Source organism: Cetorhinus maximus, chromosome 6 (genome assembly GCF_964194155.1).
Source record: "Cetorhinus maximus chromosome 6, sCetMax3.hap1.1, whole genome shotgun sequence".
Taxonomy (NCBI): Eukaryota; Metazoa; Chordata; class Chondrichthyes; order Lamniformes; family Cetorhinidae; genus Cetorhinus; species Cetorhinus maximus.
The window spans coordinates 22,717,082-22,789,170 of NC_135884.1; the positions used below are offsets into that span (position 1 = coordinate 22,717,082).

At 41.8% G+C, this 72,089-nt stretch overlaps 2 protein-coding genes across 3 annotated transcripts; one reads left to right on the plus strand and one right to left on the minus strand.

Annotated features, from left to right (window-relative positions):
* Positions 1-1,539: 1,539 nt before the first annotated feature.
* On the plus strand, positions 1,540-25,052 carry LOC144681634 (5-aminolevulinate synthase, non-specific, mitochondrial-like). 2 transcript variants are annotated; one of them, XM_078543408.1, is made up of 11 exons: positions 1,540-1,681; positions 8,337-8,551; positions 9,329-9,529; positions 9,913-10,059; positions 10,202-10,424; positions 11,176-11,360; positions 12,972-13,151; positions 15,073-15,237; positions 19,217-19,485; positions 22,735-22,897; positions 24,742-25,052. In XM_078543408.1, exons 2-11 carry the CDS (start codon positions 8,350-8,352, stop codon positions 24,900-24,902), a joined length of 1,896 nt encoding a protein of 631 aa, XP_078399534.1. In that variant the 5' UTR covers positions 1,540-1,681; positions 8,337-8,349; the 3' UTR covers positions 24,903-25,052. The 2 variants fall into 2 exon arrangements, with proteins under 2 accessions (XP_078399534.1, XP_078399535.1); XM_078543409.1 differs by lacking the exon at positions 1,540-1,681 and adding an exon at positions 1,980-1,999.
* Positions 23,395-49,741, minus strand: LOC144681637 (uncharacterized). The gene is made up of 4 exons (XM_078543412.1): positions 48,728-49,741; positions 47,884-47,986; positions 24,483-24,535; positions 23,395-24,169 (listed from the first exon to the last, which is right to left on the minus strand). The coding sequence occupies exons 1-4, from the start codon at positions 48,894-48,896 to the stop codon at positions 24,147-24,149; spliced, it is 348 nt and encodes a 115-aa protein (XP_078399538.1). The 5' UTR covers positions 48,897-49,741; the 3' UTR covers positions 23,395-24,146.
* Positions 49,742-72,089: the final 22,348 nt, after the last annotated feature.

The following is a 72,089-nucleotide window of genomic DNA, read 5'->3' on the forward strand; positions in this document are numbered from 1 at the left end:
TGAGTTATTAATTGTGTGGCTTTGTTTTAAAGAAAAAGGAGAACACTTTCTGCTTGGGTTTTGGGGTGTCAGTAACAGTCAGACAGGTGTTACAGGGAATATAAAAGCAAAGTACTGCAGATGCTGGAAATCAAACAAAAACAAAAATACCTGGAAAAACTCAGCAGGTCTGACAGCATCTGCGGAGAGGAATACAGTTAACTTTTCGAGTCCATATGACTTCATCAGAACTAAGAAATATAGAAATGAGGTGGAATATAAGCTGGTTGAAAGGGGGTGGGACAGGTAGAGCTGGATATTTCCATCCATTGTTTTATCTCTACTTTTTAGTCTATTTCGATCCCTTCCCCCACACCCCACCCCCTCTAGGGCTGTCACTTGCTGGTCCTGCTTTCTACCCTTAATGTCACCATTAGCACATTCCTTAGATAATATCACCACCGTCAACACCCCTTTGTCCTTTTGTCTATGACATCTTTGGCAATCTCTTCTTTGCCTCCACCTATCACTGGCCCCTACCCAGCTCTACCTGTCCCATCCCCCTTCAACCAGCTTATATTCCAAAACAAAAACAGAATTACCTGGAAAAACAGCAGGTCTGGCAGCATCGGCGGAGAAGAACAAAGTTGACGTTTCGAGTCCTCATGACCCTTCAACAGAACTGAGTAAAAAGTTATATTCCAGTTTATAATTCCACCTCATTTCTATATTTCCTCAGTTCTGATGATGAGTCATACGGACTCGAAACGTTAACTGTCTTCCTCCCAGCAGATGCTGTCAGACCTGAGTTTCTCCAGGTATTTTTGTTTTGATTACAGGGAAGCATACACTTGAGGGGGCGGAGTTACAATTGGGGTGGGGGGACGGAGTTACAATTGGGGTGGGGGGACGGAGTTACAATGATGGGGGGGACGGAGTTACAATGATGGGGGGGACGGAGTTACAATTGGGGGGTAACGGAGTTGCAATGGGGGGGACGGAGTTACAATTGGGGGGTAACGGAGTTGCAATGGGGGGGACGGAGTTACAATGGGGGGGGACGGAGTTACAATTGGGGGGTAACGGAGTTGCAATGGGGGGCGGAGTTACAATGATGGGGGGGCGGAGTTACAATGATGGGGGGGACGGAGTTGCAATGGGGGCGAACGGAGTTGCAATGGGGGGGACGGAGTTACAATGAAGGGGGGACGGAGTTACAATGGGGGGCGGAGTTACAATTGGGGGGTAACGGAGTTGCAATGGGGGGCGGAGTTACAATGATGGGGGGGCGGAGTTACAATGATGGGGGGGACGGAGTTGCAATGGGGGCGAACGGAGTTGCAATGGGGGGGACGGAGTTACAATGAAGGGGGGACGGAGTTGCAATGGGGGGGGCGGAGTTACAATTGGGGGGGGGGACGGAGTTACACGGGGGTTTCATCAGGAGGACGGGGTTACGATAAGGGACGGGGCTACATCAGGGGGCGGGGCTCGCCTGGTGAAATCTCGCGATGCTTGGCGGCTGCTGGTGGTTATTAGCGGCGGCACCAAGCGGCTTCCGTCCAGTTCGTCCTCAGTGCAGGACAACAGAGGCAGCGGTTTGGATTTTGTCCTTTACAGCGTAGTCCAGTCCAGTCCAGTCCAGCCCAGCCCAGCCCAGCCCAGCCACAAGGGACCCAGTTACCAGCAGCATTAATACCGGGTAAGGCGACAGTCCCCAGTTTGTTATTATTGTTAATACTATTTCTCATTCCTCACTTTGAGGGGCGGCTGGGCTTGGGCCCGGTTGCTCGGTGACATCAGCTGTGGTGAGCCTGCCGGCCCAGAGGCTGCTTTCCTGTAACAAGGAGAGCGCGAGGTTTCCCTTTTGCAACGGGAAGAGCCTTTAAAATACTGGCCCAGCCGCTTGCTAACTCTCACTCTGTTTGAGGCTTCAGTCAGTGTTTGATTGTAGGTTCAGACCACATGGGAATACTGGAAATTATGCGAGACAAGCCTGTCAGTGTCAGTGTTCCTCTGTGTAAGCTTGAAACATTCCTGAACTAAATTGTCATAAATTGATGAGCAGCTTATTCATTTTTTTCCTTCCCCTTCACACATGAGGAAATATACCCATGTTTACATAGGAATCATGATATTTGATCTCTTCTATAACAAGAGAATGATACTGCAGATATAAAAGCTGTTTTTAAAGAATAAAACGCATAGTTTCTAAGCCCAATGCGGTAGCGATCAGGAAAAAGTGCTGGCGACACTCAGCTGGTCAGACAGCATGTGTAGAGAGAGCAAGAATTAGTGAAAATATTTCAGGCTGATTACTTAGCTTGGTTCCATTCTCCTCAGAAAGTGCCTGACCTGATGTTTCCTGACACTTTTCGATCTCTTCTGTAGTTGCTTGGCTATCCATTCTCCTCAGAAACTGTCTGCTTTATGTTATAAATCTTCAATGGAAAAATATTTGCCAACCTTTGTTCCGTGTTTTGTCAAGTGCGATAATGATGTTTGCCAAAATGCTGAGTGTGTGTTTGTGATTGAGGGAACACTTAGGTCATATTTCTTAGTTTTAAGGTTTATTGCTGCTTGTGGGACATTCACTCAGTTGTGAAATGTTGTCTTATCGCTTTCAAGCTGTTTTTAAGTCTTAAAAATGTGGCAATATTTTCACCTGTCCACTGTCTCAAATTCTTGTTAAATGGATTAACATTGATCAGATACTTATTATTAATAAGTAATAACACTTATTAATGTCAGTGTTTTCTCTTTTGTAACACCATTTTAAATTCCTCTGACCAATTGCCACTGATTAAATTTACGGAGAGCCATGAGTAATGGACTTACTCATCATGCTGCATCATAAGTATTGTCAATCTAATGTAATAAAGCCTGTGATGTAACTCGGGCAGATCTACAGGCTACATGAAAAATAAAGTATTGAAAAAAGCTTAATTATCTGTACGTTTGTAAATTTGATTATAGTCATACGCTTTTCTTTTGAAACAGCACTGAAAAGATACTTCAGGTGGAAACTCTGAAGCTTATGTTCTGTGCATATTCCAACTTGGATGTAATTGCACAATATATCTAAATAGAGACAAGTTGCTATTTCCTCCTTCATATTTGCCAGATGTCTGGCAAAATGTTTATTTCATAAATCCTGCTGGGAGTATATATTTCTAATACTTTGTTTAAAAAAAAAAACCTGCTTGATGTAATGTTGAAGGCTCACATATTAAACATCTGAGCAGTGTATGCATGTTAGAGTCTATGTGTAATGTGACTGAGAAGAATGGTCAATTGATAAACTTTCTGAAAGGCAAGCTGTCTGAATGTAGTCTAAACAATAGTAGGATATAGCTTATTGGAAGCCTTTCAGGTATCAGGTTCCTGAGAACAACTCCTTTCTTAAGTTTACTGCAGTCTTGTAAACACATGGGCTACAAAACACAGCTTGTTTTTGCTCCTGTTAACATTTTAAACTTGAGGGATATTTTGAGATGTAGCTGACCCAATTGAGCTTTAGGTACATCTTGCTTTGTAGATAACTTTTTCATGTTTCTCTTGGAGAATGAGCTTTTGTTGAATTTTGCAGTAATAAGATTTGGCAAACAGTATCTAGAAAACTTGTTTTGACCTTGGAAATTGCAACTACTGATCTTGTAGTTTAAAACTGACACAACCCTGCATTAATTGGCAGACATATTTAAAAAGTGGTGACATTAGTTCTTCCATTAGAATATATCCTCTTAAAATCATGGGTTTCCTAAGAGGGTTTCCTGGACCCTAGGAGTTCTATAAGGAAATTCATGCATCAGATTTTGATTTTGGCTGTTCTTTCTGTCTGTCTGCTGTATATTGAAACGGATTCATTACAGGAAGGAGTTCTATGAGGAAATTGATGCATCAGATTTTGATTTTGGCTGTTCTTTCTGTCTGTCTGTCTGCTGTATATTGAAACGGGTTCATTACAGGGAGGGATTCTATGTTCAGTTAGAATAGGGAGTTCCTTTGAGAAACCTATTACTTTTCAAAATACGTGGTGATGGTATATTTGTGATTTGGATAAATGCAATATTCCCTGCAGCTTGATGTATTCTATTTTATACCATGATTCACAGTGCTAAGCAGTACAAGGGAAGCCAGATGAGTGCACTTTTTGTCCTTTTACAGACTAACTCACTAAAGGACAACCAAGTTGGCTACATCAAACAGTGTTTTGCAGTATTATATTGGCAAGCTTTGAGATCAGGCTCAAAGAGCTGCTTGTTCTCAAACTCCTAACCATAATAAAGTCCATGCCTTATGTTATCTCACTTAACAGCATGTATGTTTTTAAAAATAACTTCCAAAGCATACCAACATTTCACTGCTTAAATGAAACTTGGTGAAATTGCGTGTTCACTCTGATTTACTTTTCAATAGGAAATTAAGCACCAAATTTAGGTTGGGGTGGGAGGAGAGTGAATTGGAAGATCTTGTAGGATTTTATCTCGCAACTTCCTGTAAAAATCTTGGAATGTCACTAATAGAATAGGATTTGACTTGCTCATTTGCTGTAAATCAGTGTAGCTGGAAATTAAAAGGTTGCAGTGTAGCAGGAAGGGATTGTGGTCTGGCTGTGCAAGGTCCTCTGATAAACGAATGAGCTAAGCTCCTGTTTGATTGAGATGTACATAGCTCTTTCTCCTGCAATAATTGTTAGTCTGATTATAATTAGTGCTACTTCATTTCCTTGTCATAAAGTTCCTGTTGGTCTCAAGCTGTTGGTGCAATGGGGTTATAAAAGTTTCTTAAAATATCACTTTCCTCCTCCACCTCCCACTCCTTTTTCTTGCATTTTTCTTTTTTTTTAAAACTCTTGACAATAGTTGGAATTCCTGGATACTCCCTGGAATTATATAATTTGTGTGTACACCATGTTTTTCATACCAAACATTATTGCAAAGTGGGTAAGTGCAATGTCATATTTTATTTTAACTGAGCGTTTAAACTTGCAATGTTTTAAAATAACTTTACAACACTGCTGTTAGGCCATTATTCACATCACTCAGTAGTAGACTGTTTTACGATGAGTTATACTTTTCCTGGTCATTTTATTAGTGGTTTCTAATACTTCAAAAATAAAATTAATCAGTTTGTGGTGAGGGAGTGATACCCTGCAAATTGTGAATCGCCACAAAATCCTGGACTATTTGCACCACTTCACCATTAGCTTCTCAAAAAAGGGAGCCCTCTGTCAGTTTCAAGAAAATTACTGAATTTGTCATAAATGGAAATAAAACTCATTGCAGATAATTGGGGCTGGCATCTTGTGATATAAGAACTTTATTTTAAATGAGTAGATATATTTTTCTGCCATGCCACTTCACCTTGGGTGCCCAAAAAGAAAACAGTTGAAACTGCAGGAGTGAGACTCCAAAGTTAATTGTGTTGAGAGGTATTTAAATATTGATTTTTTTTTAAATGCTTTCCCTTTGTCTTCTCTCCCTCTCTTTCTCTTTTCCCCCCCTGTATCTCATTTGACTTTAATTTCCTTCTCCCTAATTCGCCTGTTCTTTCTCCATCCTCAAATCAAACTGATTACAGTAGACTGTTTTGTCTTATTGTTCACCAAGGGCCCAAATTTCCCATTTGACCTTGCCACACTCAACAACTTGCATTTCCCAGAAATGAGTACATTATTACATTCTCAAGTTGAAGGGCAAGGGAAAATTGTAACTCGTGGGGAAGGAAAGAGGGAGGAAAAGATCCAGATTTTTGCCACGATGTATGAAAATAGTGCTTCTGATTTTGCACCTAAATGGGCTAGCTCCAATTTTAAGATTCTCTCCCTTTATTCTTGATTTCTTCCCCCACCACAGGAAACAGTTTCCTCATATCTACTCTATCAAATCCTTTAATATTTTTAAACGCCCCAATGAGATCATCCCACAATCTTCTATGCTCAAGCAGGACAAACCAAGTCCTCTTAATTTAATGCTCTAAACTCCACTATTCCGTAAAATTTTCAAATGGCTTTTTTTAACTGATTTTGGCAGTTCTGACCTAACCATTGCTTGTCCTAAGTGGCACTCCTTTTAGAAAGAAATTGTTAAAAGTGTTAAACCAATTTGAAACATGGTGGATTTAATAGATTATGCATTGCACAGATTGAGAACAACTGCATTTTCCATCCACAGTGAGTGTTAGCAGGAAGGCCTAAAGCATTAATCGACCTATACCTGTTCAACATTAGATACTTCAGCTCATCCACACTGTCGAGTTGCCATTACTGAAATTGAATACAATGAGGTTACACTGACCTGTGTTTTGATATAACTGACCTCTTTATGATTTATTGAGAAACTGCATTTATTTTTGTCATGCAGTTCTTGTAAGGATATCAAATTTCTCAGTTGCCATCCTTTTGTTTTCTTTCTACCTCCTAATGTGGCTTAGTTGCTGGTAGCAGGTGGGCTGTCTGCTCCCATAACTGCCTTTTTAATTAATCTTTGAACTAGTTGCTAAGAGGTGCAAGGGGAACTCGATGCTTTTTATCCCATTTTCTGTGGGGAATTTGCCAGGCTGCACAACTGGCATTGGGAGATCTTGTGGTGTCGGATTAAACCTGTTGTCTTATTTCATTTTTGAAAACCTGTAGTTGTTAACCTTGTTTCCCCAATGTATTTAAATTGTGTAATATGCCAGTAAATGTTCTTAGCCTGAGTTTTGGAGACTGATTAGATATTTCTGGCAGTCTACCTCTTTGGACATAATAGAAGTCTTTGTGAAACCCCTCTGCCCCGTTGCCTCAGTGCATGAAGAGATAAGTATGTCAGAAGCAGCTGTCCAATTCCGGAGTATTATTTCGAGGCTCTGGACTGTGGCCATTTCAGATGGTATTGAGCTTGAAGCTATATGTTTTCTCCTGTGTTTGTGAGCGTACAATAAAGATGAACTTTTTGAGGTGTGGGTTTATTCAGTATCTGAATTACCAGTGGAACTCTTCGTTCAGGTGAGTTTACTTTTGAGAACTGGTCAGTTTTACTAAATTAAGATTTTGCATTTATTTTAGGTTGTGAATATTGCAATGAGTATTTCTCTGGATTGAACAGTCTTCTGATTTTCTTGATGTATTTGTCTATTTTATCTTGGTGCGTCTGGTAAATAGAATCTGAATGGAAGCACAACTTTTATTTCCTTGAACATTAAAGATAGACTGCAGTATGTTGAAATAAATTAGTTTTGCTTCAATATCTTCAGTTTTTAAGCAATCTGTAGCTTGAATTTAAAATCAGTCCTTTGGTTAAAACAGCTCGGATATGGGATGTGTGTGTATGTGGAGTTATAAACACACCAACCAAGATCCTAGAGGAGAAAATTGTTGAACTAGAGTACCACTTAACTTTAAAAAATCAACGTGCATTGGTATAGATGTAAGCTATTCCCATCTTTTGGAAAACAGCAGTAAGACTTTTGTGTTTCGTTTTTCAGAAAATACAGTATCTGTTTGAAGCTACTTAATATCTTGCAAGGGTTTTGGGGTGAGAATTTGATTTTGGGGGTCTTTTTAACATGGATTAATGGCAGTTAATCACTTCTTTTACATTTATACACTTAGTGGTGTATGATGTTAGATTGTTCTCCTGTATGCTTCAATATGAAAACATTTTGTGCCATAACTTGCTGGAAGTGCATATTGTTTAGTGATGAAGGAAACATTGCATTTGGTGAAACACTGCTGGCCCAGCCAAGCTCCTTCACTGTCTCTTGTATGACTTGTCTGTCTTACTCAGACTGCACATATTGTTAACCTTTTGTGTGAAGTGTTTGCTAATCTAAATCCCAAATATATTTACCGATTTGTATTGATTATTCCCTTGCCCTGTAGTTGAAATAGCCCTGAAGATTTTTTTCTATTCCATTTATTATCACGTTTTTAAGTTTGCCCTAATTCATCCTTCAAGGTTGAAAAGTAAGACTCCCTCTTTTCTACTCCCCTCCCAACCTTTTTCTTAATTGCCTTGTAACGAGCAGTCGACACTGTTTCTGGATTCAGGCCCTCTAGTTTTTTTTTATATATAAAGCATAACATATAATTCCTGTACTTTAATTTCTTCCCTTTGGTTTCCCCATTCCTGTAATGTTTACATCCTGATAAAATGTGTGAATTATTACCATAAATCATGGTGCATGTGTCTTTTGTTTCCTAAAGCAGGAAGAAGTGTAACATTGATAATAAAAGCCTTAAGTGTTTTAATTGTGTGATGACTTTTCCATAAATGTGACATCATGTGAGTGTTTCCTGTTCGGTATGATGAGTTAAGTGTTGTTCAGGGAAAACAAAAGTCTTCATACAAAACCATTTTCTTTCCCAATAGGTTAAGAACTACAATGGAGGCTGTTGTTCGTCGTTGCCCATTCCTTTCACGTGTCTCCCAGACTTTTCTTCAGAAGGCTGGCAAGTCACTGATCTATTATGCGCAACACTGCCCCATTATGATGATGAAGGCAGGAGCCAAGCCTGTAACGCGCACTGTGACCACCTCTGCTGCTCACTGTCAACAGACCAAAGAAACCACGCCAGTGAATGAGAGTAAGGAGCTGCTTGTGATTTAAGTAGAGTTAAGTTAAACTGTGTTTACGTACATCCAAAAAGTTTAAAGGGAATAAGACAGGATACAGTCAAAAGGAGCAAAATTATTCCTGCTTGTGATTTTAGACTATTAAAATGTCCTTTCGTGAGGCTTATCGATGGATTAAATTGTCAAAATTAATTATGAAATTGCTGTAAAACATATCATGCAATCCATTGATTTTAAGCACTTCTTTCAATAACTTGAGGTTAAAGGCTCCTTTAGCTATCCATTTTAATTGCCTTGCTGAAGTAATCTCTAACCTTTTTGACACACTGCAACCACTCCCCCCAATTCAGCTGTATGAGCATGTATAAAAATAATGGACTCCAGTGTGACTCCATCCTGTGATTCCAGGTCAAACCTTGTGACTAAAGGTTCTAAGAGGCACAACTACAATGAACTGAATTACCATAGCTCAGTAATTTTAAAGAAGTGGTGATTTTTTTTCAAATGGGTTCATTTGGGCAAAGGAAGTGGAAAACCCCAAGATTATGCAATTCCTTAATCTGGACTAATGTTTTAAATCTTTTTCTATAAATACTATCATATTTGTGAACCATAATTGACATTTTGTTTACATTGTTTAAAATATTGACATTGCATTAAAATATAACAATTTTCTAAGTTAAATCTCCAGATTTTTTTCTTCTACAAAGTTTAACATTTATATGTTAAATAGTTTTTGATTTAGTTTCAAACTTTGCTATAAGCATGCTTTTCTTAATCTACCACAGAAACTGCTAATTTGGCTTCAGCTCCAAGTGTCCCAGCTTCCCAGCTTCCCCCAGGACACCCCGTACCTAGTGCTGGACAGGCTGCAGCTTCCAAATGCCCATTCCTTGCTGGTGAGATGAGCCATGGTAAGAGCTCTGTTGTCCGAAAAGCTAGTGTGGAGCTTTCAGAGGATGTGCAACAGATGCATGCTGTGAGAAAAGGTAAGATGATCTAGATTTTTAAACACAATTTCAGTTTGGTGTACTTTGATTTCGAAGGCTTGTTGTCAAAGAGCAAACTTGAATTTATATACCATTTGCGTCTTTGGGATGTAGCAAAGTGCTTTACAGCCTTCATTACTTTTCATTCAAGTTCCATCATTGTTGGCAGGTGTGACAGCAATTTCTGTACTGCAAAATTGCATGACATAAATAAGCGGTTAGTCTCTTACTACGGTGCCTTATACAACCTGGCGGCTTGAATTCTAAAAATAACTACCATCCAAAAATGCTACTGGGTTAATTTTTGTGCATTATAGTTAAATAACATTTGTTAATAGCATGGGCTGTGGCTGTATACCTAAAGTATTGATTGTCTTCTACAGAATTAGCTGTGACCTCTGTCAACCCAACTGTTGCCAACATCAAAAAGGCAGATGGACAAAAAGACACTGGCCTGCTGAAGAATCTGAATAGTATGACGAAGCAAAAGTCTTCAGTTTCTCATCTCATTCAGGACAACATGCCAAAATGTGAGTGTACAACAAAACAAAACCATGCAAGTAGGCAATAAGTAACATCAAGCCGTACAAATTTTATTACATTTCGAACAGACATATTCATGTTACTTGTATTTATTTCTAAACTTCAAAACTTTATTCTGTGCTTGTGCAGCTGTTTCAGCTTTCAAATATGATGGATTTTTTGAAAAGAAGATTGATGAAAAGAAAAAGGATCATACTTATCGTGTCTTCAAAACTGTGAATCGTCGTGCCGATGTATTTCCCATGGCAGATGACTACTCCAATTCCGTCAGTGTCAAGAAGGAGGTTTCTGTTTGGTGCAGCAATGATTACCTCGGAATGAGTCGCCACCCACAAGTTGTGGGGTCAATCATGTGAGTTTCTGAATTAAACTACCTTGGAAACATGTCATAATATGCCTCAAGACTTGAGCATCTTCTGATTGTTATTTTAAACACTCTATTGGTTTCACTCTTAGAATTTTTTTCAATGAACTTGTGTCTGTTGTGTTCATCTTTGCTTAGGATATAGTCCTATTAGAAGTGAAACATGGTTTTTAAGTGACTATCTTTTTTTCCCTCAAATTAGTACCCAGGTTTGTATCCAAAGAAGGAAGAGCTAGTGTTTGACGTGGATCCCTGCCATGATCTATATGGGCAAATGGAGGTGATGGCATAGTGGTATTGTTGCTGGACTAATTATCCAGAGACCCAGGGCAATGCTCTGGGGACCCAGGCTCGAATCCCACCATGACAGATATGAAATTTGAATTCGATTTTTAAAAAAAAAACCTGGAATTAAAAGTCTGACCACAAAACCATTGCCAATTGTTGTAAAAACTCATCTGGTTCACTAATGTCCTTTATGGAAGGAAATCTGCTGCCCTTACCTACATGTGACTCCAGACCCACAGCAATGTGGTTGGCTCTTAAATGCCCTCCGAACAAGGGCAATTAGGGATGGACTATAAGTGCTGGCCTAGCCAGTGATGCCCACATCCCATCAACAAGAATTTAAAAAAAATATGAAATGCACAATTGGGAATGTCGCTTTTTAGTAGTAACTAAAATGTTCTTTTAAACAGCTGTATTCACCATTATTACCATCTCATTTTTTTGTATCTAGGGATACCCTTCGGTGCCATGGTGCTGGAGCTGGTGGGACCAGGAATATTTCTGGAACCAGCAAGTATCATGTTGATTTAGAGAGTGAATTAGCTGATCTCCATGGCAAAGATGCAGCACTACTGTTCTCATCATGTTTTGTGGCAAATGATTCTACCCTCTTTACATTGGCCAAAATGCTACCAGGTACGAGTTGTTGTTTAATTTGCCATTTATTGTAGATAAGTCAAAGTGTCTATTTTTAGGTAGCATTTTCCATAGGCCTCACCTGAAGGTGCTAATTTTCACCAGATTTTTAAAAGGGCGGAGGCACCTGGCACTAGCACCCTATAGTATCATTCTTTGTGAGTTGAGGGCATCAATATTTTCATCACTCTTTCCAGCAAGAGTCATTAGATATAAATCAAAAGCGGGTCCTGGTTGAATTTTCCCCTCATTATCCCAGGGATGCTGGAGGTCAGTTGTAGTGTTCTGCAAATCCTGGCTCAGGCCTGCTCATTCAGTATAGGAGTAATCAGACCTGTGACCACCTGACTTGTGTGGCACAGGTATGTGCTGTTTTCTCTAACAACCATTGGGGAGTTCAACTTCACAGTTTTGAACCTGACGCCCATGTCAACAGCTCTGATAAGTTACACTTCTCCACCTGCCAAATATTACTGAATTCCCTATTATGATATTTCATTATCTACAATCCCACTCCTGAATTTCCATATTATCTCTCATGGTCAACCCCTCAGTCCATGCAATCTACCCTGTTACAATGACTGTGGTGCATTCTTTCCATTGAACCATCTGTTGTTTTTAACCTAGTCAAACATACCATCCTCCTCTGAACACCTTCCCTGTCTCCTTGCTTGGTTCTATTGTTCTCGAGCCAATCCTAGCCAGGCTACGTTCAGCAATAGCTTCTCCAATTCTGCTCCTTTCAACACTGTTTTGAGTCCTCCAGAGATCTATCCTTATACTTGTGATACCTCTCTTGTGATACATGTGTGCTTTCCTTCCCTTGTGCATTTGCCCCCTTTTTATTGGTGCCATCTAGACCCCAAACCCTCTGGAATTCATTCAGCTCCCTCCTTTTTAAATATAATCTTCTTGAAACCCATGTCACCCCTTCTAATATTTGGCATCTTGATGTCCTTTTTTTTTTTGTCTACTTTTCTGTGAAAGCCCTTAGGACAAAAGATAATGTAAATTGTTTTCCCACTGACATCCACTTGCTTATGGAATTTAGAAGCTAAGCTTATGTCGTTGTTGTTCCTCTGGCTCTGGCAATACTTGGCAAGCTGGTTAAAGCAGTGAATAGATAAGTCTGTGCTAAATTTTCTGGTCATAGCTTAGCTAGAGGAAATAGGCCAGAGTTAGTGCTGTGTTATAGGTGAGAACGAAATTGGCCTCTGCTGTGATATCACTTTTTCTTTTCTGAGGCCTGATGGTTTGCTGTCTAGGCTTGTACATGAGGACTAGCCACTGGGGAAGGTAATGGAGGATGGCTCCACAGGCTCCACCATATGCCAGCAAGAGAAGGAAAGTGAGGTGGGAATGGAAGGAAGCTGGGAGAAAATTGGTTTTCCTATTTCTGGGCTTTGTAATGGACTCTATTTTCATCAATATGAAATAAAAATCACATAGGATCTTTCGTGAAATGAACATGGTAGAAGTTCTATAGATGTCCACTTACATAATTTGCATTTGTGCACTTTTGAGACAATATTAAAATTCGTTTTTAATTGTCAGCCTTTAGCTGAGATCTGCTAAAGTTAACCATGACCTTTTTTTTTTCATTATGGTTAGGATGTGAAATCTACTCTGATGCTGGAAACCATGCCTCCATGATTCAAGGAATACGGAATAGTGGAGTTCCCAAGTTTATATTCCGTCACAATGATGTTAATCATCTGCGGCAACTGTTGAAGAAATCAAACCCAGCTACTCCAAAGATTGTAGCCTTTGAGACGGTCCATTCAATGGATGGTATGCAATGCAGGCAGACTTAAATTTGAAGTTGTTTTAAAAGATGGGGAACTGCTGTTACGAAACAATTTACAATTGCAAATTAATCAACCCAAATCGCCAAGCTGGTCTGGCAACATTTGTATTTCCTAACAATGCATGTAATGTGGATTCTTTTAAGACAGTGCTTTTCAAACTTTTTCCCCAGTGTGACTCTATTTTAATGCCCTGGACTTCATGTGACCCCAGAGGCAGGTACAAGAGTTGAGTGAGTGGGGCGGGGTGGGTGGTGGTCGGGTCTTCAGATGCTGAGGGGATGGGGGGGGGAGTTGACTTTAGAGGTTGTACATGGTGGGAAGTGTTTAAACTGCAGGGTTGTAGGGATTTTTTTTTTTAAGAAAGCTACCTTTTCATAGCCGTCTTTTTAACTGCAGCAGCAGCAATCAGGTTTCTAAGATGTGTCTAGGCCTTGTCCACCATAGGAAAAAACAAGGATTTAAAGGGGCCTAGCAGCTTTTGGTATTTAGTTCAAGCCACACAGCAGCCATTGCTGCTTTGGAGCTCACAACTCAAAAAAAAACCTCATCTCATTACCCTACTGGGGGTCACGACCCATAGTTTGGAAATCTCTGGTTTAAGGTCTAACTTGATTTTTCAGCTTGCAAGGATTCAGTATGAAACCAGTGTTGGTGCAGCATGTCGACAATTGTAAAGTTCTTTTTAAAAACTCTACACATAGCTGAAACATGATTTGTTGCTAACCCACTAGATAAACGATTGATCTCCTTTTTTGTTGAGAAATGGGGCTTTACCTAGCTTTTCCGAGACCAACAATTTGGCATTCTGGTTACAATTATGCATTTCTGATGGAACTGCATTAATCTGTTTATGAATTGAGATTTGTAAAACTTAACTTTTTATGGCATCTAGGTTAAGTTGTTAGCATTCCAGCTTGACTTTGCTGCATCTACAGCTTGAAATTAAACTTTTTTTTTAATGTGCTGTTTTAAAAACCTAACCAGGCCCCTCTCCTTAGTACTGTTTCACATTGCTGCAGTTAGTGGAAAGAATCCTTGCCTCACTTTGCTGTAGGTCAGAATTTTGGTGCTCATGAGAATTTCTGTCCACAGTATAAAGGTGGGGAACCCTTCCACTTGTGGAGCACTGCTGGAGGAGAGGGGCTTCTGTTAGCGAGCGGATTGGCATTGAAGGAGGAATGGAGGGAGTAAAGGATTTCAGTGAAGATCAGATAGAAGGGTGATGAACCTGGGAGTGGAATTTTGGGATGGGGAGGTGACGGGATAGGGCCTTGAAGTAGCGGGGAGGGACTCAAGTGCTAATTTGAATGAGGGAATGTGGAAAAAGAGTATTAGCTTGAACTAGGATGGAGAAGAATGCCAGTGTTTAACAATGGGGTTAGAGGAGAGTGTTTCTAAAAATGTGGGGAGTTCGAGTTGGAACAGGAGTGTTAATAATTGAGAACTTGTGGGAAACTGTTGAATCTAAATGCCACTTTTGTTTTGAGATTTTAAAAGTGCATTTGTGAAATATTGAGGATCATAATATCTAGACTGCATCAGGGAGCCCTAAGGTTCCCTTAATCTCATTTGTACCTTTTGATATTTAAATGTCCCTTTTCAAACATTTACATCTTTAAATGTTTTCCAAAGAAGTGAAGAAACATTGGGTAACAGACCACTAAAATAACTAAGCCTGTGCTTCCTGGGATATAAATTAGGTACCTGTTTTAGGATCTGATAGGATTTTTTTTAAACTGTTCCTCAGAATTTGGTTTACTGATTTGGCATGCATGGCTTCATGCAGCCCCTAGAGTAGAATGTGCTTTTTGAAGTCCATAGGATCATTACACGGTTGAAATTTTGGGCTAGGGTTACAGTTGTATTAGACAAATTTCTTGACTGTTCAAACATGCTATCCTTAGGTGCAGTCTGTCCTTTGGAGGAAATGTGTGATGTAGCACATGAATATGGTGCAATAACTTTCGTTGATGAAGTCCATGCTGTTGGCCTTTATGGCTCTAGAGGCGGAGGAATAGGCGATAGAGATGGAGTCATGCATAAAATGGATATAATATCTGGAACACTGGGTAAGTATATTAACTGCGTATATAAATTTGGACTAGTTTTTGTTTTCATTAAACAATCAATAGTGCATGTGAACACGAGTTTATAAGTGAAGATTTTGATTTGAAGATTGAGGTTGTTTCTAAAGTGGGTGCCCATTATAATCAGCCTGTATATTCTTTGGCTTAGTTTTTTTCATTCTTGGTATCTATCTCTGGTGGTAGACTGAAGCGGTACCTTCTATAAATCCAATACTGTTACAGATGAGTTACTAGTTTGGGGTTGCCTTCATAAGATAGGAAGGAAACGTTGCAACAAAATATTTTAAACTTTGGGGAGGAAAGGTTTGTGTGCGCGTGTGAGGGGGTGGGGTGGTGGTGGAGGACAAGTAAAATTGAAGGTCATAATTAAAATTGCATTTAGTGAGCATTGGTTAAAGGAAGAACAAAACAGAATTCCAACTTTTGATATTTTTAGTTAAAATTGAGTTTTTTGATATTTGAGTAACCTATGGTAGTGTTTAAAATCTATTTCAGTACAGTATCCCAGTATGCAAGCTTAAAAACTTAGTTCACTCAAGTATAGAAAGATGGTCTTGTACTAGATCCAATGCTTAAAACTGTTCTTACTGTATTGTCACAAATCTCAAGGGGATGGGGATACTAACTCCGCAGTTACTCACTCATAGCTTCACTGCATAGCAGCTTTGAACACACTTTCAAAAACAGCCATACAGGGTGTTGCAATTTTATGATAATAAAAAGCAACGAGGGAAGGTAGACAAAAATAATCCTCCCAAAACAGAAACTGGAAAATCACATTTAATGCTTTACTCCAAGTAAAAGGTTTGCTAAAAAATCTTTAGTTCCAAGGCTCAAATTTTCAAATCCAACCGACATAATCTAACATTTCAATTTATTTGAGGTACAGGGACCTTCTAAATTGAAATCTTGTATCAATTCTTTTTAAGCTCAAGTTAAAATATGGTTGCTAAGATACTCAATCTGTCGAGCACTTATTTTCCCCACGCATAGTCTGATCCACCAGTAGGTTTACAATAATAAATGTTAAGAGATCAGCTTGAAGCTTTATTTATCCTATGCATGCACTGCTGCTCTTTGGCAGCTGACTGCAATTCAAAAGTCGCTTTGCCAGGATTCACTTAAGGTCAGTGACGGGGAAGAGCATGCCCCCCAATTCCTCATGCAGTGGTCTTTGGCAGCTGGTTGCAATCCATAGGTAACTATGCCAGGGTTTATCAAGGGCAGTGGTGGAAAAGTACTGATCTGTGTTCTAAAATTGTGGCATCCAGTGGGTATATAAGAACATAAGAAATAGGAGTAGGCCCTTTGGCCTCTCGAGCCTGCTCTGCTATTCAACTAGGTCATGGCTGATCATCTATCTCAACACCATTTTCCTGCATTATCCCCATATCCTTTCGATATCTAGAAGTTTATGTTTATTGGTTTCTGTCTTAAATATACTTGAGGCCCGAACCTCCACAACCCTCTGGGGTAGAGAATTCCAAAGATTCACCACTATCTGAGTGAAGAAGCTTCTCATCTTAGTCCTAAATGGCCTACCTCTTGTTCTGAAACTGTCTATCCTGGTTGTAGACCCTCTCCCACCTAGTTGGGGGAAAAATCCTTCCTGCATCTACCCTATAAGAATTTTGTGTGCTTGAATGAGATCACCTCTTGTTCTTCTAAATTCTAGAGAATATAGGCCCAGTCGTCTTTAATCTCTTCTCATAGGGCAATCCTGCCATTCCAGGGATCAGTCTGGTGAACCTTTGTTGTACTCTCTCTATGCCAAGTAACTCCTTCCTTTAGTTAAGGAGACAAATTGTACGCAATACTCCAGGTGCGGTCTCACCTAAGGCTCTATACAATTACAGCAAGACTTCTTTACCCGTTTAGTAAAACCCTCTTGCAATCCTTGTGGGTTGTAAAGCTGTGCCCCAATTGCTGGCGTAAGCATGGATTTCCTGATTTTTTTTTTTTAAAAGAGCTTTGTAAAATTAATACCAAGACTAAATTTATAATACATTGAACATATGTACAAAAAAAAGACTTAAGATTGAACCATTTAGACAATCTTAGCAGCTAAAGGATTTTGACTAAATTACGTACACATACCGGTATGTTCACTGGGATTTTGGGTATTAATTAAAAAGTAATTGATCTGGAAGAGGTAAAATAGGATATTTGGAAAAGTGAAAACTTGGATTACAGTTTGTTCGGGTGAAAAGTTTTTTTTTTGTTGCAGGTTCTAGAAATAAGAACACCTTGAAGTCAGCCCACCCACCATGACTCGACTCTTTCCATCCCCCCCTAAAAAAAAAGCTGATACAGTACATTGCAATTATTTCAAAAATGGAACATTGTCTATATAAATACTGCTTAGTTTTCTGATTTTTTTTTCATGCATGCCAGTTTGAAGTTTTCATGGTCCATGTCATGTGTAAAGTGATGAGAAATCAACCAGTGTAAATAGACAGCTGAATTACTGATACTAACCTTGAGGAATGACAATCTAGAACTTCGTGTACTTTTCTGACAAAATATACTGCCAGCATTCCTTTCCAAACCAAAGCCTCCAATCCCTGAATTGTATTGAATTTAGATGAGGGGTGACCCAGAGTGCAATACAAGAGCTTTGCAAGTTGCTTTTGACCTTGAGCAATCAGATCAATTTGACCTTGTAGTTGAGCCAAATGTGCTTACTAAATAATTTTATTGATATTGAATTCTGCAAAATGTCTGAATTGATATGGGGTCTGGTGTACTTGTAACCCTCCATTTTCCTAAAATAATTTCACCTCCCACCCAGCCCACAACATGTACAAAATAGGAATTCTGTGTCCAATGCAATGTGAAAGTGCCCTTTTCTTGATGCAATTTTGAGATTTGCTATCTTTGTTTTTGTAAGAGATCTACCTTGAGATTTGTGAAGTGTTCTGGATTATGGTTTGATTGATTTTATTCTGTTGCTTCAAAAGTTGTTGCATAAAATGTGGCAATGACCTAGAAGGCTGTATAGCTTCAAAGAGAAGTGTAAACAAAGCTCTTGTTACTGAATCTGCCTGAAGCCGCCCTTTAAAACAATAGCTCCACTTAAGATCATAGCTATGCCATAGAACCAGTGATGTAGAATGTTAGATCAATGGTTACATCAGAATTTGAAAAAAGCCAGATGTAGAAGTTGACAATTAGCTATTATTTGGCCAGATAGATTCATTAGGCAGGCAATGCAAGAATGAACTGTGCAGTAAAGGGGTGCCTTTTTGAAGACTATTTTACTAATTAGCATCTTTCACATTTTGGCATCAGTTTTTGATAGTGACCTATCATTAAATTGAAATGATGATCTGTGTAAGGGTGGAGTTGCCTTATTTGTGCAATTTGATACTTCCAAATTTTGAGGACATTGTAGAAAGTTGCTGTCATTAATATAAAAAAGATTCAGTAGCCTGTAATTTGGGAATATCCAGGTGAACATCATGTGTTGATCCCAGATGCTGTCCAGTGAGGGGTATAGAAGGAGGATTACATGACTGTGTTGAGTGGGACCGAAATGTAAATGTTCAATGCCATTAGTTTTCCATCCAAGAGATAATGAGCTTGTGAAATTTATAAGGAGCTTGTAAATGGTTTGGCCTATGTAAGGCCTGCAAAATTAGGTTTTTTTTAAAAGTGCAATTTAAATGTGAATGGGATTCAACACTAACTGCTCTCCCTCTCCTCATCTTGTCTAGTGAGCTTAAAAATCCCTCGTTGATTATTTATAAACCAATCAAACTGAAGCATTCTGCATTGTATTTTCACATTAAGGATTGACCTAGCAACAAACTTCACTTTTAAAAATTGAAACTATTTGCAGTTTTTATCATATTTGTATGGAGCTTTGATATTACCCTTGGCTAATAGTTACCTGTCCTGTTGCTGAAGTACGTTAATGCCACTTGAATGACGTGTGACAAATGGTTGTTTTTTTTTGCAGGAAAAGCCTTTGGTTGTGTTGGAGGCTACATAGCCAGCACTGCATCTCTTATAGACACTGTGCGGTCATATGCTGCTGGCTTCATCTTCACTACCTCATTGCCGCCTATGTTACTTTCTGGTGCTTTGCAGTCTGTCCAATTCCTGAAAAGTGAAGACGGTCGAGCCCTGCGTCGCAGACACCAACGCAATGTTAAACACCTGCGTCAGTTACTTATGGATGCTGGTTTTCCTGTGGTTCACTGTCCCAGTCACATCATTCCAATCAGGGTAGGTATTGATTTAAAATCTGCCCATAGTTTTCTTGCACTGCTCTTCTCTCTCCCCAGCCACTCCCTCATTACTTCCTAAAGAAATTCCTGTTGTCTCATTTCAACATGGCAAAAGTGACTAAGTGTTGCAAAATTAGTGGGTTGTGCTATATTATTACCTTGATCAGATTCTGCAATAAGACCATAAGATGTTGGAGTGGAAGTAGGCCATTCAGCCCATCAATACTGCTCTGCTGTTCAGTGAGATCATGGCTGATCTGATAATCCTCAATTCCATTTTCCTGCCTTTTTCCCCATAACCCTTGATTCCCTTACTGATTTAAAAACCTGTCTATCTCAGCCTTGAATATACTTAATGACCCAGCCTCTACAGCCCTCCGCGGTAAAGAATTCCACAGATTCACTACCCTCAGAAGAAATTGCTCCTCATCTGTCTTAAGTGGGCGATCCCTTACTCTGAGATTATGCCCACTGGTCCTAGACTCTCCCACAAAGGGAAACAACGCCTCAGGATCTACCTTGTCAAACCCCCTAAGAATCTTTTATGTTTCAATAAGGTTGCCTCATTCTTCTAATGAAGTAGGCTCAACCTCTCCTCATAAGAAAATTCCTCCATCCCTGGGATCAACCTAGTGAACCTTCTCTGGACTGCCTCCAATGCCAGTCTATCTTTCCTTGGATAAGGGGACCAAAATTGTTCATAGTATTCCAGGTGTGGTCTAACTAGTGCCTTGTATAGTTTTAGCAAGACTTCCCTATTATTATACCCCATTCCCTTTGAAATAAAAGGCAAACATTCTATTTGCCTTCCCTATTACCTGCTGAACTTGTATGTTAGTTTTTTGCAATTCATGCATGAGGACTCCCAAATCCCTCTGTGGTGTAGCTTTCTGCACACATTAAATAATATTCAGCTCTTCCATTCTTCCTGCCAAAATGCATAACCTCACATTTTCCCACATTATATTCCATCTGCCAAGTTTTGCCAGTATATATAGGTTTGACTCATTTAACCTGTCAGTATCCCTCTGCAGTCTGTCATCCTCACCACTTGCCTTCCCACGTATTTTTGTCATCCGCAAACTTGCCGATAGTACATTCACTTCCCTCATCCAAATCATTAATGTATATTGTAAATAATTGAGGCCCCAGCACTGATCCCTGTGGCACTCTTAGTTACAGGTTGCCATCCTGAAAATGCCCCCTTTATTCCAACTCTGTCTTCTATTAGTTAGCCAGTCCTCTCTCCATGCTAATATACTACCTGCAACGCCATAGGCTCTTATTAAGTAGCCTTACATGTGGTACCTCTATTGAATGTCTTTTGGAAATCCAAATATATTACATCTATTGGCTCCCCTTCATCTCTCCTGCTTGTTACCACCTCAAAGAATTCTAATAAATTTGTACGGCGTGATTTCCCTTCATGAAGCCATGCTGACTCTGCTTGATTATATTATGCATTTCTAAAAACTCTGCTATTACATCCTTTATAATAGACTCTAACATTTTCCTAATGGCGGATGTTAAGCTAACTGGCCAAAGTTACCTGTTTTTTGTCTCCCTCCCTTTTAGGCCATTACATTGACAGTTTTCCAATCTTCTGGGACTTTCCAGAATCTAAGGATTCTTAGATTATTACCAGTGCATCCACTATTTGTGTAGCTACTTCCTTTTAATATCCTAGGAAGTAATCCATCAGGTCCAGGTGAATTATCAACCTTTAGCCCCATTAGTTTCCCTAGTACTTGTTCTCTAGTGATCATTATTGTATTTATTTCCTCTCCCCTGCCCCCATGGGTTTTTGCCCCTTGATTATTTAGTATTCTTGGAATGCTATTAGTGTCTACCATGAAGACTGATTCAACTCTGCCATTTCCTGATTCCCCATTATTATTCCCCCAGCTTCATTCTCTAAGGGGCCTATATTCACTTTGGCCTCTGTCTTCCTTTTTTATATATTTAAAGGAGCTCTTACTGTCCATTTTTATATTGCTTGCTAGTTTACCCTCAAAGTTTATTTTCTTCCTTTTTTTTTGGTCATCTGTTGGTTTTTAGAACTTTCCCAATCCTGTGCCTTACCACTAACCTTTGCCACATTGCATGTTTTTTTTCTTTTAATTTGATACTATCCTTAACTTTCTTGGTTAACCATGGTTGATTTATACCTGTCCTAGAATCCTTCTTTCTCACTGGGATATACCTTTGTTGTGAGCCATGAACTATTTTCTTAAACATTTGCCATTGTTCAACCATCTTTTCTGCTAAACTCCTTTCCCAATCCACTCCAGCCAACTTTGCCCCCATTCCTTTGTAATTACCCTTATTTAAGTTTAGCATAGTTGTTTTGACTCAAGTTTCTCACACACACAAACTGAATACTAAATTCAGCCACGTTATAGTCACTGTTTCCCAGGGGACCTTTTACTCCGAGCTTATTTATTAAACCTGCCTCATTACACATTACCAGATCCAAAATAGTCTGATCCCTGGTTGGATCCACAACATTATTGTTCTAGGAAACTGTCCCGAATACATACTGAATTCTTGCTTATGGTTACCTCTGCCAATTTGGTTTTCCCAATCTACATGAAGATCAAAGTCACAGATGATTAATGTATTGCCTTTTTTACATTCCCTCATTATTTCCTGATTTATTCTCTGTCCTACAGTATAGCTACTGTTAGGGGCCTAAAGACTACTCCCACCAGTGTCATCTTCCCCTTGTTATTTCTTACCCCCACCCATATGGATTCTGCATCTTCTGATCCAAGATCATTTCTTGCTATCGTACTTATTCCATCTCGTACTCACAAAGCTACCCCACCACCCTTTCCTTCCTGCCTGTCCTTTCAAAAAGTCGCATACCCCTGAATATTTAGTTCCCAGCTTTGGTCTCTTTGTAACCACATCTCCACAATGGCTATAAGATCATACCCATTAACCTCCATTTGTAAGCTCGTAAAAGAAAAATTATTGTATATTTTTTGGGGGAGTTGAACAAGAGCATTTTCTCAAAATTGGAGAACTGGGCAGCTTAGAGCTGCATTTAAAGGCAAGTAACTTCACCCCCATTTGATGTGAATTGTTTGTGGTATGAAGTGAGAAAATTAGAAAGGAGTTGGAGAAGGCAATAAAAGATGCCAAAAGATGTCTTTTTATCAATGCAAATTGAAATAATTGTTTTAAGTTTAGAATATTCCAGTAAGACTTTCTTTTATTTTGTATATATTTGTTCCGTCTTTAGGTTGCAAATGCAGCTAAAAACACTCAAATCTGTGATGAACTGCTAAATAAAGACAACATTTATGTCCAAGCTATCAACTACCCCACTGTTGCACGTGGTGAGGAGCTCTTGCGTATTGCCCCAACCCCACACCACACCCCTGAGATGATGAATAATTTTGTTGGTAAGTAGACCTCACGTCAGTGATGTAAAGAAACATGGAGATGATAGCAAACTGGATTAAAAATTCTTTGAGCGTGATAGTGTAGGTGTCAAAGGCAGTTTTAGAGAGTGGCTGGAAGTGAGGCCCTAGCAGTTGATTTCTGGGACCACCAGTTTACTACTTGGTAAAGGCTTATAGGGCGTGGTGGTGAACTTTGAGGACAATGCCAAAATAAGAGGTTTAGTTAATTCTTTAGACCGAACAAAGGAAACTGCAAAGGATTGTTGGTCATGAGATGGGAAGTCAATGCCAGCAAGTGTTGCATTACTGGACCAATCCAGAAACCTGTACTGATAACCTAGAGAACAGGAGTTTAAATCCCAGTTGGATAGCTACCACATTTTGAATCCATTTTTCAATAATGGAAATGCACCTGTTGGATTATCGTAAAACCCAATTAGTTTACTAATTCTCTAGTCCTCCAGGGAAGGAACCCTGAAGTAACTACCTGGCCTAGCTTTATTTGTGACTCTCCTCCTACACTGTGGTTGTCTCTTAACCATGTTTTAACCAAGAAATAATTTTAATCACATTTATTCACCCTATTCCTGGATCCTGTTACAAATACAAAGTTTAGAAGATTGTTGTAGAGAGAGAGAAGAAATTTGTGGCTATGGAAATTTGCTTCCTGGGTCATTGGTTAAATTGGACACACTCAGCATTCAAAATTAGATTTGATTGGTGATTGAAGGGATTGTTACAATCTCTATGGACACTGATAACTGTTGGAAAGATATTTAAATTCCAATGACAGACTGAAAAGATCACCTAACAAGATTTCAAGTTTTAAAGCTTAGTGTAATAAACAAATTAAAATCATCATTGACTAGTGCTATTTTGTAGGCAACTTTATGCTGTAAGCTACAGAAAAGATTCCCCTTTTGACTTAGCTGACAATCCCATACCATGGTTGTACTTTGTCCCTTAAGAGGGCAATTTTTATACCCCTGGAACCAGTCCAAAATGATTCTTCGCTCCCAATGGCCTGCTTTCTTTTCCCTTTCCAGCCAGATAACTGGTAACTTCTAATCCCAGGATTGACTGCCATGGTGAGGCTTAGCTGGAGATTCCTCCTTCTAGCTGAAGCTATGCAAATCTTGCAGCCTCATTTAAATCCTCTTGGAGTTGGTCTCATCAATCTGAATGCACACCACCTTCACACCACCTACCGTGTGGTGAAGAATAAGGACATCATTTGCTCTGCTTCATCTCACTCTCGCTTTGTAACAGAATCTAGGAATAAGGTGAATAAATGTGATTAAAATAATTTCTTTGCATGAAGTGTAAACACCAAACCAGACTGGTTTAGCTGAATGGTCTGTTTTTGTGATGTAGCTTCTATGTATAGTAGGAGCTAAACCTCCATGATTCCACAATTGTGTAATTTCTTGGGAGTTGGATGGAATGGGTTTAAGAGTAATCATAAGTTTTTTTTCTCTGAATTGGTTGTCTATTGGTTGTCTGTCCTAATCTAAAATTTATAATTTATTACACCAAGAATACAAATTAAATTTATAAAAATTGTATATATTTTTCAAATGTTTACCTTCATTCCCCATCTCTTCCTCGCTCCCCACTCCAAGCTCATTCCTTGTATTCCTGAAGTAGATATTGAGAATGTATGAGTTTAAGTGTATGCATTTACTTAAAATCTATAACTCATTGACATAAAAATCTGGTGTGATTTTTGTATGTATTTACAGTAGTTTTTGAGTATTCTTGGTTTTGGTTCTTTTGCCTAAATTAGAATGTAATTCAAACAGGAAAAATTGAATAAGTTATGTTATTTCATGTTTTATAAACAGAAAAACTACTGATAACATGGAAGGATGTTGGATTGGAGTTGAGGTCCCATTCCTCTGCTGAATGTAACTTCTGCAGAAGACCTCTACATTTTGAGATAATGTGTGAGCGTGAAAAATCCTACTTCAGCGGAATGAGCAACCTGATATCTGTGAATGCCTAGATCAATCTGATTCTGGACTGTCTTTGTATTAGAATTTAAAGTGAAACTATATAATCTATGTTTTTATAGAACTTAACTACGTATATAATTAAATTATATAAGATTATTTCCATAGTAGACAGAAAAAACTTAATAAAAAAAAGCAAAACTATGTTCATGCCTCTCATTTTGAAATATAATAATGGTTTTGAAGTTCTTTTCACCAATGAAAATAGAGGAAAAACTGAAATTCAATCGCTAGAAATGTGAAGGGTGACTTAATAGAGACCTTTTTAAAATAAAGATTTGGTTACATGTAGGGAGTTATCGGGAAGCCTAAAACTATGGGTCATTAAGTCAAGTCACTAAAAAATCTAGTAAACATTTTGGAATAAACTTTTTTTTTTAATCAAGAAAGTGGTTAGAATGTGGGATTTGCAACTATATGGCATAGTTCAGAAATAACAGGTACTTATTTCGCTTGTCCTTTAAACGTATGAAGGAGGAAGGAATAGAAGTAGTGTTGGCAAGGTTGGATGATGTAGAAGTGGCTCGTTCAGAGCAGAAACACTGGCAAAGACTAGTTTCGGGGTGGCCTGCTTCTGTCACATCAGCAAAAGCTTCACCTGTGCAGTGGTTCTAGTATTATGGAAAATCACAAATACTTTAGTATTCAACCTAAATTCGTTTTGAGCCAGAATACAAAATGAACCCTTGGAAATGAGTTGTATAATCTGTAATGCCCAACAGTTTTTCTAGCACCATCCTGAATTTGTGATCATCTAGAACAAAGACTTGCATCCAAAAGGACTGCAATAATTGTAATTGATATCAAACTGACTTTTGAATGCTGCCACTTTCAAAAAAAAACAAATGGGGTTGGAAAGAGGATATAAAATTTTGTAGGACAGAATCGGGCTACTTGCTAAATCAGATTCCTAATCAAACTAAACATGCTAGACTAGTCAAGACAATCTGTCTTAACTGACCCCAAAATGACATGCAAGAAAAGTGCAATTTGGCGACGGCACAAATGTTTCTTCTGCTTTTGTTTTGGGAGAGTTGAGGAATGTTTAGTCAAATTTCCTTTTTGTTCTTGGTGAAATGTGAGCATAGTTTGCCTAAGCATGGAAATTTAAAGAGAAAGCAAGGCCATTGGCTCGTGGCCTGTAGCCTTGTGGGTAATGGGTCGCAAGTGTGCATCTAAGTATTTTTTTTAATGAGGGTATCAGCCTCTTCCTCCCTTTCAGACAGAGTTCCAGATCCCTACTATTGTTTGGATGAAGAAATTTCCCCTCTAGTTCCCTCTAAACCTAAATCTATGCCCCTCAGCCTCATTTCAAAGAAAACTATCCTATTCAATCTTTCCTGAAATGAAAATTCTCCAGACCTTACAACATCCTTGCAAATCTGTGCTGTGCTCTCCCTGGAGGACTTGCACATCTTTCCTATACATTAATTCCTCACTTAAAGAACACAGCTAGGTCATTAAAAGTGTGACTCATTTAAAGTCAACGTATCAACTGGAGTTAGGTTCCTGGAAAGTTACTCCTTCGATCCCTGTTGCACCTCTGTTTGCTGCTGATTACTCAGTGGTCAGTACCATTTGTAACTCCTCAGATACTGAAGCAGTTTGTACCTGCATGCAGCAAGACCTGGGCAATGTTCAGGCTGATAGGTGGCAAGTAACATTTGTGTCAAACAACTGTCAGGCAATGACCACCTCCATTATGAATCTAGCTCTCTGCCCTTGATGTTCAATGACATTACCATTGATGAATCCCCTACCTGGAGGCTACCATTGACCAGAAACCTAATCGGACCACCCACATAAATACTGTGGCTACAAAAACAAGTCAGAGGCTGGAAACTCAGCATTTAACACATCTGACTCCCCAAAGCCTGTCGACCATCTACAAGGCAGAAGCCAAGAATGTGATGGAATACTCCCCACTTGCCTGATGAGCCCAGTTCCAACAACACTCAAAAACTTGATACCATCCAAGACAAAACAGCCAGCTTGATTGTCACTTTATCTAGTGCCTTAAACATTCACTCCCTCCAACAACACAATTATAAGGTGCATTGCAGCAACTCACCAAGCCGCCTTTGACAGTACCTTTCAAACCTGCAACCTCTACCAACTAGAAGATTAAGGACATTAGATGCATAGGAGCATCACCACCTGCACATTCCCCTCCAAGCCCTATACCGTCCTGATTTGTAACTATATCGGCATTCCTTCACTGTCGCTGGATCAAAATCCTGAACTCCTTCCTAATAGCATTGTTGGCACCTACAATACATGGACAGCAATGCTTCAAGAAGATGGCTCACCACCACCTACTAAGGGCAATTTGGGCTGAGCATTAAATGCTGGCCTTGCCAGTAGCACTCACATCCCATGAGTGAATGAAGAAATACAAATCTAGACCAATGATTATTTAAATGGTGATAGATTGGGAAATGTTGATGGACAAAGGACCTGAGTGTCCTTGTACACCAATCGTTGAAAGCAAGCAGTTAAAGCAGATGGCATGTTGGCCTTCATTGCGAGAGGACTTGAGTACAGGAGCAAGGATGTCTTACTGCAGCTCTACAGGGCCTTGGTGAGACCACATCTGGAGTATTGTGTGCCGTTTTGGTCTCCTTATCTAAGAAAGGATATACTTGCCATACAGTGAGTGCAGCGAAGGTTCACCAGACTGATTCTGGGATGGCAGGATTGTCATATGAGGAGACTGAGTTGACTAGGCTGTATTCACTGGAGTTTAGCAGAATAAGATGCGATCTCATTGAAACATAAAATTCCAACAGGATTGGACAGACTGGAAGCAGTGATAATGTTTCCTCTGGATGGGGGCGGGTGGAGGGTGTGTGGTCTAGAGGTTACAGTCTTAGGATATGGGGTAGGCCATTTAGGATTGAGATGAGGAGAAACTTCTTCACTCAGTGAACCTGTGGAATTCTCTGCCACAGAGGCTGCGGAGGCCAAGTCACTGAATATATTTAAGAAGGAAATAGATAGATTTCTAGACTCTAAAGGTGTTAAGGGGTATGGGGAGAGATTGGGAGTATGGCGTTAAGATAGAGGATCAGCCATGATCGTATTGGATGGTGGAGGAGGCTCGAAGCTCCGAATGACCTACAGCTGCTCCTATTTTCTGTTTTTAATAAAATTAAACCAAATGTAGAAAATACAGAGAAAGCAAAAAAAAGACCAAGAGCTATGAAAAAAGATTCACACCAAGAGAAAGTGAAATAGTAAAGGATTTTATGAACATAAGTTGAAAGAACACTAGAGCTAATTAAAAATGAGAAAGGACATCTTATGGAAGATGGGGGTATACCAAAGATATTAAATGAGTTCTTTATTTTCGTGGAATAGTGTAATGGTGGGAATGAAAGGGTGCAGGTGAAAGTGGTAGAGCAATTAGGATAACTAGAAAAGTAGTACTGAAAAATATGGTGACTTCATGCCTAATGTCCACACTTACAATTTCCAGAAGGAATTGTTGGATAGTAATCGTGTCGGATAGCACAGCAGATTTTCCACACTCTGTCTCACGCCCCTAATTGTTGCCATGGCTTGGATCAGCTAACACTGTAGCCAACAGAAACCAAGTGGGACCTAGCTCTGTCTGTGCTGTGTTAACTGATCTAAGCAGGAGAAGCAGTTGGGGACCTCGGAGATACAGAGAGAAACACTTGCCAGAATTCCAACCTTGTGGTGCACCTCCCTTATTTCTAATCATTGGTAAATATGTTGTGTCTCTTCCCGCTCCAGCTGACTAGCAGGTAGTTTCTTGGATGCCCTTTTTGCTCATTTTGTTTTGACTTAACCAGAAGATCTGCCTGCTGTAACATGAGGGAATTAAGGGCATGTTTTCTTTTTCAAACTCATTCACCACATCCTTAGAGCGAGAGGAATTGTGGTAAGGTTTCTTGTCACATTCAGGATTTTTAAAAACTATTTTCCATGGTAAATAATGCTGATACAAGGTTTTAAAAAAATAGTTTGTGTATCTACTCACCTCACTCATTCTCCCTCTATTCCCTCCTATTCAATGAATGGGAGATAACAGATCCTTCCCATCCTATGAATAACATTACAATCAGCCTCAAATGTTTGGATTTAAAATCTAATACGGGTGTGCTGATTGAAGGGATTAATGGATGAAACATCTGTGCTGTTTCTGCCGATCCAATGCCATTGGTCATCACAGGATATTCTGAAGAAACGGCAGGGATTCAATTTTTGCCAGGTCTCCGCTGTTTTTGGAAGTTTTTAACATGTAAAGGATGCAACTTCTTTCTGACCTTGCAAGGCAAATGTCATCAGCAAGTATGTAGCCAGGGTCTGGGACTCCCCAGTGTGGCAGCTCTCACTGACTTGGCTCAGTCTTGACCTGACCAATCTTTGACAATCTCTGGAGGCTGGCACATCAAGTGACCTGAGGCAAACCAGTCTCCACATGAGCAATACTAGGCCCCACTGGTTTGGACCCAGAAGAAGGACCAAATATTTATTTTTATAAAACAAATTGGCTCAGGAATGTGGCTGAGGTCGGGGGGGGCCTGGGCAATACCTCCCAGCGATAGGTGTCAATTTTCATGCCACAAGGACCAAGTAGATGGGGGAGATGTGCTTACCTGTCCTATGCAAATCAGGTGCACTCACACTGATTCCTTTTACTTTAATGGGGTAATGGATGGGGCCTTTAGTGTGATCCTACCTTATTAGCTGGAGTTATGACATGAGGACATTTTTAAGATTCATTATTAGGTTGTGGGTGTCTCTAGCTAGGCCAGCATTTGTCACTCACCCCTAGATTCCCTTTAGATGTTGGTGGTGAGCCCTCTCGTCGAACCATTTCAGTCGAAATCTCTTAGGGCTATTAATCTCTCTGTTCTTATTTGTACTTGGGGTGGTGGGGGAGGGGGTGGGTGCCACTGGTGATGCTGGATTTATTACTCATCTCTAGTTGTCCTGAGAGGGTGGTGGTGGGTTGTAAGAAATAGGAGCAGGAGTAGGCCACATGAGCCATCGAGACTGCTCCACCATTTAGTAAGGTCATGTCTGATCTTCTATCACTAATCCACTCCCACCCACACCATCCTCCCCCTCCCCGCCCCCCCCCCTATATTTTGATTCAGTTTGTGCCCATAAATTACTTCTATGTTGCTTTTGATGGCCTCAAGGTGGTACAAGGCATTTTAAAGCCAATTAGGTGCTTTTGAAATGTAGTCACTGTTGTAATTTGGGAAATACAGAAGCTAATTTACACACAGCCAGCTCGCATAATCAACAATGAGATAATGACCAAGTCTTCTGTTTTTGGTGATATTGATTGAAGGATTAATGGTCAGGATACTGAGGAGAACTCCTCAGATCTTTTTCAAAGTACTGCCATGGGATACTTTACATCCATTCGAAAAGGCGAAAGAAACTTCAATTTAACATCTCATCCAAAAAACAACACATCTGACAGTTTAGCATTCCCTCAGTGCTGTACTGGAGTGTCAGCCAAGATTATATATTCAATTCTCAGAGTGAGTTTTGAATTCAAAGCCTTCTGTTGTGGAGGTGAGAGTGCAACGAACTGAGCCTTGTCTGGCCTCATCTTACTTACCTTGTGCTGATGGTGTCCACTAATTGGATTATGTAGAGAATTTGGGCCACAATAAAGGAATAGTAATATATGTCAAAGTCAGGTTAGTGTGTGACTTGGATGCGATGGTCTTCCCATGACTTTGCTGTGATCATCCCACTTAGTAGTTAAGGTTGCAGGGGTTGTATAAGGATTGTGTAGGTAACCATGGTGATTGGTGCAGTATATCCCATAGGTCATATATGATGACCCAGAATTTACTGAAAACAAAGGTGTGTGAACGGTACATGCCGTTAATAATGCACAAAACCTCGAGCAACCTGTGGCAAGGATGATAGACCTGTTGTGAATTGCCACAAGCTGCTGGATGATTTGTATTGTTCTGCTGTTCTTGAAAATGGCATCTCTCCTCATCCTCACTGTAATTATCATGAAGTTGCAGCATTTGTACATGATTTACCCACTTAGCGTGCCACCAAAAGTTAAGTCCAGCAATTAACAGTGTAAGTACACTTTTAACAGTATGATAATTATTAATGATTGCCAATCAACCTCTCTTGTCCAGAAAATGAACAACTAGGTATGGCAAAGGTAAAATACTGCGGATGCTGGAAACCTGAAACAAAAACAAAAATTGCTGGAAAAACTCAGCAGGTCTGACAGCATCTGTGGAGAGGAAGATAGAGTTAACGTTTTGAGTCCGTATGACTTTTCATCAGAACTAAAGAGAACTCTTTAGTAACTATGTATGGCATCTCATTCATAAGAACATAAGAAATAGAAGCAGACCATTTGCTCCTTACCCTGCTCCATCATTCAAGAAGATCATGGCTGACCTTCCACCTTAACTTCACCACCCAACACTATCCCAATATCCCTTTAATTTCTTAGTGTCCAAAAATCCATCAGTCTCTGTTCTGAATATGCTCAACCTTCACGTTGTGAATTGTTGTGGATTTTTAAATAGGCAAACTTTAATGTTGTTCTTACTTTCCATTCCTGTCTTCATTTCTCTTCTTTCTTTCCCTCTTTATTTCTCTTTATGTATCCAATTTGACATTGAACTCACCCACATGAATTCACTCTCCTTCCCTGTCTTCCCTCTATTCTTTTCTCAATCCTTTGATTTCATCAGTTAAGGGAATATACTGTCCCATTGTTCACCATGGCTGGTCCCAGATGCCCTGCTACCCTCACTGTGTCTTTAGCAGCTCACACTTCCAGTAACTTTATGGGCAAAGGATTTTTGAACCAAAAATTCACAAAGAAGTCTAATGACAGGATGTGAGATGCTGCAAACCAATAAATTCTGGGCCATTGTAATAACAGTGCATTGGTGATGGAACAGATGAATGTTGTTCCAAATCTTGCTGGGGCCAGGTATCTCAGGGAGTTTGTCATTACGTAGATACTTTCCTGAACCCATCAACTTGAAAGCACTTTACACCTTAACTTGCTGTCAGTGTGAGCTGATAACAGCGGGGCAAGGTCAATGGGACATCTGGGACTTGAGTGAACAGTCAGACCAACATTCTATCTCCTTTACTAATTTAAGGATTGAGAAATAGTAAACAGAGGAACGATGGAGGAGGAGGACAAATTAAAATGAATGCGTTCGAGTCAAATCAGATATGGAAAGGGAAGTAGGTCAAGATAGATTGGATTATGTGTGAGAGAGAAGAGGGCAAAGGAAAAGGAAGTAAAATATTAAAAGAATCAGGAAAGATTTCCATTTATATCATTCCTTTATATGACCATTGCAAAGCTCCTTATAGCTAATGAAATTTTAGAAATGTTGGGCAGAATTTAGCCCTTGGTGGGCGTGCGGGCCCTACCGACTCGGCGGCGGGTGGATAGCCGACCCCTGCAGCCGAAATGGGGCCCGCCACCATTTTGAGTGGGTGGGGCCAATTAAGGCCCGCCCAGCGGCCTGCCCGACAGGAAGCGCTATGCACTTCCTGTGCGGGGGGGAGGAGGGAATCCCCAGCTGTCAAAGTGTGCTCTTTTGCACATGCACGCGAAAGAGCGCACTGCCCCCTGAGACTAAGTGCTGTCTCAGGGAGATCAGTGACAGTCCAGAAAACTTTAAAAATAGAAAAATTAAAAAATTATTAACATGCCCCCCCTCATGTGACAATGCCACACGAGATGGGACATGTTAATAAATATCACATAAAATGTATTAAAGTTTTTAAAAACGGACATGAAACCTCATCCCGCCAGTGGATGAGGTTTCATGTATTAGCAAAAGCCCTCTGGGGCTCCTGACCTGCCCGCCAGCCTTAAGGTTGGATGGGCAGGTCTTTAATGATCTTAATTACTCTGTCAATGGCCTCAATTAGCCATTGACAGGTCGGCGGGCGGACAGCTGATTTCGCTGTCCGCCCACCTTCCTAAAAATTTAAAGGACCGGGATGACGTCAGGGGTTCCTCCCGATGTTATCCCGCGTCATTTTCCCGTCGGCGAGTGGGCCCTGCTCCCAAATCGCCGACGGGAAAATTCAGGCCGTAGTCATTGACCTAATATAGGAAACAGCTGCAAATTTGTGTCCAGCAAGTTCCCACAAAAAACAATGCAATAATGACCAGATAATCTGTTCTTGTGATGTTGATTGAGGCTATGACCCTGGGTTATCTCCCCTGGAATTCTTCAAAATAGTTTCAAAGGTCCACCTGAGAGCAGATAGGGTCTCAGTTTAATGTCTCATTTGAGCAACGACACATCTGAGGGTGCAGCATTCCCTCAATTCTGCACTGGTCTGTCAACCTTGATTTTTGTGTGCAAAACCTGGAGTGGGACTTGTACCCAGCACCTCATGGCTTATAAGCATAACTTTCACCTTTTGCGATTATCACAACATTAAGAAGATACCCTGTAGCGAGTTTAATGGTCAATTAATGCAAAAATCTAACAAGGTCTTAAAAATAGCATGAGGCTAAGAGCGAGATGCTGTTTGTGTGAAGCAAACGGTGGATTACCCACACCAATGAGCACATTCTGGAGATTTGCAATTCATGCCTTATCTCTCAATCCCTGGAATTTGTTGGTTGATTTTGCACAGTAACATGGCCTTATTTTTCCGACACAAAATAGCCCGACACTGTGTTGACTGCCAGGGTGTCAGTCAGGTGAACTGTTTGTCCTCAAGCTATGTTTCTTGCATGACTAACAGAGGGAGAATTCCAATAAGAATTCTTGTTTTGCCTAATGGGTGATGCAATTGCTGGGAAAGGTTATTTTGGCAGTTTCATAACTTCCTCCTTTCTTTGGAATGATAGGCAGTCATGTGTTCATTTGAAACTGAAAAGAGGGTGGATATCTTATTTGATGTGAAACTTATTCATCAGAACTAATTACTAATTGGTATTACTAATTTTGATAGCTGGTGAATAAATTTTTTTGCTGCACGTCAAAATATCACAAGATGGGTGCAGACGACGAAAATCATTACACCACAGCATCCAAATGTGTCATCGATTTTGCTTCCACTGCTCTATCCAGTGTTACACCTCATATGAAAAGGAACTGCCATTAATTTTGAATTTGCCTTTTGCCAGTTTGAACTTAAATTCCCTAATCCTACTGTCAAGGTTTACCTTGAAGGGCTGTTCTGATTTATCTTATCTATCATTTTTGATACCATGAACTTCCATGAAGGCCTGTGGTTCCTTTCAAGGTTAAAAAGCTTAAGTTTGAGCCAGTGTTTCTGTACCCTTGAATATTAGGAATTGGCCTCATGAGTCTTCTCCATAGCGCCTCCATCATTGAATATTCCCCTTGTGTCTAAGTGACCAAAATTGAAGACAGTATTCATGATGCTGGCCCACCAAAACACTATACAGTTTCAGCATAGGCATATGGATGGAAGAAGGATGTGTGGTGGGATATATACTGTTCCTTGTTGAGATTCAGGCAGGAGAATTGCTCCCTGAACACCATGAGTGGCTATGACCTTCTGCTGAGAGCCGTTTCCCTCCTCCCTCCTCCGATGTTTTCTAGCAGGTTGCCTCACTCTATGGCCAGGACTTCTCAGTCGGCGTGCGGGGGCGGGCCTGACACGCTGGCACATAAAATGAGGCGTGATGATGTCGGCGTGCGTCCCGAAGTCATCGCGCTGTCTTGCGATGTTTCGTTCAGCAGGCGTACGCTGGAGCTGGCTGTGTGCCCGCCGATATTTAAAAGGCCTATTAAGGCCATTAACGAAGTGATTAAGTTCAACTTTACACTGCCCATCCAACCTCGCAGTTGGCGGGCAGGTGAAAAGGCCAAGCGGCCTTTACGTTTTTTAGGAAACCTCATCCACGAGCGGGATGAGGTTTCCTGAAGCTTTTACAACTTAAATAAAAAGTTTCTATGAAAAATAAAAACATGTCCCATCTCATGTGACACAGTCATGAGGGGACATGTTTCATTAAATTTTCATTGTTTTTATTTATTTTTTTAACAATCGCTTCAATCTCCATGAGGCAGCGCTGGACTTGACTGTCCCTCCTCCTCCCACCCGCACAGGTAGCGCTCAGCGCTACCGTTCATGTATTAGGCAATTAAGGTCCACCCACGTAAAATGGCAGTGTGGAGACGATTGTGGGTGGCAATCGACTCTGCGACCGCCCCTGCTCGCTCCCGCCGTACCCACCCGACGCAGGAAGATTTCAGGTCTATGTGCCCTCTGCTCATTCTCCCTGTCATCTTGTTTTCAAAAGGCAATACCTAACAGTACACCCTGATGTCTTGGCGCAACTGGTTTTTGCAGATATTTTGAAGTCAGGACCAACTCCTTCAGCACATGCCGCACCACTCCCTGCAGACTTTATTAGCTTAACATAACTAGAGAAAGCACCAAGACTTGTGCAATATTGCAGCAAAGCCAGTCAGAAATCAATCAGCAATTAACCAGAAAGTAGCTGATGATGCATTTAAATGATTCTGTTCTAACTTCCTTCCCTGAACCTAGCACGTTGGCCTGGGCATGACCCCAGTCAGCCCGGGAACGGGGCTTTAATATGCCCCTTAATCAGACCCAATTAGCCTAAATTAATAGCTGCTTACTGGCAGGCAGCTGATCTGACACTGTGCCAACCTCTTTCATAATGGCTTGGAGTCGGCTTCATGGCGGGGAACTGATACAGAGGCCGGCAACACCAAATCGCAGGCCCACCCGACTCCAATCCAGACCCTGACCTTTTTTAAAAATCCAGCTCATGGCTAGCTTCTAACTTGTACTCCACAGGTTAGCTCAGGTTAATTGTTGCTCCACAGGGATTGGATATTGAATCTTTAACCAGCCTTCCCCGGATGTCCTTCAACCTCCAGCATAAGACATGTCAAAATAACATTCTCCCAAACCGTAATACCTTGTAATTACAGTGATAGAACTTGCCCCACCCCCACCCCTTGTCCCCAAACAAGAAAATTCTACTCAGTGAGTTTTAATTGTTCATATCTATATTCAGTGGGAAGCAGCGTTCTAAGCAGGAATGTGTATTACAAATGGAACAATGCGTGCAAAGAATCAAATTTGCTAATAATGTGTGTTTACTTTTCATTATCATATCATGGAGCTGTTTCTCGGTGAGCTATACGTTTGCTTCTTTGACCATGGGCTGCAATTGTAGAATCATACAGTACAAAAAGAGGCCATTCAGCCTATAATGTCTGCACTCTCTCTCTCTCCGAAAGAGTTTTCCAAGTCATAGAATCATAGAATCTTACAGCACAGATGGGGCCATTCGATCCATCATGTCTGTGGCAGCACTCTAAAAGAGTTGTCCCGGACTCCAGCTTTTTCCTCATAGCCCTGCTAATCAGTTCTCTTCAAATACATGCCTTTTGAAAGTTCCTATGGAATCTTATTCCAACACCCTTTGAGGTAGTGCATTCCAGGTCTTAATACCCTTTTGTGGGAAAAAGAGTTCGACTCATTTCCTCTCTAGGTCTTTTTGTTATTATTTTAGGCCTTTAGTTACTGACGGACTTGCCAAACTGTTTCTCCCTACTGCTCCATCAAAGTCTCTCATAATTTGGAACTCTATTAAATCTCCCCCTAACCTTTTCTGCTCTAAGGAGAACAATGCCAACTTCACTAATCCCTCCATGTTCATAAAGTGTGGTGCCTAGAATTGTGCACAATAGTGCAGCCAACACCTAAGCATTGATATCTAAGGTTTAGAATGATTTCTTTGTTTTTGATTCAATACCTCTATTTACAGAGTCAAGTATCCTTTACACTTTCCTAATTACCTACTCAATTTATCCTGCCATCTTCAAGGATATGAATAAGTAGCCTCAGGCCCCTCTGCTCCTACACCAGCTTAAAAACAGATGAGTTGATGCCAATACATCACACGCACCTATACTCCGACAGTTGCCGGAGGGCAGAACGTGCTATCTGTTTTAATTTATAATCATCTGAGCAGGATGTGGAATCCTCATCTTTCACTGTCTCTTTTCAAAGCCAAATGCTCTACCAACTGAGCAACCCAGGCTTACTAAATTGCACAAAAACAAAAATAACTGGAAAAACTCAGCAGGTCTGACAGCATCTCCGGAGAGGGAAACAAAAACAGAATTACCTGGAAAAACTCAGCAGGTCTGGCAGCATCAGCGGAGAAGAAAAGAGTTGACGTTTAAACGTCAACTCTTTTCTTCTCCGCCGATGCTGCCAAACCTGCTGAGTTTTTCCAGGTAATTCTGTTTTTGTTTTGGATTTCCAACATCCGCAGTAGTTTTTTGTTTTTATCTCTGCGGAGAGGGATACAGTTGATGTTTCATGGCCGTATGACTCTTCAACAGAACTAAGGAAATAGAGAAATGAGGTGAAATATAAGCTGGTAGATGGGGGGGGTGGTGGGACAGGTAGAGCTGGATAGAGGGTCAGTGATAGGTGGAGGCAAAGAAGAGATTGCCAAAGATTTCATAGACAAAAGGACAAAGGGGTGTTGACGGTGGTCATATTATCTAAGGAATGTGCTAATGGGGATATTAAGGGTAGCAAGCAGGACAAGCAAGTGACAGATAGCCCTAGTGGGGGTGGGGTGGGGGGAATGGATCGAAATGGGCTAAAAGTTGGAGATAAAACAATAGATCGAAATAAATTTAAAAATAGGTGGCTAAAAAAAATATATGTATATGTTTTTTTTAATTATAAATTATTGGAAAAAGGGGGATCGGAAAGGGAGTGGGGATGGAGGAGAGACTCATGATCTGAAGTTGATGAACTCAATATTAAGTCCGGAAGGCTGTAAAGTGCCTAGTCGGAAGATGAGGTGCTGTTCCTCCAGTTTGCGTTGAGCTTCAATGGAAAATTGCAGCAGGCCAAGGACGGACATGTGGGCATGAGAGCAGGGTGGTGTGTTGAAATGGCAAGCGACAGGGAGGTCTGAGTCATGCTTGTGGACAGACCGAAGGTGTTCCTCGAAGCAGTCACCCAGTCTGCGTTTGGTCTCTCCAATGTAGAAGAGACCACATTGGGAGCAGCGAATGCAGTAGACTAAATTGAGGGAAATGCAAGTGAAATGCTGCTTCACTTGAAAGGCGTGTTTGGGCCCTAGGACGGTGAGGAGGGGGGAAATAAAGGGGCAGGTGTTGCACCTTCTGTGGTTGCATGGGAAGGTGCTGTGGGAGGGGGTTGAGGTGTAGGGGGTCATGGAGGAGTCGGCCAGGGTGTCCCAGAGGGAACAATCCCTGTGGAATGCCGCCAGTGGGGGTGAAGGGAAGATGTGTTTGTGTAGCGGCTTTCCGCAAGGATCATTCCCTCCGGGACACCCTGGTCCACTCCTCCATCAACCCCTACACCTCAACCCCCTTCCACGGCACCTTCCCATGCAACCGCAGAAGGTGCAACACCTGCCCCTTTACTTCCCCTCTCCTCACCGCCCAAGGGCCCAAACACTCCTTTCAAGTGAAGCAGCACTTCACTTGCACTTCCCTCAATTTAGTCTACTGCATTCGCTGCTCCCAATGCGGTTTCCTCTACATTGGAGAGACCAAACGCAGACTGGACGACTGCTTTGCAGAACACCTTTGGTCTGTCCGCAAGCATGACCCACACCTCCCTGTCGCTTGCCATTTCAACACTCCACCCTGCTCTCATGCCCACATGTCCGTCCTTGGCCTGCTGCATTGTTCCAGTGAAGCTTAACGCAAACTGGAGGAACAGCACCTCATCTTCCGACTAGGCACTTTACAGCCTTCTGGACTTAACATTGAGTTCAACAACTTCAGATCTTCAGATCACGAGCTCTCTCCTCTATCCCCACCCCCTTTCTGATCCCATCTTTTCCAATAATTTATAATTTTTAAATATATTTTTCTTTTCCCATCTATTTTTAAATTTATTTCAATCTATTGTTTTATCTCCACCTTTTAGCCCATTTCAATCCCTTCCCCCCCCCTCCCCACCCCCACTAGGGCTATCTGCCACTTGCTTGTCCTGCTTTCCATCCTTAATGTCACCATTAGCACATTCCTTAGATAATATCACCACCGTCAACACCCCTTTGTCCTTTTGTCTATGACATCTTTGGCAATCTCTTCTTTGCCTCCACCTATCACTGGCCCTCTATCCAGCTCTACCTGTCCCACCACCCTCAACCAGCTTATATTTCACCTCATTTCTATTTTTCCTTAGTTCTGATCAAGAGTCATACGGACTCAAAATGTTAACTGTGTTCCTCTCTGCAGATGATGTCAGACCTGCTGAGTTTTTCCAGCTATTTTTGTTTTTGTTTCAGATTCCAGCATCCGCAGTATTTTGCTTTTACTAAGTTGCACAGTCTGATAAGTCACACTCTCTTTCTCTTTCCCCATAACCCTGCAATTCTTTTCTTTTTCAAATATAAATCCAATTGCCAGTTGAAAATGACTATTAAATCTTCTTCCACTACTCTTTCAGGCAATGAATTCCACATCGTGTGTATAAAAAAAAGGTTCTCATCTCTGCTCTGGTTCTCTGCTAATTTGATGTTTGGACAAATTAGGCTTGAATCTGCAAGGACAGGCTGATAGGTGGAAATGGACAGAGCTTCAGTTTAATGACTGAGCTGAAAACTGGCACTCCTGACAGTGCAGCACTCCCTCAGCACTGACGTGTCAGCTTAGATTTTGTGCTCAAGTCTCTGGAGTGGGACTTGAACCTGCAACTTCTGGCACAGTGCTACCATTGAGCTGAGGCTTCTATTTATTAAACTGCATTTTTTTGATGTTGTGTTCAGTTTATACACGTGCTTAGTTATGGCATATTACATTTAGGTTATTTAAGTTACATACCGAGGTTTTTAGTGAGTTTCAATAGATCTTTAATCTTGACAGAGCCAGGGTTTTCCCTTGGTTATGTCTTATTTTTAAAAAAGGCTTTAATTTATAATGGCATATTTCACAACATCAACACATCACAAACCGCTTTACATCTAATTAAGTATTTGGGATGCTGAGGTTGCCTTGATCAACCAATAGTCATAGGATCCCTTCAGCTGAGGAAACCATGTCAAGTGCAGGGGTCATGCGAATTTTCATCCAGAAGGAAAAACCAGTTCAAAATTGTCAAATCTGTAATAATGGCACTAGTAATACCAGAGATCCTTTTTAAGCTATTCAAGGCCAGTTTGGACAAGTTTTACTGATACATTTCACTTCAAAGTTTTAATGTTTTTTTCCCAAAGTGCCATACCTCATGGTATGTACCAGTTATCTGTGCAGCCTTTGTGTCACTCACTCAGACTGACTAATGTCTCATAGCTGCTTTGTCTGCACACTTGCATTGGGGATGCATACTCCCTCACCCATTACTGAAATGGTTTTACAGCCAATAGGAGTAGGTGCAGTGGTCATGGTATGAGGTCCATGAGGAAACTCTTTCGAGTTATCAACAGTCACAGATTGCAACTCTTTCGAGTACAATCACAGTTCTTGATTTCCGGGAGTGGGACATGAACCCACAACCCTCTGATTCAAAGGCGAGGGTGCTATGAACTGAGCCACAGCTAAGGTGAAGCTTGTTGCTGGTAGTTTCCCCAGTCTCTGTCCACAGTGTATTTTAAGATGTCTTTACCTGTTAAGTTACATTCCTGCCAGCATTCATCTCTAAGTCAGGGTTTAAGTTATATCAAATTAAATAACTATTTGTGGACACCAAGCCTATATGGTGTGACTAATAGGAAATTCCAGAATGTGGACAAGCAGGAACTTGACCTGTACAAAAAATAAAGTTTGTGAATTTTTCTGCTTCCTGGAAGATTTGTATGCAGTGCTCACTTGCAAATATACAACTTTTGGGCAAGGCTTTGTCTCGAGAAGGTCACAAAAAGCTGTATAGCATATTACAAGAATAAAATTGCCACATACCGCACTTTGTGATAATATAGGACAATTATCGGTAATTGCTGCACCTGCCCTTTATCTTTTGCTTTTTGCATGACAAGCACTGGTCTGCTCTGTGTGCATTTTACATTTGCTGTCTGTGCCGTCCCATTTTCCAGAAGATTAATTTGATTCTTCCATTTTCCCATGTGTCTGAACATTCTTTCATCTACTCCATCTGTAAAAGTTATAAAACTGTAAAACCCACCCAATGAAATTCAAGTTTGGGTGTTTCACAAACTGGCTCCAACCCTGTTGATTTTTTTTTTTGCGTTCAGCCCGATTATCTTAAGGGATGCAGACTCCAAACCCTGCTAAATACTAATTATTGGGAGCTCGTCTCTTGGATGCCCCCAGTGCAGCACGCAGAGAGGTGGGGCCGAATCTTACACCCCGTGGGTGAGCGTGCGCCAGACTTGATCGTGCGTAAAATCAAGCGAGATGACGTTGGGCGAGTGTCCCAACGTCTTTGCGCACTCACGCGATATTTCGCTCGGCGGGTGCGTGCAAAAGTCGGAAGTGCGCCCACCGACAATTAAGAGGGCAATTAAGCCCATTAACGGTGCAATTGTCTCCGATTTGTCGTGGCCCGTCCAGCCTTATGGTTGGTGGATGGATGACTCGGCCAGGCGGACTTCGCATTTTTCATCAAACTTCATCCAAGGGCTGGATGAAATCTCCATTCTGAAATAAAATAAAAAATAAATATCTGTGGACAGCATTTTTATTAGGTATATTTTCAGGGGCTTGATTGTGATGCAGACATTTTTTTGCAGCTTTTTAAACTTCTATTTAATATTTGAAAATCTGCAGCTCCCTGAGGCAGCTGTCTGCCTTCAGGGAGCTCTCTTGCAGAACTCACCCATGCCCGGGGTGATGTCATCGCCCATCCTCTTCCCGCCCCCACCCCGGCAGCGCTGAGCTTTTCAGCGCACGTTTCACGCGGACTGGCCATTAATTGGCCAGCCAGTGTGAAATCATAGTCGCGGGCCGATCATGGTCCTTTTCCTGACTGGTCCTGGGCCCTCCAATCGTGCGCACACCAAGGGTAAAATTCAGGAAGTGGTAAGAAGCCATAAATATGCAGAAGATTTTCAGACCGAGACCTCGTTTGAGGCTGGAGTTTTCAGCAGGTAAGTGGCCACTACAACAAGGGGAAACCTGGGCCTTTACAACTGCTTTTTAGGGCCTACCACCACCTTGGTGACCCTACCAAGCAGCGGTAACTGATCAAGGCAGAGGGGAGGGAAATCAGTTCTGGACCCAGGCCCTTGCCATTAATCATCTCCCAGGTAAGGAAGGAGAGTAGGAAATCCCAGTCAGGTCACTGAGGTGCTGATAGGCCTCACAGCCCAGAGTCTTCAAAATTCTCCATTGTGGTCTTGCCCAATTTTGGAGGAGAATTCCCACCCTTGATATCACCATACAGTTTAAATATCATTTTATAAGTCTGCCTATGTTAGGTTTAATATTCCGGCCGCTGCTGTCATTTCCAACAGAAAGTCATCATTGGCATTCTTATGGATTCGGTGTTATAAGTCCCTGTCCTGTTTTACATGCCTACTCGCCTTGAACCTACTTGAAAAACAGGAGGAAAATCAGAATATCCAGTCCCAAATGTCAACCAAATATGGGATTGAACCACTGGTGGTTAGGATCATGTCATTGATAGATATGCAGGCTGATTTTTCTAATTTGTTCGCCACTCTGTCATATCTATTCATTTCAATATTCCAATTTATTCCATAGAAATGCGCAAATAATAATTGTTACTTTACAAGCTTTGACTGGGACAATGGGACATTATGCCTTCTCATCCTACTTGATTTTTCTGCAGATTTTGACAGAGTCAAATGTACCGTTCCCTTCCAACACCATCCCTCCATATTCAGCTCAGTGGGACAGTTTAGTTCTACTATTACTTCCCTGGCTGTAGTCAGTGCCCCCCTCTTCACTTACACACTGCCCCAAGCCATCACCGTCCACAGATTGGTTTCACATGCAAGGTAACATCACGCAGTTCTACTCTCCGCTGCCTCTTTGCTATCAAACTGCTGGTCTGGCATAGTCTTGGATGAACTATAGTATTCTCCAACTGAACAATGGGAAAATCAAAGAATTTGGCCATAGCACAAATAGGATACATGACATATGTTACCCTTCCATGCAATACTGTTGGTGCAGCCTTTCGGAGTCTGCCCTATCTGACCTCTCAAGTGAATGTAAAAGATTCCATGGCACTATTCAAAGAATAACAGGCCAATATTGTCACGACAGTGGATCACAGCCCCAAATTACTTACAGGCATATTGAGCTTTTTAAGGAAGACATGTGTTTCTTAAAAAAGGCTGGCTGAGAATGTAAAGTAACCACTTTGTTTAAACTAATTTGACAGGGGGATGGGATACGGAGTGGAGGTATAGCAGGGCGTGATGTACAGATAAGTATGGAAGAAAAACCAAGTCAGTCTGGAAGGCAGAGTGTATATAGACAATGCACAAGGGAGCATGGCAAGGCTGGATGGCATTTATTTTCATGCAAGGTGTCTTGCCAGTAAGGGAGATGAGTTGAGGATGTTGATCAACACATGGGGATATGATATCATTGCTATCACGGAGACATGGTTGAGGGAGGGGCAGGGCTGGCAGCTTAATATTCTGGAGTATAGAATCTTCAGGGTGGGGGTGTGGGAGTTCATAAAAGAGGAGAAGGTGTCACAATATTAATCAAGGAGTCAATTACTGCAATAAGGAGGGATGGTATCTTAGAAGGTTCCTCAAATGAGGTCATGTGGGTCGAAGTTAAAAACAAAAAGGGGGCATTCACATTGCTGGGAGTGTACTATAGACCTCCAAACATTTAGGGGGAGATAAAAGGGCAGATATGTAGGTAGATCTCAGAGAAGTATAAAAATAAAGGGTAATAATTGTAGGGGCTTTCAACTTTCCCAATATTAACTGGGATGGACAAAGTGTGAAAGCCTTAGAGGGGGTGGAATTCTTAAAATATATGCAGGAGAGCTCTTTAAGCCAGCATGTAGAAAGTCCTACAACAGAGGGGGCAATGCTGGACCTAGTTTTAGGGAACAGAGCCAGGCAAGTGGTAGAAGTGTCAGTGGGGGAGCATTTCAGTAATAGTGACCATAACTCAGTAAGATTTAAGGTAGTTGTGGAAAAGGACAAAGATGGACCAGAAATAAAGGTTCTGAATTGGGGGAAGGCTGATTTTAATATGTTAAGACAGGATCTCGCCAAAGTGGACTTGGACCAGCTACTTGCAGGAAAACCTACATCAGAACAGTGGGAGTCATTCAAAAAGGAAATAGTGAGAGAGTGCAGGGCCAACATGTTCCTGTAAAGGTGAAAGGTGGGAATGCTGGATGTTGAGAAATGTACAGGATTGGATAAGGAAAAAAAGGGAAGCTTATTGTAGATACCGAGGGCTCAAAAACAATGGAAGCCCTAGAGGAGTATAGAAAGTGCAGGTGGTTACTTAAAGAAAATAGGAGAGCAAAGAGGGGGCATGAGAAAACACTGGTGGGTAAAATAAAGGAAAATCCAAAGGCGTTTTGTAAGTATATTTGGGGTAAAAGGATATCCAGGGAAAGGGTAGGGTCCATTAGGGACCTAAGTGGCAAATGTGTGAGGAGTCGGAAGACATAGGTGAGGTTTTAAATGAGTACTTTACATACGTATTCACTTTAGAGAAGGACGATGTAGGCATACAAATCAAGGAGGGTGACTGTGATATACTTGAAGAAATTAGCACTGAGAGGGAGGAGGTATTAACAGTTATAGCGAGCTTAAAAGTGGATAAATCTCCAGGCCCAGATGAGATGTATCCCAGGCTTCTGTGGGAGACAAGGGAGGAGATTTCAGGGGCCCTGACATTAATTTTCAAACCCTCTCTGGCCACATGAGAGGTGCCGGAGAACTGGAGGACAGCAAATGTGGTACCATTATTCTAGAAGGGTAGTAGGGATAAACCAGGGAACTATAGGCCAGTGAGTCCAACATCAGTGGTAGGGAAACTTCAGGAAAAGATTCTGAGGGACAAAATTAATCTCCACTTGGAGAGGCAAAGATTAATTAAGGATAGTCAGCATGGCTTTGTCAGGGGGAGATCATGTCTATCAAATTAGAATTTTTGGAGGAGGTGACTAGGTGTGTAGGGTAGTGCAGTTGATGTAGTCTCCATGGACTTCAGTAAGGCTTTTGACAAGGTCTCACATGGGAGACTGGTCAAGAAGGTAAGAGCCCATGGGATCCAGGGCAATTTGGCAAACTGGATCCAAAATTGGCTTAGTGGCAGGAGGCAGGGGGTGATGGTCGAAGGCTGTTTTTGTGACTGGAAGCCTGTGTCCAGTGGCGTACCGCACGGTTTGGTGCTGGGTCCCATGCTGTTTGTCGTGTACATTAATGATTTAGAAATGAATGTAGGAGGTATGATCAGTAAGTTCACGGATGAGATGAAAATTGGTTGTGTGGTAAATAGTGAAGAGGAAAGCATTAGACTACAGGACAATATAAACGGGCTGGTCAGATGGGCTGAACAGTGGAAAATGGAATTTAATCCTGTGGTGTGAGGTGATGCATTTTGGGAGGACTAACAAGGCAAGGGAGTACATGATGAATGGTAGGACCCTAGGAAGTACAGAGGATCAGAGGGACCTCGGTGTGCATGCCCATAGATTCTTGAAGGTAGCAGGACAGGTAGATAAGGTGGTTAAGAAGGCATTTGGGATACTTGCCTTTATTAGTTGAGGCATTGAATAGAAGGGCAGGGAGGTTATGATGGAGTTGTATAAAGTGTTAGGCCATATCTGGAGTAGAGTGCACAGTTCTGGTTGCCATATTATAGAAAGGATGTGATCGCGCTGGAGAGGGTGCAGAGGAGATTCACCAGGATATTGCCTGGGTTGGAGCATTTTAGCCATGAAGAGAGGCTATATAGGCTGAGGTTGTTTTTCTTAGAGTAGAGAAGGCTGAGGGGAGACCTGATTGAGGTGTACAAGATTATGAGGGGCATAGATAGAGTAGGTAGGAAGAAATTTTTCCCCTTAGTGGAGGGGTTAATAACCAGGGGGCATAGATTTAAGGTGAGGGGCAGGAGGTTTAGAGGAGATTTGAGGAAAAAAAATTTCAGCCAGAGGGTGGTGGGTATCTGGAACTCACTGCCTGAAAGGGTGGTAGAGGCGGGAAGCCTCACAACATTTAAGAAGCATTTAGATGAACACTTGAAACTCCATAGCATACAAGGCTATGGGCCAAGTGCTGGAAAATGGGATTAGACAGGCGTGGGCACGATGGGCCGAAGGGCCTCTTTCCATGCTGTAAAACTCTATGACTCAATGGCTTTCTGGAATATTCCTATGTGGATTATACTTGACTAACGAGTCCCATGGAATGTCGCACCTAAAAAGGTGTCAAGTCCTACTTCAGACAGAGACACTTGAAAAGAAGAGATGAAGTGCAAAAGACTGAACTTTAATCTCCTGTGCTTGCAGAGGCAATGGAGACAGATTGCCACATCTCAGCAGACATCTAAAACTATCGCCTGTTGAGTTATATCTCAGAATGTGCAAATGGCCTGAGTTGAAGGAAAATGGACTTTGGGCGAAAGACATGTTTGTTTTTTTCCCTTCCAGGAATACACCAAGAATTGGGTTAAAAAGCTAGCTGTAGACCTGATCTAGTGTGCTAGTGTGTTGTGAGAGTTATAGCAGGAGAAGATCAGCTAGGCACCCTTGCAGCTTGCAGACAAGAGGCCATCTCTCTGTCTCTGTTGCTGGAGCAAGTCAGCAAAGCCACAATTAAATAAAGAAATAGGACAGCTTCTTCAGCCAAGCTGCAGAACCAAGTATCTCCAAACCAACTGCTAAACTGCCAAAGTCAGCTCTACCACAATCACCCAATGTAACGGCCGCAATGTTTTGCCATCTACACCTCACGGACAAGCCAAGGACTGATTTGTATATCTTTTCTAACTTTTATTTGGACTCAGCTTCTCATTTCTGACCTGTGTGTATGTATTTTGCATTTCAAAAATTTTTTCTCAGGTCTTTAGTAACTAATAGACTGACTCTCTCTTTGACTCAAGAAAGCCTTGTTAATTTGGCTCCCTCTAAAACATAAATACATTTGGATTGGGAAAAGGTATCCACAGGGGGTGTTGGGGGGGTGGGGGTGGGGGGGGGGGGTTTGGATTGGGAAAAGGTATCCACAGGGGGTGTTGGGGGGTGGGGGGGGGAGGTGTGGGTGGAGGGGTCCCTTTTAAATTAACCTTGTTGCAACCAACATGGGGGTTGAATAAAGGAGAGGAGCCAGCTCATTTCTCCTTACCCGGGAGCATAACAAAACTGGGGTCCCGTTTGGGAAAGTAACTAAGTGAGGGTCCTCGCCCAGGGACTGGTTGTAATAATATTTATCACTAAAAGTGATTATTTGGTCATTATCTCATTGTTGTTTGTGGCACCTTTCTGGGCACTGTCATCAGTGATATTGCATAGGTTCTAATTATAATAGATTTCATTTTGGCACAGATGCAATTCCAGTGTGTAATTCATGAATCAGACCTGAAGTATTATCTAGGCTCGATCAAGTCAGTGTGTTTACCAAGGGCAGATTTATGCACTATTTGCAGAGTGATTAATTCTTAAGATAGTAACCACATTATGGAACTTCTATTTGTCTTGTAGTTAAAATTACTGCATGCCACATCGAACCTTGCTACTCCTGTGACTACATGAGTTTTGTTTACAATTGAATATTAGCTCCAATTAATAATCCAGTGAGCAAATATTTCTACAAAAATACCACTGTACTTCAAACAAGAAGATGACTTCTGGGTGAGGGCGCTGGAGGGAGGAGGAGGATGAGGAGAAATACTGGAAACGGAAAGATGTATTTTCCATTTAAATGACAAGCGCTGTTTAAAAGAAAGTTTGTCTCTAAAATGCTTGGGTCACCAAAATGGCAGTGGAAATGCAATGGAGTGGAACACATGCCATCTTACAACATAATAGGAGGCAGACCTCATCAGGAATCCCAGGATCAGCTGATTTCCATAATTCCCACAAGCAGCAGGCCAAATAACGCATTGGTGAAATGTATTCATGATTGGGGCACAGCGTCTTCCTGTAAAGAAGATAGCAAAGTCTGATAAGGGAGTTGCAAGAGAACAGCCAACATCTATCTTCAGAAAGAAATTAAGGAAAGGAGGGGACAATTGCTGGAATATCTGTGAAGATGTTATCAGCAGGCAGTGACATGCTCATGTGGGGGAGAGCTGGGTGTACTTAAGAGCGGCAATTCCATAACCCCAAGGACCCCCCATTAGAACATTGAAAGTTTAACAAACATCACTATGTCACCCCAGACCTCTCCCCCAAGGCCAACAAAGGGCAGGGTGCTTGCTGAAACACAAGGAAATAAATCGTAAATAAATTTCCTGTTCCAATGCCTATAAATGAGTGCTACCTGAGTTCCACAACCCTTCTGTACAGCATGATGAACTATCCATTTCCTGGCCTGACCTGGCCTTCGAGTGGCTATTGCAGGGAAAGCACAGTGTTAGGAAAGAGTAAACTGACTGTACCCACTTTGCAATTATTGGAATAAAGTAGATGGTGCACTTATGTTGTGCTTTGTTAGTCATGGAGATTTCAGTCAAACAGGAAAGACTATGCTAATCTGGTGCTGGGTTATAATTACTGGCAACGTCACCTCAGGACAGAGGGCTGATGTGGTATCATGTGCTAGGGTGGGTTTTTGTTTGAGGGAATGCCTCTTTATTTAAAAGTGGGAGAAGAGGAAGTCAGGCTGTGGAGTCCATATGGAAAAAAGGTCAAAAAGGGAAGATATCTGAAAGTATCTTGCCTATGTTATCCTTTGCAACTGTCAGCAAGGAATCTTCCGAGTGGATGTTGTCCAGATGTTTTCCTCCCTGAAGTTTAGGATCTTCTGGAGCCAGATTCTCTTCTTCAGCCATGTAAAATTGCAGCCATTCCTGCTTGGAAATGTTGTGAAAGACACAGCAGGCAATCATGCTACTGAACTCTTCTCCAGCACATGATATAGATCCCGATCTGAGTGGCCCAGGCAGCAAAAGCGCACTTTTAATACTTAAGTATCCTCTCTATCATCAGTAATGTAGTTGCATGTGCCTCATTGTCCCACTCCTCTGCTTCTATTTGGTGTAGTTAGATTGGGTTTATCAGCCATGGCAGCAGAGGGATGACTTGATGCTCAGAAGCCATCACTGATATGGTTCTGTTCCTTGAAGGGGCCAGGGAGGACCAAATGCCAGAGGATGAAGGTATCATGACTATTTTTCACAGATCAGGCATTGACATGTAGGATCCTCTCTGAGTGGGGTTGGGGCTCTGAAAACCATCAGGTAGTCTGACCCTGAAGCAAGCAGTGAAAATTGTGTAAGCCTCAGTAACAAATCATAAAAAAAGGATAGGAAAAATATCTTCAAAGCACTGAAATTACTAGACAAACCCTCCAGACTCTTCAAAGCTCACAACCCCCTCACTTTTGCCTTAGTTGGGTGTTGTAGGCAGCTGTTTCCCCCTTATGTAAATCAGTGCAACTTAATGGATAAACAAAGGAGACAAAAATATCATGTCAACAGTCCCAGAAAAGCTAAACCAGAGAAGGCAAACTAAATAGAGAACACACAGAACGGGCACAAAGAAAGTAAATACATATAAGCAAAAATAAAATACATTAATAAACTAATTCCACAAGTAATATTAGAGGGTAGCTAGCTATAGCCACAGCATCAAAAACAAGAGTCAGGCTAGGACTAGTGAATAACTGATTGCTAAGTGTTTGATGAATGTTGACAAGGTCATGGAAAGAGACAACTTGCATTTACTTTATCACTTACCCAGGATATCCCAGGGCACTTCACGGGTGATAAATTACTTTTGAAATGGAATCACTGTTATGCGGGCAGACATGGCAGTCAACTTGCAGACAGAAAGGTCCCACAGACATCTACAGAGACAGATGACCAATTCATCGGCCTTCAGTAGCATTAGGCAAGAGAGGAATGTTCACCTGGACCCTGGAAAGCTCTCTTTGAATCATGCCATGAGATCCATCTGAAAGGGCAGGCAGTGCCTAAGCGAGGCAGTTCAGCATTCCTTAAGTATTGTGCTGCAGGAATTATTGACTTAATAAATTACTGGCATGAAAGAGCAAGGTAAAAAATTTCACCCACTGAAACGCCAGAGTTGAGACATACAAAGAAGCAGAAAAGGGCAAAGAGCAGATTTTGCAAGCACAAATTTATTGTCTCATCTTAACCACCAGCACTTTAGAAACAGGTGGTTGACGAGATTGAAGAAAGAGCACCTTGTGGAGCAATATTCACAAGAGAGGAGGAGCATATGAACTGAGCAGGAGAGGGAGATAACAGACCTGGGTAGACTACAAGCCCACATTATGGTCCTCAGATTAATTCAGGGGTGTGTTGGGAGCCTGGGAGGTGGGGCAGGTAGGAGTGGTGGGGGAGGGGGGTCGATATCATGTGGGAAACTTGGAAGAAAGTTAAATGTCAAAGGTTTTTAAATTAAGCTCATTATCATTTTACTTCTAGGGTTGGAGTCCAATACATGAAGTCAATAACCAGGAGGCATAGATTTAAGGTAAAACGTAGAGGGCTAAGAGGGGAGCTGAGGAGAAATTTTTTCACCCAGAGGGTGGTGGGAGTCTGGAACTCACTGCCTGAAAGGGTGGTCGAGTCAGAAACTCTCGTAACATTTAAGAAGCATTTCGATATTCACTTGCATTGCCATAGTCTCCAGGGCTATGGGCCAAGCGCTGGAAAATGGGATTAGTGTAGTCAAATCTTTGTTGACCGGCACAGACACAATGTGCTGAATGGCCTCTTTCTGTGTTGTAAATGTCTATGAGTCTATGAGACTCAATTGATGTGCTTCTGGGATCAGTGAGCCATCACTGGAGGAAGAAGCCTGCTGCTGATTCCTTAAGAAGGCATGGCCGGAGGTGGCCTAGGAGGTGAGCATCAGGAGTGTCATGGCACATTCATTGGTTCAGTGCACACAACATTTTAATGATCTAGCCAGGTAAGCAAATGTGTTTACCGTTGCACATTCACCTACATCTTGTTATGTGCACCACCCATCTCCTTAGTCTGTATTCTCAAGCATGCTTAACTTAGTTGAGGGCGGGTGGGCGGTGGTAGCATAGTAATGTTACTGGCGTAGCAACCCAGAGGGTTAGGCTAATGCTCTGGAGGCACGGGTTCAAATCGAACCAAGGCAGCTGGAGACTTTAAATTCACGTAATTAATACATTTTGAATAAAATGTAGCATCTCAATCATAATGAGTACAATCAAATTGTGTAAAACCTAACTGGTTCACCAATGTCCTTCAGGGGAGGAATGGTCTGGCCTGCATGTGACTCCAGACCCACAACAACGTGGTTGACTCTTAACTGCCCTCTGAAATAGCCGAGCAAGCCACTCAAGTAGCAGGTGGCTCACCACCACCTGCAGAAAGACAATTGAGGATATGGAATAACCCTGGCCTTGCCAGTGACACCCACACCCCAAGAATGAATTTAAATAAAATCTCCATCACATCACTGCCCACACCCACTTACCTTGCACCACACCTTTCCATCTCACAGCCTCATCTATCAATTCATCACTGCCACCCATCCTCATCCATATGCAATTTCATGGTTTCCTTCAACAATTGCACTACACGTGCTGGATGAACGCATGTCATTACGCTACCTCATGGATCTTTTCCTTCCCTCATTGTAGAAGATGAAAGCACAGACACTAAGGGGAGGGAGAAGACCAGAGCTGGACATCTACAGATTTGCCAGCTCACAAGTGCAGTGGAGGAGGTGAAGATAAATTGAGTTTTGGCATTCCTGGTCATCAGAGATTGGGGGAACAAGGGCCTCCTAGCTACTTGGCGACATAATTAAATATCAGGGACCCACATGTCATACAGCACTTCACACTTCACAAGTGAGCAAGAGCAGCTGGCATTGGCAGGGACAGCAGTGAAGAGTCTGCATTGGAGGGCACAGCCCCCTCCGAGCTCTGTTCAACTGGACACAGATGCTGTACTTTGGGGACCATTGATTAAAAAGAGAATTATTGAACAGCAGCTGGGAATGTGCAACACACTAACAGGCCTTCCAAGCACACTGACCATGAATGCATTGAGAATGAAGGAACAAAAACAAAAAATGCTGGAAAAACTCAGCAGGCCTGACAGCATCTGTGGAGAGAAACAGAGTTGACGTTTCGAGTCCATATGACCCTTCTTCAGAGGTACCGGGTCATACGGACTCGAAACGTCAACTCTGTTTCTCTCTCCACAGATGCTGTCAGACCTGCTGAGTTTTTCCAGCATTTTCTGTTTTTGTTTCAGATTTCCAGCATCTGCAGTATTTTGCTTTTATAATTGAGAATGAAGGAGTCTACCTCAAGCATGTGAGGGTTGATGTCACAGGGCATTGCGATGGGCAGAAAGCACCCACAAGTTAACGGAGTGATATCATTTCCAGTTTGTGCAACCTCAGTTCCTCAGTTCAGTTGGCAGCACACTTGTCCCATTAGGAGCACCTGGAGCTTGTGGGTTCAAGTTCCATTCCAGACAGCGCAAAAATCTAGCGTGGTACTGTCAGAGGTTCTTTTTTGGACAAAACATGAAGCAGAGACTCCACCTGTCTGCTCAGTTGGATGTAAAGGATCCTATGACACTACGCTGAAGAAGAGGTGAGGAGTTCTGCCAGATTTCCTGACCAATATTTATCCCTCAACCAACATCACTATTTGTAGGACGCTTAGTGTTCAAATTGGTTGCAGCATTTCCTACATTATAACAATGACTACACTTCAAAAGTACTTAATTTGGCCGTAATGATATGGCAAAGCATCGGTCGGACTTTCTTTTTTAATCGACTGCATTCTGCACCTGAGGTACTGAACAGTAAATGCACGTCTTTCTGTTTTTACCCATTGAGGCTTTCACAAATGTTTCACCTATAATACTGATTTTTCTACTCCCCCTTGTCAAGTCAGGGTTTCTGAAGACAATCATTGTACTTCAACCAGTCTCCCAGCTAATTCAGTTCAGATTCTTGAACCAGCCAGATTTATCACCTGTATGGAAAGTACCACAGCGGGCTGTGAATTTATCAGTCCAACCATCAGGAAAACTGATTGTGGCATCTTTCTAATGACATATCTCCCAAACTCTTAAAGTTATCTAGTAAGTTGTTAGGCACAGAAAGTCAAATATTTGAAAAATTACCATAGAAATAGCCAAGATTAAGCTCTCAAGCATGGATGAAGAATAAAATAATAGATGAGTTGAAACAATATTTCCGCAAGTCTTTTTAATGCTGATGATCTGAATTTCAACACTCTCAGGTCTAAGGCTTCAATTTCTGGCCTAACACAGTGCAAGCCTGCTGGATTCACAGCAGCAAAGCTCGTAGTGATATTAAGGTTGACTTGGAATGAAAAGAATGTAAAGTTTCTCAAAGGAAAATTCAGTTTCTATATTATCGGCTGAGTGCTTTGTAAGGTGAATTTTTGTCTGTAACCTCATTGGAATGAATTCTTGATTGGGCGGGGAGTATATGAGCTGGGTGTGGCGGGTGGGCGTGTTGCTGGGGGTAGTTATGCTCAGGCAGGGGAGTTGAGAGGGGAGGATTTCACACTGGTGATAATTTATTTGGAGGGGAAGTCGATTGGGATTAGTAGAGGCTGTGTGCATCCTCCAAGTCAGATTTTTCCTCACATCTCCCAGCCAGTGTTTATCTCTGGAACGGTACATGTGAAAATCTATCCCTGTGTGAGCCTTCTACATTTTATCCTTTGAGTTTAAGAACTAAGATGCCAAATCTGTTAAAAAAGAATGTGATGCAGATAGTTTCAGCACAGCTGCTTTTAAACTAGCTTGTCTCCTGTGAGAAAAACACCTCCAAGTTAAATTTTTTAAAATATATTACTCGCTGATGATGAGATGCTTAGAACTGCGGCTTTGTTCCACAGAGTTGTCGGGTAACTGTCACTGGATTCCAAATATTTTTGCACTGCTATTAACAGAAAATCCAATGTCTGGGCCTGACGGACACACACAGGTGCTGATCAGTACAATTGTCCTCAGCGGCAACTGGAGTGACGCAGTCAAGGAGCTGCTCTTCCAAACCTAACACACCACACACAGATGCATACTGATTCTCCTGCTCCTGAATCGTACTTTCACAATCACCCGCATCCACTCAGCAACTAAAAATATCAACAAACTGTATGAGGCAAAAGAAAGTACATTAAATTGGAGCTGAGGTACAGATCAGCCATGATCTAATTGAATGGCCGAACGGGCCTGAGGGGCTGAATGGCTAATCCTGTTTCTATGAGGCCCCTTTACATTTAATAACAATTCAAATATAAAATATATAAATATAAATATAAAACCAGAAAATACTGCACGTAATCAGCAGGTCAGAACAGACTAGTGAAAGCCTCAGTGTGGACCCGCTTTCAAAACTTTGGTGTTACTGAAGGACAGCTTATCTGAATGTCATGAGGCCTTATTTGAGTCCAAGGTGAGGAATACTTAGATAAAAGCAAAAAACTGCAGATGCTGGAAATCCAAAACAAAATAAAAATACCTGGAATAACTTAGCAGATATACTTAGTAAATGTAAACATATGGGATAAAGTTGACATTAATTGTCATGGTAGCAATACAGGGAAGTTTCTAAAACAGCCTTAGAACTGGAAGTTGTGCCAGAGGACTGGAGGGCTATTGGTCTAATCACACCATTCAAGATGAAAGAAAGTGGAAACCCAGGTAATACAGTCTTGCATTAGTAATTGGAAGCACTAGGAAGTTATAATACAGGATAAAATGAACACTCAGGAAGGCATATGTTATTTAAAAACAGTTTGCACAGGTTTGTAAATGTAAGTTGTAGTGACAAACGTATATTTTAAGAGAAAGAATAAAGATAGACATGGAAATAAAATGGTAATACTTTAAAAGGAGTGAAATCAATAATATGACTTTAAAACAATACACATCCTTAATAGGCCACAGTTAGATTATTGTCCTGGAATACTAGGGTTGATGGGCTGTCATTTGTCTGAGCTCATTGCTGTGTCAATGGCTTGAGACCAATTAGAGATGGCCAGCTTTCATCAGGAAGTTGTTCAGAGCTCAGAGACCTGGTTGCGGCAATGAATGTGATCCCAGAGGAACATGCTACTGATTTGTGAGACAACAGCTCTTCCCAGTGCCTGGCGTTCTCCCTCCAGTCCTTACCTGGTCTGGCCTACATGTGACTCCAGACCCAGAATAATGTGGTTGACTCTTCACCACCCTCTGAAATGGCCTAGCAAACCATTCAGTCAAGTGCAATTCGGAACGGGCATCAAATGCTGGCCTTGCCAGTGATGCCCACAACCCATGAAATAATAAAAAGCAGTTTTTCACTGAATAAGGGTTAATATTTGCTTCGTTATCTTGCAACAATGTTGCTGCTTCTTGTGTTTACAGCCCCACAGAGATCAGACCAGTATAAGTGCTGCAGATCTCCTCTGCGATTTGGAATGTAAGCTGGGTACAGGGGCTTTATTTGGTTGGAGGTCACCACTGGCTGGACACTTGTGCCATCAGCTGCTCCCTGGCTGCTGTGACAGTGCATAAGAACATAAGAAATAGGAGCAGGAGTAGGCCATTTGGCCCCTTGAACCTGTTCTGCCATTCAATAAGATCATGGCTGATCTGATTGTCACCTTAAATCCACTTTTCTGCCCGGCTTCCTCCTCCCTTCTACGTGAAGAGTCTGTCTAACTCAGCTTTGAATATATTCAATAGCCCAGTCTCCACTGTTTTCTGGTGTAGAGAATTCCAATGATTAATGACCAAAGAGTAATAATTTCTATCCCCATGTATGTGAAGCCGGGTGGTAGGATAATGGTATTGTTATTGAACTGATAATCCAGAGGCCTGAGCTGATAACCTGGAAGCATGTGTTCAAATCCCTTCCCAGCCCCTGGGGGAATTTAAATTCAATTAATAAATTTAGAATAAAATGCATGTTTCATTAATGATGACCATGAAACCACTTTGTTTTGTAAAAATCCATCTGCTTCACTAAAGCCCTTCAGGGAGGAAATGTGTTACCCTCACTTGGTCTGGCCTAGATCTACAGCAATGTGGTTGACTCTCAAACACCCTCTAAAATGTCCTAGAAAGCCAGTTGTATCAAACTGCTACAGGATAAAGCATTGTAAATTCTTCCATCATAAAATCAGAAACGGGGATGTTCGCTGATGATTGCACAATGTTCAGCACCATTCGCGACTCCTCAGATACTGAAGCAGTCCATGTCCAAATGCAGCAAGATCTGGACAATATCCAGGCTTGGGCTGACAAGCGGAAAGTAACATTCGCACTACACAAGTGTCAGGCAATGACCATCTCCAACAAGAGAGAATCCAACCATCGCCTCTTGATGTTCAATGGTATTACCATCACTGAAACCCCCACTATCAAAATCCTGGGGGTTACCATTGACCAGAAACTGAACTGGACTAGCCATATAAATACTGTGGCTACAAGAGCAGGTAAGAGGCTGGGAATCGTATGGCGAGCAACTCACCTCCTGACTCCCCAAAGCCTGTCCACCATCTACAAGGCACAAGTCAGGAATGTGATGGAATATTCCCCACTTGCCTGGATGAGTGCAGCTCCCACAACACTGAAGAAGCTTGACACTTTCCAGGACAAACCAGTCCGCTTGATTGACACCACATCCATAAACATTCACTCCCTCCACCACTGACGCACAGTAGCAGCAGCGTGTACCAGCTACAAGATGCACTGCAGGAATTCACCAAGACTCCTTAGACAGCACCTTCCAAACCCATGACCACTAGCATTTAGAAGGACAAAGGCAGCAGATAGGTGGGAACACCACCAACTGGAAGTTCCCCTCCAAGTCACTCATCATCTTGACTCGGAAATATATTGCCGTTCCTTCACTGTTGCTGGGTAAAAATCCGGGAGCTCCCTCCCTAACAGCACTGTGGGTGTACCTACACCACATGGACTGCAGTGGTTCAAGAAGGCAGCTCATCACCACTTTGTCAAGGGCAACTAGGAATGGGCAATAAATGCTGGCCCAGCCAACGAAGCCCACATCCAGTGAATGAATATTAAAAAAAATCACATGAATTACAGAGGTCCAAGAAGGTGGCTTACCACCACCTTCTCAAGGGCAATTAAGGATGGGCCAGCGATGCTCACACACCAAGAACAAAAAAAAAAATTGCTGAAAAGGGAGATGTGTTGCCAAAGCTTATCGTCTTGCACTCTTCAGGACAAATGTAAGAATTCCAAATTTCAAATGATCACAGCAATTTATAAGAGAGGAGAAAAGGGTGCTAATTGGTTGGCAAGTTGACTTTGGCTGAAGCATTGCCATGGAGAAAGCAACGGGAAATTAAAGACTCCACATTCTTCCGGGTAATTCAAAAAAGATGCAAGACTTAAACATGTTCCATTTGTTTGCAGAGAACAGGTCCCTGTGTATGCATGCATGTTGCTTCTAGCAACTGAAAATGAGCAATGTTACAAGCTCGATTGTTTATCTTAAATACGTTGTTAGTGTAGCTATTAGTGCACTTAACACAATGCTGGCTACACCCTCTATTGGCCAGGTAGACCTCAAGGTGAACAACAACTCCTTGATGTTGGCTTCATGATGAAGGAAACTATTGCCACTAAACTTTCAAGCCTGCCAATCAGCCATTCCAAATGCATCATGCCCCTGCGCCTCCCTCTCTAAGATCAGCAGCATGCAACTCCCATCAGAATTTATGCCCCAACTGTGAAGGCTAACCCAGTTGACAAAGGTAAGTTTTAGACTAGTCTCCGGGAATGTCCCGCCCAAGGACAAAATTGTCGCCCTTTGTGATTTCAATACCAGAGCTGACCACGACAGATTGGCATGGAAGGGGGTGCCTGGAAACCATGGGGTTGAAAACTGCAATGAAAACGGATGTCTACTCTTGGAACTCTGTGCAGAAAAGCAGCTGTCCATAACCAACACCTTCTTTCAACAAAAACATTACTTTAAGACCACGTGGATGCATCTTCACTCTAAACACTGGCACCTACTAGACTACATCTTGGTGCACCATCGTGACCTAAAGGACATCCTGCACACTAGAGTCATGCCCAGTGCTGACTGTCATGCAGACCACCAGCTCATTTGCTCAAAACTGCCTTCATTTCAAATCTAAGCCCAAGAACAGGCCCAGTGACAACCCATTAAAGACATTTCAAGTCAGCAACCAGCAAACCCCATCTTGCAGAGATAGATATCAAGCAACCTTACAGACAAGACCGGAACACCCTGATCTCACTGAGACACCCTGATTCCACTCCAGAAGAACTCTGGGAACACATCAAAGCTGCAGTACTGGATACTTCCAATAAGGTCATCAGACCCAGCATGAAGTAGAAAAGGGACTGGTTTGATGAAAATGACAAGGAAATCCAAGTTCTGCGAACAATAAAAAGGTCAGCTGACCAGGTTCACCTGGTCCAGTTGGCTAGCCAAGAGAAAATGGCAGCCTGGTGGGTCGCACTTGCGGCAATGACTCAATTGTACGTTGAGACTGGCGACATTAGAAGAGCACTAAAATCTGTCAATAAAAATTTTGGGGCCATCATATCAAACCCAAAAGCCCTGAGGAGCATCAATGGCAAGACATTATGCATTGATAAGGAGTCAGCACTCAATCACTGGTTGAAGCACTTTGAAACACTTCTCAGCACCATGTGTCCAATGCATGATACTGCCATCAACCACATCCAACAACAGCTGGTCAAATAAGAACTGGATGAAAGCTCAGCTCTGGAGGAAACTATGTCCACCATCAACCAGATGAAGACCTACAAAGCTCCAGGAGTTGATGGACTTCCACCCAAAGCCTTGAAGCATGGTAGCCCTGCCCTATATACCAAGATCCATGAGTTATTCATGGCCTGTTGAGAACAGGGCAAAATTCCACAGGATCTTCATGATGTCATTATTATCACCTTATATAGAAACAAGGGAGAAAAGCCAAACTGCTCCAATTACCATTGGGCCACCCTTCTTTTTATTGCTGGGAAGAAACTCACTGGAATGCTTCAGAACAAGCTTGTGCCTACCATTGCGAAAGAAAACCTCCCAGAGAGCCAATGGCTTCCAAGCAAACAGAGGCACCAGAGACATGGTATCTGCACTCAGACAAATACAAAAAAAGTGCCTTGAGCAAAACAAAGGCCTGTACATCACTTTTGTAGACCTCACCAATGAATTCAATACCATGAGCAGAGATGGACTCTGGAAAATCCTTGAAAAATTTGGTTGCGCACCCAAGTTCCTGGCTAGGGTGAAGCAGCTTTATGTAAATCAGTACGGGCAAGTCAAGCACAACAGAGACCTCTCAAGTCTTTTCCGTATCTCTAGTGGTGTGAAGCAGTGATGTTTGCTGGCCCCAATCTTATTCACCATCTTCTTCAGCATGAAGCTGCAGCAGGTAACAGAAGACCTTGAGGAGAGAGTTTACATACACTTCCAGACTGATGGGGGTTCTTCAGGCTCACACAAAGACACAAGAAAAGCTCATCCATGAACTTTTCTCGCTGATGACTGCTCTCTCCTGACCCACAGTCAGTCAGACCGGAAACGTATAACAACACCTTTCTCCAAGGCAGCTCAACTCTTCAGACTAAAAATCAATTTAAAGAAAACTGAAGTCCTGCATCAGCCTGCACCCCAAGAAGAATATAGACCATCAAACATTGCCATCGAGGGAACTGAGCTGAATGCTGTCAAGCAATTTACCTACTTGGGGAGCGTCATCTCTTTTGATGCCACCATAGACAAGGAAGTGGACAATAGGCTTTCAAAAACAAACAGTGCCTTCAGCAGACCCCACAAATAAGTGTGGAGCAACCACAGCCTCAGATCACAGAACAAAGCCGTGGTCCTCAACTCCCTCCTGTATGGGGCTGAGTCATGGGTGCTGTACCACCATCATGTACACCTTATAGAGCGCTTCCATCAGCACTGCCTCCATAGCATCCTCAGGATTCCCTGGCAGGACCACATCACAAACACTGAAGTCCTGGAAACATCTCCAACATCGAGGCCATCCTTTTCCAAAATCAACTGCGTTGGGCAGGTCATATTGTCTGGATGGAGACAGTCACCTGCCCAAGATCATATTGTACAGAGAGCTGACTACTGGCAAATGGAACAGAGTGGTCCCATGCAAACATTTCAAGGACTCCCTGAAGAAGTCTCTCTCTGTGCGCCACATTGACTATCATCAGTGGGAAGCACCAGGCCCTTGATTATAATGTCTGGAGATTCTACATCGGGAATGCTACAGACGCCTTTGAGACTGAGTGAAAAACCAGCATGGAAGAGAAGAGGAGGAGAAGAAAAGATCAAATTTCCCCCAGCACCAACTGCACCTTCACTTACAGAATCTGTCAGTCATGATTTGGCCTGACTAGCTACAAGTGGGCCTGTAATCATTGAGCACAAACCTTCCTAAAATCTTCTTCTGTGAAGAAAAGCTGAGAGAGAGCGCACTTAGGATTGTTCAACAAGTGCTGATCAATCATGGAATCACATCTTACAGTAGATGTTTTGTTTTGGGTTTTGTAAGCATAGGCTGGTTGACTATGGTCTGTACTCTGCAAATTATGAACAACCAAAATAACATGCTATTTGATTCGATCAGCCAGTCACTGGGACCTATGGGCTCTATACCTGGCATCACACTGGCACTGAAATTCCACCATGAGGTAGGTACAATTGGCGGAATTTTATACCGGAGGGATTTTACGGTCCCGCCGAAGCCAATGGATGTTTGAACGGCTTGTCACGTTTTATGGCCCTGCCCCTGCTGAAATGGGGCCATAAAATTCCGCCCATTGCCTTTTTGGAGTGATGGCAGCATCCTATTAGTGGACAGGATACACCACAGCTAGAAGCTGCATGGAACGGCTTGCTTAACCTGTTGTTCAAATTGTTGAGATAATTTGCCTTTCCAGAGTAATTTGAGGTAGAACGGGTACCTTTCAGGTTCAAAAGTGATGGCCTATGGCCCATTTGCGGGTTTGTGTGATACACAGTGAACAATCATCCCATCAGGATAACCATTGCCCTGCAGGATAGCTTTGAAAAAGAAAAGAATGGAACAGCTAGAGGGCAGATTTTTTATTTGACTCATTGCCCACTTCCCAAAAAGTATCTATAGGATCTCCAAATGGGGTCAAGGGAGGTTACATAATTCAAATAAACTGGGCTGGCTCCTTCTCCACCAGCTGCACATCATGGACATCCACTACCAGTGGGAAGAGGTTTCAAAATACACTGGAAGGTGCCATGTGTGGAATAGGCTGTCAACCCATTTCCTCAACTACCTCAGAAAGTGCCCATATTGCACCCCCCTTGAAGAAAAGATTCTTCAGATCTCTAGGGGTCCAGGCCATTACCCACCTGTAAATGATCCCATGGTGCTATTTTGAAGAACAGCAGTTGAGTTATCCCCAGTGTCTTGGCCAATATTTATCCCTCAGTCAACATCACTAAAACTGATTACCTGGTCATTACACATTTCTGTGGGAGTTTGCTGTGTGCAAATTGGCTGCCGTGTTTCTTACATTGAAGCACTTCATTAACTGTAAGGCACATTGGGACATCCTGCGGTCTAGAGAGCTGCTATTCAAATGCAAGTCTTTCTTTCTTTGTTTCTGGATCACCAGCCCAAACCTCTGGAACACTAGTTCAGTAACAATGCTAATGTTCCCCCAAACTGCAAGTACCCCAGCTCAGGAGTGGTGACGCCTTAGATGTTTGGTCTCCTTAGTTAAGGAGGGATATACATGCATTGAAGGCAGTTCACAGAGGGTTCACTAGATTGATTCCTAAGATGAGGAAACATTGAGCAGATTGGACCTATACTTATTGGAATTTAGAAGAATGAGAGGTGATCTTAATGAAACATCTAAGATTCTGAGGGGGATTGACAGGGTAGGTGCGAAGCCCCTTTAGGGGGAATCTAGAACTAGGGGGGCACAGTTTCAAAATATTGGGTCTCCCATTTAGGACGGAGATAAGGAGGAATTTCTTCGAGGAAGTCGAGGGTATTGGACGGGCAAGCAGGAAAGTGGAATTAAGGCCACAGTCAGATCTGCCATGATCTTATTGAATGGCAGATCAGACTCAAGGGGCCAAATGGCTACTCCTATGCCTATTTCTTATGTCTCTAACTAGCCTTTTAACTTTTCTCAGTCATTTTATATGTAAGTAGTAAACTGAGGCCATTAAGTTCTAAGCTCATGTTTGAGCATAGAATGCATGTTTGACTAATGCATAGAGCTCTGACTCCCTGAGCTCTGTAGTGATGTTCGTGAGCACTAGAACTGTGGCTATTTGCTTCCTTCGTTTGGGCTATTGCTGCTACACCTATTCATCAAAACACTGAAAACAAAAATCAGGATATGAAACAAGGGCTTATGGTAAGACACTGCAGGGTGTTACAAAGGTCAAGCCAGAGGACAACTCAGCGTGAGAAACAACTCCAGGCAAAGCTGAAAGTACTCAAACAAAATCTAGCCAGATTACATAAAAGGCAGCAGAATTATTTGGAGTAATTGCTGAAACGAAAGACTGTGGGACACAATGATTGTTTCATTATTGATGTTACTTCCTGTTTCAGCAGAAATTCATCTTTACTAAGTTCAGTCGACATCACTAAAACTGATTAGAGAGAATGAAAAGAGAGAATGCTGGAAATGCATGAGATGACTCAGCATATGTAACAGAAAGGTCAAAGCTTTGAATGAGCCCAGCAGCACCTTGGTTTTAAAATTCTTATCCTTAATTGTTCTCAAATTCCTCCATGCAAGGTCTCACCCCTCCCTATCTCTGTAATCTCCCTCAGGCCTACAAACTTCTGAAAACTCTGCACTCCAATACTAGCCTCTTGCACATCCCCTAGTTGTCCCAATATTAGCAGCTGTGCATTAAGTTACCTAGACCTAAGCTCTGGAATTCACTCCTAAAACCTCTCTGCCTCCCTATCTTCCTTTCTCCTCCTTTAAGATGCTCCTTAAAACCTCCCTCCCTGGTCAAGCTTTTGGTCACCTCTCCTAATATCTCCTTATATGACTCAGTGTCAATTTTACTCCATAATCACTCCTGTGAAATGCCTTAGAATGTTTACAATCTTAAAGGTGCTATATAAATGCCAGTTGTTGGTGGTGCTTTTCCAGCATTTTCTGTTTTTATTTTGGATTTTCTGTTTTTCTTGTTTTTCCTCACTAGTTTTCTCTCTTCACTTACTCTTGCAAAGGCGTTGACATCTGGCTGTGGTATGGCTCCATGAGCAGCAAGTTGCCTGCATTATATTCTTCCAGGTACCATTATTCGCGGTGTTGGATCCTGTACCCTGGTTTGTTGGGACTTAAGTATCCAGGTTGCATGTTTGTTTCGGGGTGACCGAGTTGGTACCATAGACAGAGGCGATCAGTAGATCATTCTTAGAAGAAACACATTCTGTTTATTAATAATAAAAGGAACTCAGCAGCTACACTTGTGTGCTTACAACTGAAAACCCTATCTTTACACTTCAGACTCTATCTGAATCTGTCTGAAATGAGAGTAAAATGACAACCATGTACGTACTGGTGAAATTTCTTAACACCGAAGATGATTGACAGGCCTTCTTTTTCTATCTGTGATAACCCCTTTTCGGCTGTATTGAGTGTTCTCGATACACATCCTATAGATCGTTCTGATCCATCGTCCATTCGATGGGAGAGCAATGCTCCCGCTCCATAGGGAGATGCATCACATGTCAACACCAACTCTTTCTTCAGGTCAAAATGTACTAGTAGGGCGGATGATTGTGACAACTATGTCACTTTTATGAAAGCTCCTTCCTGTGGCATTTGCCAAGACCATCGTTGGTTTTTCTTGAGCAAATAATACAGTGGTGCCAGCTCTGTCGACAAATTAGGCAAGAAGTGTCCACAGTAACTGATCATCCACAAGAATGATTTGAGTTCGGATGTATTCTTAGGTGCTGGTGCCTCACTAAAAGTGGCTTTCACTTCTTCCTCAACTGGGTGAAGGCCTTGTGAATCTATCTTGTGACCTAGGTAGGTCACCTCTTTCGCTTGGAATGTGCACTTTTCTTTTTACAAACGCACTCCCACCTGCGAGAAACATCTTAGAACTTCTTCCAAGTTTACCAAATGTTCCTTTTCAGTAAGTCCTGTCATCAGAACACCATCTAAATAAACAACATGGGGTAGTCCCTGCAGTAAACTTTCCATGGTTCTTTGGAATATGGTGCAAGCTGAAGATATGCCAAAATGTAAACAGGCATATTGGTACAACCTTTTGTGTGTTAATGGTGGCAAACATCCAGGAGGCCTTCTCTAATTTCAGTTGTTGATAAGCATGACCCATATCAAAACAAAAACAAAAATACTTGGAAAATCTCAGCAGGTCTGGCAGCATCTGCGGAAAGGAACACAGTTAACGTTTCGAGTCCGTATGACTCTTCAACAGAAATATGACTCATATCAAGCTTTGTGTAGGCGGTTCCACCTGCCAGTTTAGCGTACAAGACTTTAATCTTTGATATGGGGTGCCTGTCCAACTTAGGTACTTTATTGACTGTTAATTTGCAGTCTCCACAAATTTGAATGCTTTGGTCAGGTTTGACAACAGGTACAATTGGTGCTGCCCACTTTGAAAACTGCACTGGTTGTATCACTCCCAGTTTTTCTAATCTGTCCAGTTAAGCATCTACCTTTTCCCACATTGCATAAGGTACTGGTCTTGCCTTCAATAATCTGGGTGTTGCCACTGGATCCACATGAATTTTTGCTTGCAGCCCCTCAATCTTTCCAAGTTCGTCCTTGAAGGCTGAGGCATATTTTTGTAGTAACTCTGATAGCCCATTAGTTCTCAGTTGGAAGATTTCAGTCCATTCCAATTTAATTTCTTTCAGCTAGTTTCATCCAAGGAGGCTAGGTCCCTCACCTGCCACCACCATCAAGGGTAATTTCACTGTTTGACCTCCGTTGTGCACTGTGACTTTACTTATGCCCTTGACTTGTATGTCTTCTACTGTTTTCAATTTGGCATCTGCTTCTTCCAAATTTAGTTTACGTTCCCCATGATTCAGGTATTTAAAAGTCTGCTCGCATATCACCGTGGTGGCTGCTCCAGTATCCACCTCCTTTCTGATAGGCCTCTCAAGATTACATAAATTGGTTCTGTTCTTCTTACCTTTAAATTATACAATGAATAAATATCTGAACCCAGTCTTTTCAACGCTATAGATCCCATTGGGTTTTTGCTTTTGTTCGAAAGTCTGCCTGATCCTATCTTTACAATGTCTCATGAGGTGTCCATTCTGATGACAGAAAAACATTTGAATTTTTTAAACTGTAGTTCACTACAAGGTTGACTGCTTCCACCTCTGTTACCATCATGCCATGTTTTCGCTGCTAAGTTATCTCTTTTTATTTTCTGCTAGCGGTGGCTGCTTCCCGCTTCTGAGCAAAGCCTTGCACTTTTGCGCTCTTTTTGGCTGAGGCTCCCTGCCCAACGTGCAGGATGGCGCCATTTTGCGCTCCCTGTAAAGCTTTTGAATCTCGCACTGCGCCTTCCCTGGCCAGAGCGCTTTCCAATGCCTTCTGAAAATTCAAATTTGTTTCACACAGTAATCTCTTCTGAATCACATCTTCATTTATAGCACACACCAAACGATCTCTAAGCATATAATTGATAGAGGTACCAAACTCGCAATATTCTGTTAATTGTTTCAGACTTGTCACATGACCAGCGAATGTCTCCCCCACGGCTCTATTCCTTGAGTTAAATTTGAACTGTTGCATCATCACCGAGGGCTTCGTCTGGTAGTGATTCTTTATGAGGTTCACTAAGTCATCAAAACTTTTTGAATCTGGGGCACTGGGTGCCAACAACTTTCGAATTAATCCATGTGTCTTACTCCCACACGTGGATAAGAGGATTGCGTGCTTCTTCTCCTCCCCACAATGTTGCTCGCCTGGAAGAAGAACACGAGGCCTTCAACATAATAAGACCAATTGTCCGAGGCTGGATCGAAAGGTTCAACTTTTCCAAATTGCGGCATGCTTTGAGGGGATTGCTTCAACGATCAGGACAGAAGTTTTTCTTTACTTACAATTACCATGCGAGGTACAGCCCGATTTTGGTTCTCTTGATTTCCTTCGTTCTTTCTTGTTGTTTCTCGTCCTTTCTTGCTTTTTCTGTTTTTTACTCTCGTTGCCAGTTTGTTGGATCCTGTACCCTGGTCTGTTGGGACTTAAGTATCCAGATTGCATGCTTGTTTCGGGGTGACCGAGTTGGCGCCATAGACAGAGACGACCAATAGCTCGTCCTTAGAAGAAACACATTCTGTTTATTTACAAAGGGAGCTCAGCAGCTACACTTGTATGCTTACAACTCAAAACTCCGTCCTTACACTTCAGTCTCCAACTTTAGACCACTGACTACAGAGATAGCCTGTTCTACTCTGCTATTGGACACCAAGATCATGTGATCTTTCATAACAGCATTCATTTTAAAGGTAAATTACACAACAGATTACTCCACGTGGACGGTGAGAGTCAGCAGTACAATCAATAGTGAGATTCAGCAGACTATTTGGTTATGAGTTGGAGAATGGGGACAAATGGAGCCTGATCCTATTTCCACTTGCTGTTTATATATGTGTTTCCAGGATGGACTATTGACTAGTAATCAGAAGCAGGGACCACAGACAATTTTCCTCTGCCTTATTGAATAGTGGAGCCAATTTTACTGTTGCATCATGAACTCATCACAGGCAATGGCTTTTGGCTTAGTTAGTAGTGTGGTTATTCAAGTAACTGGCAAGTAACGTTTGTACCACACAAGGTCCAGGCAATAACCATCTCCAACAAGGGAGAATCTGACCTTTTCCCCTTGACATTCAATGGCATTACCATTGCTGAATCCCCCACTATCAACATCCTGGGGATTACCATTGACCAGAAACTGAACTGGACCAGCCAATATAAATATTGTTACAAGAGCAGGTAAGAGGCTGGGAATTCTTCAATGAGTAACTCATCTCCTCACTTCCCAAAGACTATCCGCCATTTAAAAGGCACAATGCACTTGGCTGGATCAGTGCAACTCCAAACAACACTCAAGGAGCTCAACACCATCCAGGACAAAGCAGCCACTTGATTGACATGCCATCCACCACCTTAAAAATTAACTCCCTCCACCATCGATGGACAGTGATGGGGTTATGTACCATCTACAAGATACACTGCAGCAACTCATCAAGGTTCCTTCGATAGCACCTTCCAAACCCACGACCTTTACCACCTAGAAGGACAAGGGCAGCGGGTGCATGGGGAAACCATTTTGTCCCATGTGGGAAGATTGAGGAGACTGGGCCTATATTCTCTCAAATTTAGAAGAATGAGAGGTGATCTCATTGAGATATACGAAGTCGACAGGATAGATGCAGGAAGGGTCTTTCCCCTGGTTATGGGGGTGTCTAGAACCAAAAGATCCTGTCTCAGAATAAGAGGTAGGCCATTTAGGACTGAGATGAGGAGGAATTTCTTCACTCAGAGGATGGGGAATCTTTGGAATTCTCTACCCCAGAGGGTTGTGGAAGCTCCGTCAGTGAATATATTCAAGACAGAGATCGATAGATTTCTAGATGTTAAAGATATCAAAGGGGATAGTGCAGGAAAATGGTGTTGAGGCAGAAGATCAGCTATGATCTGATTGAATGATGGAGCAGGCTTAAGGGGCCAAATGGCCTAGTCCTGCTTTTATTTCCTATGATTCTATCACTACCTGCAAGTTCTCATCCACGCACCACCCTGACTTGGAACAATATCACCGTTCCTTCACTGTCGATGGGTCAAAATCCTGGAACTCCATTCCTAACAACACTGTGGCTGTACCTACACCACATGGATTGCAGTGGTTCAAGAAGGCAGCTCACCACCACCTTCTCAAGGGGCAATTAAGGATGGACAATAAATGCTGGCCCGAGCCAGTGACAACCACATCCCATGTAAGATTTTTTTTTAAATGGTCAAAATTGTGCAGTAACTACATTTTCCCTATTATATTTCAATATATTGCTGAGTTCTTGAATTTTGAGGTAATGGAAACAGAATTTGATACACTTTGTTAAACTACAACCTGCTATGGTGTAGTATTTTATATTAATCAGGGATAAAAGCAACACTTATACAGCTACAGTACATAATATTGTTGAGTTGGATTGGACAGATTTGACACATTGTTGTCCTGATGGTTGGGACTGGTCTCATGATCTTCCTTACCTATTTATATATACACAGTCAATGTACCTCCATCAATGACTGTTCTTCCTGCCCTTCACTGTCACATCTAGAAACCATCATGTTTCAGTCCTTGCTCCATGCTATTCTTCCACACCTATATGTTACTTAGTGATGTCATCCATAGGCATTGTTCCCATATACCAGCTGATGACACTGAGCTTTACCTCTTTATCACCTTTCTGCCTCCAACAACCACTGCCATGCTGTTACATTGCCTGTCCAACATCAAGTTATGGATGAGCCAAAGCTTCTTTCATTTGAACATCATTGAACATTGTGAAGATCATCATGACTATTTTCAGTCCCTGCCATAAACTCTGGGGGAGAAGGTGGAGTAGTAGTAACCCAGAGGCCCAGGCTAACACTCTGAGGATATGGGTTCAAAACCCACCACAGCAGCTGGTGGAATTTGAATTCAGTTCATAAATCTGGGACATAAAGCTAGTCTTGGTGATAGTGGCCATGAAACTAACATTGATTATTGCAAAAACCCATCTGGTCACTGAAGGAAATCAGCCATTCTTACCTGGTCTGGACTACATGTGACTCTAGACTCACAGCAATGTGGTTAACTCTTAAATGCCCTCTGAAATGAGTGAGCAAGGGCAGTTAGGGATGGGGAACAAATGCTGGCCTTGCCAGTGACACCCACATCCCATGAAAGAATAAAAAAAAGCTGAGAAAATGTTTTTCTAATTGCTTCAGTCAAAGTTAACATTTTGAACTTGGCTTGAAAACATTCAGATTCGACTACTTCCTGGTCTGACAAGTCACTTAGCCCTCTTTTCTACAAACTCGCTATCCAACTGCACAGTAGTTAAAGGTCATCCAGGAATGCAAAGATGATCCCTGGCTTCTCTTTGCCACCATATATCATCTATTTAAACTACCTCCCTGTGCCTTGCCCAACCTCATTTCCAATAACGAGCGTCAGGGGCTCATGGACTTTTTGCCACAAAGACCACAAGCATCTATTGAGCTGCCTCTGCCCTTCCCCATGCCCACCGGGCCAATATTTCCCTAATGTCTCCTGCTGCCCAAGTCCTGAACTCATAACCTTTCCTAGATTCTATCCCATCTTTTGGCATGCTCTCTCCAAGTTCATCTTTTCGATGAGATCCACATTCTGCTTCCTAAACTCTATTTCCACCAATGTATATATTTCAATTCGATCACCCTTCATTCTTTGAACTACAGGGAATATAGGCATAGTCTGCTTAATACATGATATGTCTTGTCCGTTGGCTAAGGCCCAGGGTTGTCAACCCTCCCAGAATGAAAATATCACCAGAAACTGAAGATTGATCTCTTGCTTGTTGCTGATTGTAGCCCAGGCAGTAAGTACTTTGTACCTGCCTGCCTCTACGGGTCTGAGCTCCATTTCCTATCTCCACCTCCTGGTACTCAAGAAGCCTGCCAGATATACCCAGCAATTAACAGTTCAGAACAGATGTTATGGGTGAAAGAACGGAGCAAAATTCACTTTAAAACATTGAAGAGGGAGCTAAGATTAAAGACAATTACTGGATGCCAGCATCTCACCCTCACCTCAAATTCTGTGAGAAATATGCTGGGATTAGTCATTTGTGCAGCATTTTGAAACACTGAGTTACATTAGTGTCTTAATTCTTAGAATTTCATGAAAATATATTCAGATTTCTTTTATGAGGAAATTTCTAGCAATCTATCTTACCTCTTCACTCGGAAACCCTATTTAAATCCTTTCTTTGTGTGTTAACTGCTTTATTACCATCAGGTCTGAAGCAGCTTTGTTTCAGCCTGCCTGGCTCTTTGCAGTTTCTCTGTTGAATGTCTTATTCCGGTATTTGAAGACGGTGGGATGATAGACAAATTGGGGTTTTTAAGTCTCTGGTTATCTGTTGAGTGAAGTGGGTTCAGCTGATGAGTAGTCGCCAAAGGGGCCTAACCAACACCAAATGTTGGGTTATAGATCCCTGAGACACTTTGGATCCTTCATTGGGTTTACATAACACCTGGCAGAAATGGGTAAGCGTTGAGGCTGCTATATTTCAAATGTTAGGACAGCATCTCTGTTGGGATATAGAACATACATCATATTATTTTCTTCTTAGGATGAACTTGTTTTTTTCCATGATTTCAAGCATGTGAAGTAATGCTTTAGTGAATTATACAGTGGTATCGATTTCCTAAATAGACATATTTGAGGCAGGCTGGAGACCTCATGCCTACAGCAGGTAGGGGGAGAAAAAGATAAAAACTTTGAGGGGGCCGAGGGCTAGAGGGGAACCCCCTCTGGAGAATATCATCGAGGCTGAGGTGAAGATTTCTTTCTTTATCCATGGTCCCCTCCTTTGGCTGGCAGCCTCCTCACGTGGTTGGGGGGAATCAATGGTAAAATGGACTTAAATCGGGGCTTTGCATGTGTAAATTGCTTGCCCGCCCTCTTGGGTTGGAGGGGAGTGGGGGGGCAGCCTGATTCCTGTCCCACCATTGGTAAAATTCCCTAACGGTACAATGTGGTTGGAGAGCCAACCTGACATGGCTGCTCACAATTTTACCGTACCTCACCCCTCCCCACCACCACCCTCCCCCAAACCCCCGATCCCTCCTTGTTTCTGGGGGTTGGTAAAATTCAGTTCTTTGTTGCAACAAAAATTAGTCTAATTCCTTTTTGAAAGCTTTAGTGGAGTCAGGGTTTACTGCACCAGAGTGAAGTCTATTTCATAGCTAAAGAAGTATGACAATGTTTTATTTCAAATTCTGAATAGCTTTCCCTAATCTCATTGTGAACCTAAGTTTTTAGCAAAAATCAAGACATTGAGGTTTAGAATGATAACAATTTATATGTTGTTAATGTGGAGTAATTCCATACATAGTTCACTAACATTTTTATTTGTTTCCTGTCAACCTGTTTCCTCATTTTTAGAAACCCTTTCTGATGCAAAGCAGGCAAATAACAAAAATGCAGGAACATAGGAAATAGGAGCAAGAGTAGGCCGTTGCCTTATTAATTCACTGCCCAATAATAAACTTGATTTTCCTGGAGATTACTGCATAGCTGGAAGTTTCCAATCATTCTGAGAGGTGCAAGTCCATTTTCGTGGTCTTTGGTGCATAGGCAGGTGGTGAAGGAACCTGAGAGTCGAATAGTGGTGTGCTTTGTATGGATCAGAATGAGCAGCCAGCTGCTCCAAGCTTTCACCAAATAAAAACACAGGACCAAGATAAAATAAATAAAAACCAATTTCCATTTCACACGTCAACAAGTCTTTTTTGTCCATTCCACTTAATTTTTGTTTTATTACTTTTAGGTTGATGGCCAGACACAGTGGGCTATTGCCATTGTGGAATTGCTTACACCTGTAAGATCAATGGTAGTTCCTGACTGGTGGCTTTGTTTGTTGATAAAACACAGAAGAATGAGTCAGACACCATTCCTTTATAGTACTAGCATAATACTGGGACAATGAGACACTTCAAGTGAGTTTTGTTTTTCTTTAATCTATGTTGGATTTACGTCATCATCTTGAATCCCTGTTCATTTTGTATGTTTTCCTAGAGCACTGTTCTGTAAATTTCCAATTTACTGCAAGGATGAAGGGATTGAAGGGCTGGTAGCCAAGTTTGCTGATGACACAAAGACAGATAGGAAAGCAAGTTGTGAAGAGGACATAAGGAGGCTACAAACAGGTAGAGATAGGTTAAATAAGTGGGCAAAGACCTGGCAGATGGAGTATAATGTGGGAAAAT

What these genes read in the sequence shown, in the direction of transcription:
- LOC144681637 (XM_078543412.1), bottom strand. Translation starts at nt 48,896, where the DNA reads ATGATTGCCTGCTGTGTCTTTCACAACATTTCCAAGCAGGAATGGCTG. An exon ending in AGTTGCAAAGGATAACATAG is followed by an intron (nt 47,987 to 48,727) that starts GCAAGATACTTT and finishes TCTTCTTTACAG; the next exon opens with GAAGACGCTGTGCCCCAATC. An exon ending in ATCCTGGGATTCCTGATGAG is followed by an intron (nt 24,536 to 47,883) that starts GTCTGCCTCCTA and finishes TATCTACTTCAG; the next exon opens with GAATACAAGGAATGAGCTTG.
- LOC144681634 (XM_078543408.1), top strand. Translation starts at nt 8,350, where the DNA reads ATGGAGGCTGTTGTTCGTCGTTGCCCATTCCTTTCACGTGTCTCCCAG. An exon ending in ATTGGCCAAAATGCTACCAG is followed by an intron (nt 11,361 to 12,971) that starts GTACGAGTTGTT and finishes CATTATGGTTAG; the next exon opens with GATGTGAAATCTACTCTGAT. An exon ending in GATGATGAATAATTTTGTTG is followed by an intron (nt 22,898 to 24,741) that starts GTAAGTAGACCT and finishes TTTTATAAACAG; the next exon opens with AAAAACTACTGATAACATGG.